Source organism: Pinus tabuliformis, chromosome Q, assembly GCF_031772625.1.
Source record: "Pinus tabuliformis cultivar Carrire ecotype Pingquan chromosome Q, CPIR1, whole genome shotgun sequence".
Lineage (NCBI taxonomy): Eukaryota > Viridiplantae > Streptophyta > Pinopsida > Pinales > Pinaceae > Pinus > Pinus tabuliformis.
Window position 1 is genome coordinate 427,870,395 of NC_142296.1, and position 72,089 is coordinate 427,942,483.

The window sequence follows — 72,089 nt, forward strand, 5'->3', positions numbered from 1 at the left end:
AGAATGGACAGGCATTGACTCATCAACAATTTGTAGACGATACCATGTTACAGGGAATCCCCACAGTCAAGGAGGCTCCAACATATAAACAAATATTGAATGACTTGATATGGCTACAAGTATGGAAGTTAATCTTTCCAAATCAAAAATATTTTTCTTTAACACCAATATTGCTATTCAGAAAAATATCTCCAGAATTCTTGGCTTTCAAAGGGATTCCCTCTCTTCTAAGTATTTGGGAGTTCCTCTAACTGTTAAACCTTTGCACAAGAGCATTTGGGAGTCGTTAATCAATAAGATGCAAGATAAAGTCAAAAAATGGACCATCAGATCTTTAAACCTGGCTGGTAGCTTGGTGATAACAAAGGCGGTGCTCCAAGCTATCCCAGTTTTCATGCTATCAGCACTCCCAACTCCAAAAGGAGTCTTACAGAAATTCAGAAATATCTAAAGAGACTTTCTCTGGGGCAGAGAGGAAACAAGAAAGAAATGGGCTTTAGTCTCATGGGAGAAGATCTGTAAACCCAAGAACCAAGGAGGCCTAGGATTGGATGATCAAGAGATTCTCAGCAACATTATAGGGGCCAAACTATGGTGGCATTGGGTAAAAGATCCAAAGGCTCAATGGGCAAGAATCTGGAAAGAAAAATATTCCAGCTCCTGGCAATCTACTGATCTCATAATGATGTCTGGAAATATAAATGGCTCACCCATCTGGGACAAGGCCTGGGAGAACAAAAGCTTAGTACAAAAAAACAATTTTGGGGAAATCAGAGAGGGAGATCTAGCACTATTCTAGGAGGATAAATCGCAATAAGAACCAACACTGTTAAAAGAGGAATTTTTGGGCCTCAAGCACGAGACAGACACCCAAGGATTAATAAAGGTAAAAGAATTTTGGGATCATACTCACAATATAGGAAAATGGAGAACCTGGAGAAACATAGATTGCAGGGATGATAGACCCCTGAACACGAAAGCAGAGACCCTTAAGAGAATATTGGAACAAAGGATGATTTTAGTAACTGGGGGGCAGGATCAACTAAGATGGGGCAACAACAAAGAAGGCACCTTTAATATTAAGGAAGCAAAAGGTATTCTCCTTGGGCTGGAGTCCCATGCTCCGGATAGGATCTGGCAGAATCTATGGAGGCACCAAGGTTGGATGAAGATTAAACTCTTCATGTGGCTGGTTCATCACAAGAAAATCTTGACCTGGGATAATATTAGAAAGAGGGGTGTGCTGGGACCCTCCAGATGCCAGCTCTGTGAAGCCCAAGAGGAGACAATGGAACATCTTCTCAATAGCTGCATTTTCACCTCCAGGTTATGGGACACATTTGCCACCATTTTCAAACAAACTGACAGGGACAAAGAGAGTATCACTAACACCCTAAGTAGTTGGAGGAATTTTTTTTCAGATTATGAAGTTCTTAACTCTGCTTGGGCTCTTTTGCCAAGCTTCATTATATGGAATGTTTGGAAAGAAAGGAACAAGAGAATCTTCAAAAATAAAAAAAATCCCTCTCTTCCCCTGTTTGAGCAGATCTTAAAACAGCTTAAGGAGATGGTCGGCACCATAGTGAGGGATCTCCCTAAAAATCCTCCCTCAGAGGCTGAAATAAGGATTCTCAGGCAGCTAGGCATGCAAGGACTCATTCCACAAGGCTTGGATAGGAAAGTAATCAAAATGGAAACTGTAAAGGAGTTCTGGAATCCTCCTTCAAAAGGTTTTTTGAAATACAACATAGATGGAGCTTCAAAAGGCAATCCGGGAATTGTGGGTTTTGGAGGGGCTCTTCGGGATGATACATGAAGAATTCTCTTCCTCTTCCATTTTCATTTATGAAAAGCTACCAACAACAAGACGGAATTAATGGCTTTCGAGCAATGCTTAGAATTTCTGAAGCAGGATAATTGCCAAAATGTGATAATAGAAGCTGACACTAATTTAGTCATTAACTCAGCCAAGAGAATTAGTTGTGGAACAGGGCCGGAGAAAGTTTCAAAACACTGGAGGTTAATCCGAGTTCTCTAAAGAATACGGGGTCACCTTCAGGGAATATGCACGGTTAGGTTCAACCATGTGCGTAGAAAGGCCAACAAATTGGTGGATATTCTGGCCAACCAAGGTGTCAGCTGTAATGATAGCAGAATTTTGATGGAGTGGCAAGTATTGCCTCAGGGCAACCTAAAAGTACTTTGCCACAACCAAGTGGAAGAGGATAAAGAAGTGTACCGGAACAAAGCTAAAGAAGCAAAGTCTCAATGAGTAGTTCTCTGTATGATTTACAAATTTTGGTTCGAAAGGTCGTTGGTGGGAGGCAGGCCACGGCCAGCCTTAGCAGTAATGGTAATTTTAACTCCAAAAATCCCCGGTGTTTGTCGGACGGTTTTCTCAGTCCAGCGGATGGTAAAGAGAAAAAAAAGCGGGAATCCTAACTTTTTGGTGGCCATATTACCCAAAATGTCCCTTTTCGGGAGACAAAACCGCTTCCCGAGTGGTTTATGGTTGATCGCACCTCTCTCAAGCAGGAAGTGGTTTTGGAGATTTGGAAGCAATGCCATACAACTTCCGACACGTGGATGAGGGCCGGGACCGTAAACCACCCTCATCGCACACTAAAGTTCGGTGACCTTGAGTCGTGCGATATTTCTCTCATCCGTTGGATTTCACGAGGCGGATCAACGATCAGGAATGATCGTGTGGTTTGGTGGGGCCGGGGAGTTAATCAACAAGCATCTTCTCGAGACAATATTCTCCTTCGACGTTGGATTGAGAAAGTGGAATGGACGGTCAAGATTAAAGACGCAGGGTTGGCGAGCAATTGCACAGGTAATTGCGTGGATTTTTAAACGTCCTACTATTCATTTAGCACAAACATTGTTTGCACTCTAAAGGGTTCAGAGGTTACATTTGTTGGGTTGGAGGGTTATGTCTCAGGTGGTTAGCATTCTTTTTTTCTGAGTCCACAGGGTCTGATGGACGTTTGTACACTGTGTAAAATAGGCTTGGATTATTGAAATAGAAGGAACGACTCTTGCTTTAGCAAAAAACAAAAAAAAAAGATTATGCTACTCTTGTCTATGTTTAATACCTAAGAAATCCGCACTTGTGTATACAAGTCACCTACCATATACTCTCTCTAACAAACAAGGATTCATTGAATTTATTTCTGCATTCAAACTACTGTTAGCAACACATAATCATGGTTTACTGATGCTTCATTTAAAGACTTCCTCGCACAATGTTCTTTTTCAATTGAACGAAATCTCATCATTCTGTCATAGTTGTACTCTGCATAAGTGACTTCAATGCATTTTTTCTTAGTCTACCATCTAGTGTCACACTCTGCCTCTATTTTCGTTATCAATTTCACATGCTACAAGTCAACAATGTGAATAATACTTGGGACGTCACCCCATCTAACCAATTTCTATTCAACACATACAATTTTAAGTGTGTTTACCAATGCTATAGGGGATCATAAACTTGACATTCTATATTATATTATTATGCTTACAATCCATGCTTGATCATTCTATCTTAGACTCTAATTTCTTAATTATATTTGTAACAAAGCAATGCCAAGATGTTGATGTTGTCCATTTCACATACTTTACCATTTCATGTCCCTAAAGGTGAGTGGCCACGCCATTTTCTTGTGGTTGATTTATTAGAATTTATTTCAATAAGTTCAAAAGGAAAACATCAAATCACAACTTATGATCCCTATTTCAAGCGAGAAAGAAAGACGTTCTTAATTTCTTACCTCAGAGCTGAACGTTGCACATAGGTATCAAGAGATATCCTTCGCTCTTCTTCTTTTAGACTATCTTATTCCACAAACTTTAGATCCTTCGCTATTCTTGAAACCCTTAAACGTTGTCCTCTTTGCCTCTAAAATGTCTGAACTGTTTGCCTTAGATGTCTTATTATTAGGCCAAAAATTTCAGAGCATATGTTGTGATGATTTGATGTGATTTGGAATAAGGTAACATGTCTCCTTTTATTTTTTTTAGATTAGCTAATTAGGGGCTTTCAAAGTTAAAAGTTAGAATAAGTTAGAGAGTCAAACACTTCTTTTTTTTAATCTTTAATAATTATTATTATCTTATCACTTAAATAATTGTCTTTATTCCTAAGCAAACCATTTAGATGTTAGGTATGTTTTTGACGACATTAGGTCTATTTTAATAGTGTTTTAGAGAAGGCTTTATTAAGTGAACGTTGGAGGAGAATAGGGACTTAAAATACTATTCTTTTGTTTTATTAATGTTCTCTAACTTAATAAAATACTTTGATTAATTACAATTATTTCTAAGAAAATCCCTCTTACCCATTGTAGTGAAGAAATAGTTCATATATATGTCCTATGGTTGTGTGATCACTTCACTTAAGGTAAGCCTTCCACAAAAGGTGACAAATATCCTTCATGCCTAATTCAAATGCTCGCAACCAAAGAAAATATGCCAAGTCACCACCCCTTGGGGTTTTAGCCCAAAAAGTCGGGTCTTTGACTTCAAATTTAATTTTCTCTCAAACCAAGAGGACTTACGTGGAATACCATATACCATCGGAAACATATTTCCGAGGAGAATCCAATGACATGGATCTTGAAGTCAAACCCAATATTTTGACCCTTAAAAAAACCTAGACAAATTTGGGGTACATCCTCAGTCTAGGGAACCCAAATCCTAGGACTTGGGTTTTTAACCATCCAACAGTATAGTTGCCATCTTGATGTAATCCGACAATTACTAAGAAGTGTTCAGTAACCATTTAACATCAATGACTAGTGTTTTTTCAATGACTAGTGTTTTTGGTCAAATTCAACCTAGTAAACTCCATGTGTTGACATCAATGACAACACCATCTAACAAATCATGTACACTCTTTCGATCTTGACAAACGAGAAAACATGCAGAAAGAAGAAAACTTTTGTTTCGCAACATGACTTGCTACATATGACTCCTCCAATGCATGAGCGATAGGATTGTGTGATTCTGGTGGAGGATGTGAAACCTGTAAACCAAGTTGATTTTAAATTTGCACGAGAGAGTGATGAGGAGCTTGGGGTGATTCAACATATTTATGATCGGAAGTGGAACTGACCTCAGGGCTGCGAGAACCTGACATAACCATCAACTTGGGTTGAAGTGCCTCGACAGCTTGAGGGGTTTCCACTTCATCAGAAGATAGATCATCAAAGACCGGTGGCTTAGAAAGATCAACAGTAAGTGAATCAGAATCATGATCAAATGAATGAGTAAAAATATCACAACATCCGTAATCAGAAAATTTGAGATGTGCATCGACATCCTCATGATCTGACAAATCATACAAAGGGGTTGATGAGAAACATAATTTTTCACCCTCTGAATTTTCAGAAATAAAAGATGACAGATTGGGTGGATTTGGAAATAAAGATTTGTCCTCTCCACAGGCAAATGATAGACTGACATCCCGTGTGTCTTGTGAATGATCAGAGGTAGAAACATTCGGGTATGAATTTTCACAAGAAAAATCAGGAATAGCAGAATCACAGAAGATGTCAAGATAGAATGGATAAGGTGTGGATGAAAGGAGGTAATCCTTCACTGCAAGTTCTTCTTTAGATATTCACACATACTCATAAAAAATGACAACGCATGTTGGCTGCTTAACACTAACCCCGTCGACAACTTGATCCTCGTGAACAACAAATGTGGAGTCTGGAACGGATGAACACAACACAGTAAAATTTGGCGGATTATAGGAACCAGAGGATGAAGGTTGAGAGAATGAGATCACGTGACAACCATCAAGGTTTCAATCCAAATCTGCATAGATATCTAGAGCTGGTGGGGTGGGAGGAGGTGACAGTTCAGCATATTGGTTCACAACGTCTCCCACCTCGTCCTGCAGAGCTAGAGCTGTTTGATGAGAGGAGGATGGAGAGTCACTTGTGACAGTGACCTTGTCTGCCTTAGATTTGGAAGCTCTAACACCAAGGTATGCTGGGAGGGGTTGGAATGATTCCAACTCATGTGGATTTTCTTATATGTGAAGAAGATACTGAAATATTTTTTTTGAGAAATTTCCAATAAATTTCATCTTCGGGGATTTGAAAAGTAAGATTACAGAAGTGATCCAAAAATTGCACAATAGATTCATCAGGTGCTTTCCGTAATTCCAGAATTTTTTTAGTGGTGCTTTATGGTTAAAATGAAAGAAATCATGACCTAACTCTCTGATCATGTGATTAAAAGAGTGAATAGAGGTTGCAGGCAATGTGAGACACCATTGCTTAACATGCCCTTCGAACGTGTAAGCAAACAACCCACATGCAATGTCATCCGAGGGGACTTCATTCCTCTCACAGAAGCCTGAGAAGGCAACTATGTGTCTTAACAGGGCTATTTTTCCTTTAATGTTGTATTTTATTTGTGACAAGTCATTGATGACATCCTCCAACACTTTGAAATCATGTGCATGAGAAAAACATGCCGGAGTTGAGATTGTAATGTAAGTCATGAATGATGTGTAGAGATTCAAAATAGACTTTGAGGGCTCAGCTTGTCATCTGGCCCTCCTTCTAGTGCCAGAAATGTTGACGGTGTTGGACCTGCCAACATGTCAAGGGATCTCCCCGGTAAGAAGTCCCAACTAGACCTCAGACCATTTGGAGTAGGAGTCCCAGCAATGGGTAGTAAAGTAGTGCCTTGACTGCGGTAGCGTGCAGAGGTAAGTATGATAACTTTGTCGGAAGCAAGTGTGTGACCTTGCAGCGAGTCAAGTGAGATGCATGGGGGTTCTAACACACAGAGGGGAAAAGGAAGTGTGTCCCTTAGAAGCCTATAATAGTATGCAACCTGAAAGGAACACACGAGTGGAATGACATCACAAGCTGAAAGCAGAATAGTCCACAAACCAAAGTGACGGTTAATACAACAACATGTCTCCAACAAGATTCATACAATTGCATACAAAATAGTTCATACACAAATGCGTAAGTTAAATAACATACATTTCTAAAGCAACCAGAATAGTCCAACTACAATAACAACATATGCATGAAAACGTGTTGGCTCATTTATAGATTAAGTGAAGTTTCCATCCATACATACACCATTGACAACCACTAGCCCCAATAGTGGAACATTACAGTCAACACCGCCTGCTCCTCCAAAAAGATGTATTCGCTCTACGTTGTGGTGAAGCCAAGGCTCGTCACAATACTCTCCAAGCCTTTTCTAAGCAATGCCCAACCAAAATCTTGGCTCCCAAAAGCCTGTTTTATGAGTTATGAGGTTCTATTTATAACAAAGGGTGGGATGACCCTTTACATTGCCCTTTGTGACTCTTCGACTACCCTCATGACTCTTCAACTTATTTACAAATAACTCTTTACATTGCATAGTGACTATTCACATTCCACTAATGACACTTGGAATCTCACTTACAACATATTTACAAATAATATACATGTACCCATGTGAGACAAAATAGACTAGAGACAACCTAACAAAACACAACATTATGACTCGGAAGTTTGGGGCAAGACCAACTTGGCAACCTCCACTTGATGATTCTTGGTCACGTATTGACGCCAAGCTTAGTACTATGCTATGATGTCCCCAAACTGCTTGATGGTGTCTTCCTTATAGTAGACTTTTACCTCCATAGATTTTCGGTATATGGTCTTGGAACTTGTGTCCATCTCGTCCTGAAGCATGTGCATCATGGTGTAAACCATGACATGACCACCAGTGTGCTTCTACGTGTTTGGTGAGCTTAGCTCCAAGTCATCCCTGGTGGCCTCTTGCCTTAGCTACTCCATGTACCTGTCGACCTCTAACTAGACTTGGTTCTTGTGCTTAGCTTTGGTTAGGGAACCTGCATCTACTCACTCTCTTCCTCAGTTACTAGCTTTTCAAGCTCAACAACCAATATTGGCACTGTTTTCTATGTCATTGTGCCTTGCCTTTGTTCTTATTCCTCTTTCTTCTTCTTTTCCTTTTCTTTCCTTCTCGACTCTCGTTCTTCCTTCGATTCTTGTTATCTTTGTTACGATGTCAATTCTGATACCTGCAAGCTCTTCTCTTCTCTCTTCCTCTACTTTGTTGTTTGTTTCCTCTGCTTCCTTTTGCTTCTGCTGTCAAAGCTTCTTGCATGAATATTGAATGCACTTTCACTCTGCAGCTTTGTTCTCCCTTTATTATGTCAGCAATTTCCTCTTTCCCTGATCTTGTACTAGATTGCTACCTTCTGCCACTGTTGCTTGTCTTGTTGCCATGTTAGTGTTGATTCCTTTTTTGTAAATAGTTGGGCATCCTCATTTATTGGCAAGTAAATTGGCGCTTGCTCAACTCCTTCCCCAGTATTGGTTTCAGTGGTCTGTCTTGAAGCAAATCTCTTTAGTTCCATGCTACAATTACTGTTGGAGAGAAGGGCTTCATGAGTGTGGTACCTGTGGGATAGCAAGGAAACTCATGGTAGGAAAACATTAGCTCTTACAAATCTAACTTCACAGCATGATCAAGAAGCAACCATGGCATCTGATGAGAGGAATTGCGCAATTTTTACGGACAAGGGTGACTGACTGACTGTGGGAATTGTGCACTGCGCAATCCCAATAGTTTGTGTGGAATCTTGATGATTGGAACTACGCAATGCGCAGTTTAGTCTGGTCTAGGGCCCCGAGAGAGTCCACACATTACAAATCTCAATGATGAAGCTGGGAGAGTGGCTCTAGGAACTGCGCAGTGCGTATTTCGAGCCAACCTAGGACAAGATCTGCGCAATTCCACAAGTCAAGGCAAAGGCCTTGAGCTCCCATATTGTGCAATTCATCCAGTGAAGTGAGATCCGGGCAAGGGGAGCCCATATCTACCCAAGGGGAGTGTGCAATCAAGAAAATCTGAAGGATGGTGTGATGTTGAGTGCAAATCTAACTAAGTGTATATGTATGCATGTAAAACAAGTGCAGCAATGGATCAACTGAGGGAACAAGAGGCATGTGAAGGGAGTTTTCGCACGACGACCGTTGGTGCAAAAACTGGAAAAATCATGCGATGCATGGGGAAGGCAATGTATAACTTGAAACAACACTTATACAAGCTAAAACAAGTTAAAATTCCAGCAGTCGTTCAACAAAACGAGTGAAACATGACTCTCACAAGTTAAACAAACAAAAGCGACAGAAAAAGAAGAAAAAGAAGATGAAATTAAAACTCACCCCGAAAAGCGATGACAATGCTTCGAAGGCTCCTTGATCTCCTAGGGAAACTAGAGCTTAATTATCGAATGTATAAGTGAGCTCTAGAGGCATCCATTACATATATTTTAGCAAAATGGAGTTCATGACGTGTATGCTTGAGATCAAGGACAACAACGACACTTGGCAAAAACTTCTAAAGATGGAAATGTGTCACCTTTGGGAAACTAATAATAGATCCCTACTTCCTAGGGATGCTTTTCCTCTTAGCTTCTTGCTTTTTAGGAAAACTTCCATGCACTGTCTGGAAAGATTATGCAGTTCTAGGAAGGACCGGGCAACTCTCTGGTTCATGCACTGAGAAGTTTCTTAGCACAGTAGGTTTTCCACAACTTCTGGGCTAAGTGTCTTTGGTTGCCTCTCATGCTCTACGCAATTCCCTGGTTGAAGACAAGCTACCAATTGGGTTTGCACAATTTTGGAGCTGAAGCTCACTGTTGGGTTGAAATGCACATTTCCTAAGAGAAAGGCTAGTTTCCCTCTAGGATTGCGCAGATTTCCAAGGCAGTGCTAGAACCGGATTGTAACCAAGTTAGAGGTCAGCTTGTGGTTAGACATCAAAGCAAGTAAGAAAACACAAGTTGTAAAGAGAAAGATAAACTAAGTGAAAGAACAAGTACCTGGGCAGTGCAAGATAAGCTACTGATATTTTAGTAGGGAGGCTCCAAAATGAAGCTTAGGAATTTTTTTTGAGGGTGGTTGTAGCCGCTACAACATTGGCGACACACTGGTAGAACTCTAGCTCTCTGTATGGACCTTGTCTCATATAAAGCGATTCTAACTCTTCTGGAAATATTGTTCGATTCTTTGATAGTCATGGTTCCTTCACTAGCTTGAGTTAAAGATATAGTTCCTGCCATTCTCTTGATCGGTCAGCACACATACCAAGCCAAGTCAACTGAGTTGTTTCAATTGGGATGAGGGGTATATTGATGTACAGGTAATATAGACTATCAAACTTTTAGTTTCATCTTTGGTGTTGCTCTGCTGCCAGTAGGCCTAGATAGTACCCCGACAGAGTCACTTCAGGGACACAAGCATCCCTCCGCTGCCAGCAAGCTTGGACAGTACCCCAATGGAGTTACACTCTTCACCTCCCTACACATGAAGCCTTTCTCTTCTTTCACCTTTATTTTTATTTTATTTTTTCGTTTTTCATTTTTTTTCATTTTTCAAATAATTGTGCATAGGAACTTATTTATTTCATGAGGTGGAAGAGAGATCTCGACTTATTGAGAGCATAAGAGGTTTTCCCTTCAGAGAAGGATGTTTATATATACCTCTAACATACTTGTTAAATTCCCCCCCACCCCAACCTTACTCTACTTGAATGAGTTGACAAGGGTTAACTGAAAATAGAAAACCGATTAGAGTAGGTGGTACTAGTTAAAAGTGCAATCGTTGTGTTTTCACCAAGATTCACTCTGAAAGGAACGTATTTTACATCATGGTATCATGGACTGAAAGAATGCAAGATATTCATAAGGAGACAAAATAGTTAGATAACCAAATGTTGATAGTTGCACAAATCCTCTTGTATTTCACCCTACTTGTCTCAAAAAACCAAACACGGTTTCATGGGAATCTAATCCTATGGGTGCATAACAAGAAAACAAGCAAAGGAAAGCAGTAAAATGAAAGTAAAAACAAGAAATCAAAAGAAAATAGCAAAGAAAACACTACTACTCCTAAGATAAACAATCCATGGGCCTATTCACGTGAAGTGATATTTCCAATGCAGCCACTGTTGCATTGGTTGGCCCATGTAGGTAAATGCATGGTTAACAAGAAAGATATTCAAGAAAACTAACAAAAAAGAAATATAAAGCAATGAAAACCAGCACGCTCGAAGTTTTAATGCATCCACAAAAAATAAAAGAGTAAAATCACATGGCAAACACTTTGTAGATGTACCATGGTATTATATCACATTGTGTGCAGACGAAAATCATGTACACTCTTTCGATCTTGACAAACGAGCAAACATGCGGAAAGAAGAAAATTTGCGTTTCACAACACGCATTGCTACATATAACTCCTCCAATGCATGAGCAATAGGATTGTGTGATTCTGGTAGAGGATGTGAAATCTGTAAAACAAGTTGATTTTCAATGTGCACGAGAGAGTGATGAGGAGCCTGGGGTGATTGAATAGATTTATGATCGGAAGTGGAACTCACCTCAGGGCTGTGAGAACCCGACATAACCATTAGCTTGGGTTGAAGTGCATCGATAGCTTGAGGGGTTTCCACTTCATCAGAAGATAGATCATGAAATACCAGTGGCCTAGAAAGATCAATAGTGAGTGAATCAGAATCATGATCAAATGAATGAGTAAAAATATCACGACAACCGCGATAAAAAAATTCAAGATGTGCATCAGTATCCCTCATGATCTAACAAATCATATAGAGGGGTTGATGAGAAACATAACTTTTCATCCTCTGAATTTTCAGAAATGAAAGATGGCAGATTGGGCGGATTTGGAAATAAATATTTGTCCTCTCCACAGGAAAATGACGGACTGACGTCCTGTGTGTCCTATGAATGATCGGAGGTAGAAACACTGGGGTATGAATTTTCACAAGAAAAATCAGGAATAGCATAATCACAGAAGAGATCAGGATAAAGCGGATGAGGTGCAGACAGAAGGAGGTCATCCTTCACCACAGGTTCTTCTTCAGATTCCCACACATACTCATAAGAGACGACAGCACAGGTTGGTTGCTTAACACAAACTCCGTCCACAACTTGATCCTCGTGAACAACACATGTGGAGTCCAGAACGAATGAACACAACACAGTATAATCCAAAGGATCATAGGAACCAGAGGACGGAGGTTGAGAGAACAAGATCACATGACAATCATCAAGGTTGCAGTCCAAATCTGCACAGATATCCAGAGCAGGTGGGGTGGGAGGAGGTGACAGTTCAACAAATTGGTTCACAACTTCTCCCACCTCATCCTGCGGAGCTAGAGTTGTTTGATGAGAGGAGGACAGAGAACCAGTTGTGACAATAACCTTGTCCATATTAGGTTTGGAAGCTCTAACACTGAGGTATGCTGGGAGGGGTTTTAATGATTCCAACTCATGTGGATTTTCTGATACATGAAGAAGATATTGAAATATTTCTTTGAGAATATCCAATCAATTTCATCTACAGGGATTTGAAAAGCAAGATTAAAGAAGTGATCCCAAAATTGCACAATAGATTCATTAGGTTCTTTCTATAATTCCAGAATTTTTTTAAAGTGCTTTATGGTCAAAACAAAAGAAAGAATTACCTATCTCTCTAATCATGTGATTAAATGAGTGAATAGAGGTTGCGAGCAATGTGAAACACCATTTCTTAACATGCCCTTCAAACGTGTAAATGAACAACCCACAGGAAATGTCATCTGAGGGGACTTCATTCCTCTCACAGAAGCCTAAGAAGGAAACTCTGTGTCTTAATAGAGCTATTCCACCTTCACCGTTGTATTTGATTTATGACAAGTCATCGATGACATCCTTCGATACTTCGAATTCATGTGCATGAGAAAAACATGTTGGAGTTGAGATTGTAATGTAAGTCATGAATGACGTGCAGAGATTCAAAATAGACTTTGAGGGCTCAGCTTGTCATTTGGCCCTTATTCTAGCGCCATAAATGTTGACGATGTTGGACCCTCCAACATATCAAGGATCTCCCCTGTAATAAGTCCCAACTAGACCTCAAACCGTTTAAAGTAGGAGTCCTGGCAGTGGGTAGTAAAGTAGTGCCTTGACCATGGGAGTGTGCAGAGGTAAGTATGATAACTTTGTCGAAAGAAAGTGTGTGACCTTGCAGCGAGTAAAGTGAGATGCATGGGGGTTCTAACACACAGAGGGGAAAAGGAAGTGTGTCCCTTAGAAGCCTGTAATAGCATGCAGTCTGAAAGGTACACACAACCATAGCCATCACTACCATACACAACCATTTGATTAGGGTTTAAATATTAGGGAAAGTTGGCCAGAAGAGTTTTTCTAGGGTTTCAACATGTAAAAAGAGGCATAAGGGAAGGTTATCACAGCTACAAGGTTTGCAAGGAGCGTGCATATAACAAGGCTTAGATGAAAGTGTGAAAGCTCATGCAATGCTATGTGTTGTAACCTTAGGGAAAACCTCTGGTTGAGAGGAGGCCAGAGTTTAGGACATCTATTCAAAATCAACAAATATACTGTTATGAAACCAGCTCAAGAAAAGATAGAAAAGATAGATCAACTCCTTAGAATTCAGCCTCTTCGAGGGGGCAACCTCCTTTACATTACATAAATGAACAATTCTTGGATGATTCAAATGACAAAACCTCCTTTCTATATATAGGAGTCTAAGGAGTCACAATATAATCCAGCCGACCTAACAATAATAATATAAAGCCACAAAAATAACAATAGAGGGATTCTATGGGGCACAAAAATAACAATATGGGAGTAATAGGGGCACAACAATATAAATAAGGGGTATAACTACAATAGTAATGGGGTAATCACTAGTATTATAGGGACCCAACATGCCCCTCTCCTTCAAAAAAGTGTTGTCCTCAACGCTTGTGTAGTTCTGGATACTTCTGCATAAAATTCTCATCCTCCCATGTGGAATCTTCAGCGGATAAGTTCTTCCACTTGATAAGATACTCTGAAATTGATCGATTTCGTAGCTATCGAGTTCTTGTTTTTGTGACTGCTTCCGGTTCCAATATAATTTTTCCTTCTTCGTCAAGTTCTGGCAATATTGTTTGAACTGGAAGCTTGTCGCCTATAACCTTCTTTAAACATGAAACATGGAAAACTGGGTGCAATCGAGAAGCTGCAGGAAGCTCCAATTTGTATGCCATAGTACCAATATTTTGCAACACCTTGTACGGACCATAATACTTTGGTGATAATTTATTATCCTTCTTAGCTTGCTTTAGGGACATTTGCTTATATAGTTGTAGCTGAAGGAATACCCAAAAACCTACATCAAAACTTCTTTCACTGCGATGTTGATCTGCCTGTTGTTTCATTCTATTTTGTGCCAACACGAGGTTATCCTTTAAGAGTTGGACGACTTGTTGTTGATGTTTGATGTGATGTTCCACTGCGTGAACCTTAGAATTTTCTCTTAAATATGATGTGATGGATGGTGGTTGATACCCATAAAGTGCCATAAATGGGGTCATTTTTGTTGCTGTATGGAAGGAAGTGTTATACCACCATTCAGCCAGAGGCAACCATTTGACCCATTGTTTCTATTTATCAGATACAAAGCAACGAAGATATCCTTCCAAACATTTGTTTACTATCTCAGTTTGCCCATCAGATTGAGGATGATAAGATGAGCTATGACCTAACTGAGTACCAAGACAAGAAAATAATTCTGTCCAAAAATTTCCAGTGAAAATAGGATCTCTGTCACTTACAAAAATCTTTGGGTTTCCATGTAGCTTTTGAATTGTTTCCATAAATGCAGTAGAAATTGTACTGGCTATAAATGGATGTGATAATGCACAAAAGTGTGCATACTTGGTAAGTCTGTCAACTACCACCATGATGACACTCTTTCCCTCAGACTTGGGTAAACCTGTGATAAAATCCATTGAAACCTCCTCCCAACGTTGGCTTGGAATGGATAAAGGTTGTAATAGACCTGGTGTCTTAATTGTTTCAACTTTATTTTGTTGGCAAACCAAACATTCTGCCACAAACTTTTGAATATCTGATTTAAGGCCATCCCAAAAAAATTCCTTTTTAACCCTGTGGTAAGTTTTTAAAAATCCTGAGTGCCCTCCTAAGGGAGAAGTGTGCAATTCCACAAGAATCTTTTTTTTTAGCTGGGAATTCTTACAGAGGTATAAGCGATCTTTGTACCATAACGAATCATTTTGCCAGCTAAATGTATCAGACATACTGGAATCTTGTTGTAGCTTTCGAATAAGTGCCCACACTTCTTCGTCATTCTTCCATTCCTCCCTTGCTTCGTTTATCCAATCTGGTTGGATAATAGAAATGGCGCACAACAATGCTTCCACATCCTCGTCCTTTCTTGAGAGTGCATCTGCCACCACATTTTGCTTCCCTTTTTTGTAGATGATTTCAAAGTCATAACCCAACATCTTTGTGACCCACTTTTGTTGCTCTTCATAGGATAATCTTTGTTCTAAAAAGTATTTAAGGTTATCATGATCTGTTTTTACCTTGAAGTGTCTTCCCATTAGGTAGGGTCACCATTTCTTAAGTGCATGGAGTATTGCCAACATTTCCTTCTCATAAATAGCTTTGCTTAAAAACTTTCCCTTGATTGGACGACTTTTAAAAGCAATGGGTCTTTCATCTTACATTAGAACAGCACCAATTCCATTTCCTGAAGCATCACATTCCACAATAAAGGTTTTTGTGAAGTCCGGTGTAGCTAAGACCGGTGCTTCGCACATTGCCTCTTTAAGATGTTCAAAGGCCTTTGTTGCTTCCGGAGTCCAAGAAAATGCATCTTTCTTCAATAATGTTGTTAGAGGTGCTGCTATTCTCCCATAATTCTTAACAAACTTGCGATAATACCCTGTCAACCCAAGAAATCCTCGCAAATGCTTTATGGATGTGGGGAATTTCCATTCCTTAATGGCTTTAATTTTGCTAGGGTCTACCTTAACTCCTTCATGAGATATAATATGACCCAAATATTCCACCTCCTGGACTCCAAAGAAACATTTGGATCTTTTTGCATATAATTGTTTCTCCTCCAATAGTTGTAGCACCCTGTCAACATGTTCAACATGATCCTTCCAAGACTTGCTGTAGATTAGTATATCATCAAAAAATACTAACACAAATTTTCTAAAGAATGGTTTGAAAATTGAATTCATCAAACCTTGAAATGTTGAAGGTGCATTGGTAAGGCCAAAAGGCATGACCAAAAATTCATAATGACCCTCATGAGTTCTAAATGCCGTTTTCGGAATGTCTTCAATCTTCATTCTGATTTGATGATATCCTGAACGAAGATCAAACTTGGTGAAGTAAATTGATCCATGCAATTCATCCAGTAATTCATCAATGATAGGAATGGGGAACTTATCTTTAATAGTGAGCTTGTTGAGCTCCCTATAATCTGGACACATGCACCATGATCCATCCTTCTTGTGCACCAATACTACTGGAGCAGAGAAAGAACTTTGAATCGGTTGAATTATACCAGCCTCTAGCATTTCTGCAACCATACGTTCAATTTCACTTTTTTGGACATAAGGATATCTGTACGGCCTGATGTTTGGAGGAACACTTCCTGGAATCAGATGAATAGCATGATCATGATCACACATAGGTGGGAGGCCTTTGGGAGTCTCAAATACCTTGGAATGATTGTCGAGGACCTTTTGGAGATCTAGAGAAATAGATGATTCCAATTTGGAAACATCTAGCGAACATAATTGTGCAATTACACCTCTTTGCTCCTTTTTTAGAAGCTTTGTCATACCATTAGAGCTGATTATCTTTCCTGGTTTCCCTGCGATACCCATTAATTAAACTTCCTTTCCTTCTGTAGAAAATTTGATGAAAAGTTCTTGAAAATTAAAAGCTATTGTACCCAAGGATTGTAGCCATTGGACTCCTAGTACAACATCAGCACCTCCCATTGGAATGGAAAGCATTGGGCTAGCCAATACATATTCTCCCATGGATAGCTTGATATTATGGCACTTTCCAGAGCAATTTATTATTCCTCCATTTGCAATCATCACTTGACACTCTGGTGCTGGATATAGGAAGCAATTCAATTCTTTTGCTACCCTATAATGAATAAAATTATGGGTGCTTCCTGAATCAATCAACACTATTACCTTTTTCTTCTTGATTTGTCCTTCTATCTTGATGGTTTGAGGAGTGGTAATTCCCACCAATGCATTACAAGATATGGTCGGATTTATTTGTTCTTCATCTAGGCTTTGTTCCTGGAGTATATCTTCTTCTTTTGACCTTTCTTGCTCCTTTTCTTCTTCCTCTTCACAATCTATGTAGAATAATTTCTTCTTAGCACACTTATGACCTTTAGTGTATTTGCTATCACAACTGTAACAAAGCCCTTTTGCTCTTTTTTCTTCCAATCGTTGTGGTGTCAACCTTATAGGTTGTGGAAGACTAGGGGAAACAACACTTCCGTCTTTATAGTTGTGAGTGGTATGCTTCCTGGTTGCCATAATTTTGCTTTCCATTTTTCTTGCTAACCTGAATGCCTTCTCTAATGAATCAGGTTCCCAAAGGCGAACATCATGTTGGATATTATCCTTTAAAGACCCTATGAACACATCAATCCTATGCTCCTCTGGAATATCTTTTACCCTTATGTTCAATTTTTGGAACTCCTCAATGTGCTCCATTATTGAACTCTTTTGTTTGAGACTTATCAATTGGTTAAAAAAAGTGTTGCTTTTTGTATCCTCATAATGTGCTATCAATTCTTCCGTAAAAATTGCCCAAGTGATAAATTGTTTACGAGAACAAAGTCATTGATACCATACAAACTGATTTGGTTCCAAATATACAGTTGCCATACGTACCTTTTGTGTGCTTTGCACATTATTGAGATCGAAGAACTGCTCCATCTGTAATATCCATGTGGCGGGATCCTTGCCATCAAACTTCCTCATATCGAGTTTTGGAATATGGTGGGTCTTCGATCCAACATTAGAGTCTATGGAATCATGATTAACATTTCTTTGGTTCACATCATGAGTTTCCTTTACAACCTTTCCACCATTAGTATGTATTTCTTGTAGAAAATTTGTCAAATCTATCTTCAAATCTGCCATGTCTATCTTCAAATCTCTCTTCAAATCATCCATCTTAGCTTCCATGCCCTTTATCTTAGATTCCACACCATTTATATTAGATTCCACGCCATTTATCTTATCTTCTGTTAGCTTTTGTGAGCGTGACATTTGTTGCACTTGTTCTTGTAATTTTGATATATCATGTAGCATTTCTTCCTCTTCTTCATGAGTCATGCTAGAGCTTTCAGGTTCCTTACTAGGTGTTTGCATTTTCTTTCCTAGGGGCATCAATTACCGATAATAATGCTTTACTATGCCCTTTGAATTCCTTCAAACCAAGCTTACGCAAAAATAAAAAATAAAAAAATACACACCTTTTTTCACTTTGTAGAAGCCTGATATTGAATCTGATGTATCTCTGTAATTTTAGATCATCAAGTTCTAAAATTACAACCTGCAGTACCCTTCTGTGTCCTCTTTCCAATGCCACAAGTCTGACCCAAATTGGTTTCTCCAAGGAAGAGTTATGCGAAATCTCCCACAGTGACTTGATTATAGACTAGTTTAGTAGAGCAAACTTGTACGACGTGCCACGAGTCACTGTTTCAACCTATGGATCTGAAAAATGCCTGCAAGAAACTAAAGTCCGTCCTCTTTCTGTACCTTCTTACAAAATTTCAATCCGATCCCCAGAGAGAAAGTTATGACGATTTTCCCCAAGTCACCTGTTTTGAATGTAATTCAGGAGTCTGCAAAAAGACCAAATTTCTCAGATCATATCTCCACAAATATAGCGCGAAAAGCTCTGAAATTCGGACCCAAGGTTCAGCGCGATTTATTCTCAAATGGGCTTTTTTGCGACTTCTGAAACGTCACAGAAAAAAAGTTATAGCGAAAATTCCACGATGACCTGTTTGGAGCAGCGAAACCCTAGAACCAAAGCTCTGATACCAAATGTTATGAAACCAGCTCAAGAAAATATAGAAAGGATAGATCAACGCCTTAGAATTCAGCCTCTTCGAGGGGGCAACCTCCTTTACATTACATAAATGAACAATTCTTGGATGATTCAAATGGCAAAACCTCCTTTCTATATATAGGAGTCTAAGGAGTCACAATATAATCCAGCCGACCTAACAATAATAATATAAAGCCACAAAAATAACAATAGAAGGATTCTATGGGGCACAGAAATAACAATATGGGGGTAATAGGGGCACAACAATATAAATAAGGGGTATAACTACAATAGTAATGGGGTAATCACTAGTATTATAGGGACCCAACATATACTCTTTTATAACTATAAACATTGTTCCCCAAAGATGTTTCTTTAGAATGTAATGTAATTACTGGTTTTGGAGAAAATGACAAAACCCTTCAAGATGGCCAAGATGTCTGTGAGTATAGCTTACTAAAGTTGTAGTATGGCAGGAAAGAATATTAAGAAAAAGATTTAATGCAGAGGGTTGTGACATAATCCTTTACACAAAATCTTAGTTGAAATAATGGAAAGCAAGAAGGTGACTTGATGAAAAATGTGGAGCGTAGTTTAAGGTTACTTCAAATAAAATCTACAAGTACTTTTGCTATTATTAAAGCATCAGTAAATCTGTTAATGGAAAAGAACCAACAACTTCATTACACATTTCTCCATGGAATAATGACATAAAAATGACTTACAAAGACAAAAGAACATGCTATAATTAACACACACATGGAATCATCTGGAAAATTTTATTGATTCTCCAAGAAAATTTGCACATTACACAACAAAATTTTGTCTCCGGACAAAAAATTGAAACCCAAAAATTGGTCCCTTGGTCCTCTTTTAAATAAAATTTTACATTGAGAGGCAGTTATGAAAAATATAAATTTCCTTAACTACTTCTTTTAAAAAATTTCGAACTGAAATGCTCCCGAACTTTTCAAAATTACAAAATACAATGTTTTTTTAACTTTCTTAAAATAAACTATTTTGAAACTCGAGACCCCTGTGATCTTTATACTTCTAGCTCGCTTGATGAAGCTCCAGGCTCAACAACTCGGACATTCAGTGCTGTGACTAGATTCTAACATTTCTTCCAAAGTGCCAAATCAAGGATTGGGCACTGAAGCATTCTACTGTAGGCCATCCTCAAATTTGTCAACTTGGTGTAGCTGGGTTTATCAGTGAATAAGGTCTTGACTAACCACAACAACTGAAAGTCCCTCTGCAAGTAGTTGACAATTGTCGATCCCTTTAATACTGTAGTTTTCTCATGCAAGGAGTTGATTTTTCTTTGCTTCAACCAATAGTGTTTCATACTATTCCCAGGAGAGAAGGTTCCCTTGTTGATCCCAACATGTTGGCAGCCCTGCTCTAATCCTTTTGTCAAAATTAGAATTGAAAGATGTCACTGATTCTTTGACTTCCTTCAACTTTCTTTATGCATTTTTTCTATACATGTTTCTCGGAGCCATTTTATTTATTTCTAAGACTATAGTTGTCCTGTCTGAAATGTTTACTATGCTAAGTTCCTGAGAGGATTTGGTATTTAAATAATTGATGATCTTTTTTTCTAGTTGCGCTCTTTCTTGTACTTTATCTTTATTTGTGTGTGTAGGAATTTACAGGGTAAGTTCCTCAGACAGAACACCAAAGGACACCGCTCACAACCAGATCGCAGATCAATACACCAGTATCTTTGACGTGGTTAAAACTCTCAAAGAGGGAAACAGTCCACGGCCTGAGCCAACGCAGTCACTTCAGGCAATTTATTAATAAAAGAATGAAAATTTACATATGTTTCTCTCATGCACGGATTACCCTACAAATGACCCTCCATGCGCTTTAAATAGAAATCATGGACCAATCGGGTGTCAAGCCACGGATCAAGTGTCGGTAATACCGAGGAGAGAATGAACCGTCGGATCACTACATATCGTGACTGTCGGATTGTAAGTTACAAAATGTACAACGGTAAAGAAACACACTTTACCTAACTCTATACCTAACTCTATACTAGACCAAGTTGTACTTAACTATTTCCTATGTGTCGGAATATCCTAACATCCCCCCTTAAGAACAACTTGGGATAGGATTGAAGGATTTACAAATATGACACAATAGGAGAAGGAAGGAGGCACTAGAGCCTATCCCCCCTTAGTGACAACTTCCTGAACTCCAACCATAAATCGAAGTTTAGTGAACTTCGCCTCTGTGAGAGCCTTTGTGAAGATGTCTGCAACTTGATCATCTGTTGAACAATATTGCACTTCAAGAACATGGTCGTGAATGAGCTTTCTGATGAAGTGCATGTGCAGTTCAATGTGTTTGCTGCGCTGATGTTGGACTGGATCTTTGCATAGCTGAATGGCACTTTGATTATCACACCAAAGTGTAGTCGGATGCTTCTACTCAAAGCCAAACTCTGACAGGATCTGACGAAGCCACAAGGCTTCCTTACTAGCTTCTACGACACCATGATACTCTACTTCTGCTGATGAAAGAGAAATGGCACCTTGTTTCTTGCAAGCCCATGTAATAGGTCCTGAACCAAGAGTGAACACATAACCGGCAGTAGACTTCCGATCATCAGGGTCACCAGCCCAATCGAAATCAGTGAAACCAACCAATAGAGGAGATGCTTCGGCACTGTAATGAATCCCAAACTGAATTGTACCTCGAACATAACGAAGTATTCTTTTAGCTGCTTTCCAATGACTTTCACGGGGGTTTTGCATGAACTGAGCAACAAGGCCAACAAAAAAGGAAAGGTCAGGACGAGTATGGGTTAGATACAAGAGTTTTCCTACAAGTTGACGGTATAAGGTAGCATCAACTTCAGGAGAAGTACAAGTGACTGAAAGTTTGACTCCAGACTGAAAGGGAGAAGGGGCTGGCTTACAGTCTTCCATGTGAAAATGACGTAGAATATCACAAGCATACTTGGACTGGGAAAGGGAAATACCCTCCTTGGATTGCAGGACTTGAAGACCGAGAAAATAGTGTAAGTGTCCTAAGTCTGTCATTTCAAATTTCCTTTTAAGGCTAGTCTTCACATGGTTTATAAGGTTGGGATCACTACCAGTAAGGATAAGATCATCAACATAAAGAACAAGGATGATAAGAGAGTTGCCCACTTTCTTGGTGTAGACAGTATTGTCAGAATGACACCTAGAAAAGCCAGATTCTAAAAGAAAGTTATCCATTTTGGCATACCAAGCTCGAGGAGCTTGCTTGAGACCATAAAGGGATTTCTTAAGCCGACATACAAGGCTGGAGTCTGTTTTTATGAAGCCAATGGGTTGTTCCATGTAGATTTCTTCATGCAAGTCCCCATGCAAGAAGGCAGATTTAACATCCATTTGATGGACTTCCCATTTGAATGAGGCAGCAAGGGAAAGAACAAGGCGGATAGAGTTCATTTTGGCAACAGGGGAGAAGGTTTCAGTGTAGTCAATGCCTTCAACCTGTGAAAAAATTTAGCAACAAGACGAGCTTTATGTTTGTCAACTTTCCCATCTGGTCCATAGTTGGTTCTGTAAACCCATTTGGACACCGCTCACAACCAGATCGCAGATCAATACACCAGTATTTTTGACGTGGTTAAAACCCTCAAAGAGGGAAACAGTCCACAGCCTGAGCCAATGCGGCCACTTCAGGCAATTTATTAATAAAAGAATGAAAATTTACATATGTTTCTCTCATGCACGGATTACCCTACAAATGACCCTCCATGCGCTTTAAATAGAAATCATGGACCAATCGGGTGTCAAGCCACGGATCAAGTGTCGGTAATACCGAGGAGAGAATGAACCGTCGGATCACTACATATTGTGACCGTCGGATTGTAAGTTACAAAATGTACAATGGTAAAGAAACACACTTTACCTAACTCTATACCTAACTCTATACTAGACCAAGTTGTACTTAAGTATTTCCTATGTGTCGGAATATCCTAACAGTGTGAATAATAAATTCTGACACCTTGATCATAACTTTTTCTTCAGCTATGACAACCATATGATCCCAGAAAACTATAATTTTTTGGATTATATCTCTCTATATAATTCCTATTGCTTGGATCAAGGAAATGTTTCCTTTTGGCTTTTCTTTCAATTCTTTAATTTCATCACATGTTGACTGGTACTTGGTATTATTATGATTTGTAGACTCTTTTTCCATGTTCAATTGTCTCTCCATGTGCTTCAGTTTCTCCTTGGAGTCATCCAAATATTTCTACAACTTCTTTAATTCACTTTCTGATATTTTTAGCTCTATCATGACCTTAGTCAACTTATCAATTGGGTCCTCTGAATCAGGTTGCACCACAATTATACAAACATGTTTTTCTATTTTTTGCAATAGCTTTGCATTTTACTCCTTCAGGGATACAACTTCCTGATTTCTTTCCAACATTTTGTTTGTCAAGATGTATTTTTCCTTTTCTAGCTAGCTAACTCTGGAGTCTTTACATGTTCTATTGTAGGCAATTTCAGCTTCCTCCTTAAAGATTGAACCTCATATTCTTTAATTTGAATTAAGGCTTGAATGGTTGTCTTATCTTTTGGATTTATCCCAAGCTTAATAATCAATTTCTTAAACTCTTCATTTTGAGTATGAAGAGCTTTGGAATTTTCCTTTTCAAGTTTCAGTTGATCTATCACGTTTCCCAACAGTGCTTCTCCCTTACTTGCTGCTAAGGAGGTCTTACTAAGATCATTGTAAATCATCTCTTCTATTTGCCTATGCAGATTTATTTTATCTGGTAATGGAATGTCTTTAGTATTAACAAAAAGATTGATAATTCTGAAATCCACATTGGAAGAAATGGACTGGGAGACTGGATGAGTGAAAGACAATTTCAATTGGTTCCTCTCAAGATCCATGGCTGAGAGGAGCCTAGTTTGATAGCCAGAGATTGATTGAGCTTCCAATTGTGTCATGACATTAGTCTTCACCTTAACATTCTTCTCTTCAATTTGTTGAAAGCTCTCCTTCAAAGTATTCAAGGAAGATTGCTCCTCTTCATTAGGGATTGGAGATGAGGGTGCACACCTTATTCCTCCCAATTGCAATTGGAATCCAACCTCATTTGAAGGTCTCTCTATCATTTGTGAAAACTTTGTTTCTCCTCCCTGGTTTTTTGATTTTTTGCTAGTATGAGAACTTTATCCATCAATGTCCTTAATATCAGTAGAACTTGTCTTCAGTCCCTTCTCTGTAGGTAGGGGGGTTTCGACATCCACACCTTTCTGTATCTCCATCATACCAAGATTTTCCAATTTTTCTACCTCAGATCTTGATTCATGAATATATGTGGCGCATGATATTTCTAATATGCTTTTAGAAAGTATTTTGTGTGGATCATAGTTCCATTTTTCTTCCTGTTGAAAATTTATCTCCTACAATATCTTCTCAATCTCCTCTGCTTCTTATTTGTTATTTTCAATGAAGGGCCCTATAGTTCTCAGAAATTTAAATAAAAACCCCTTTCTGGCTAGGACAAATTGTACTTATCTACATTCAAACTTTTCCTGATGAATTCTAATGCAAAAATCCTCATGGCACAAAAATAGGAAGCTTATATGGTGGGATTTATGCACCATACAACCTTATCTCTACATATTCTTCAAACAAATACCAGTCACCAAACTTCAGGTCTTTGCTCAATTGTAACAGAGATTCAGCCTCTGGAAGAATTCTAGGAGAAGATGTGTTATTTATAATTTTATACACTACTAACATGAAAGCAAAAATATAGTAGGAGAAACCTTCATTATTTTCTTTGCATCTGACCATGTCAGTCCAATTTACCACTCTCTATTTCTACTTGTTTGTATCAACAATGTTTAGACCTAGATCCATGAATTGGTCTACATGTGCATATAGAAAGAGGTAAACCATCAATGAAGGGAACCTAAAACATCCATAAATGTTGAAATTGAGGAGTTATAAGTTGGAATGTTCCCAATAAGTGGGAATATCCAACACAACATTAGGTTGCATCATCAGATGGAAAAACCCCAAGGCTTGACAATCAATAACTGAGGTATCATATTTTCCCAAAACACCCACAAAATTGACTTGGTATTCTCAGAAAAATGAGCAATAGGCAACTTTGTAGGCTCTAGTGAAATCATAATATTGGGAGGCAAAATAAGGCTAAACTATTTATTTTTAGTTTCTACTAAAAGGCTTTGATAAATAGACAAGAGAGATTCATTAGTAAATTTTGTATAATTGTCTGACTATGGAAAATCTAAAGCCTTATGGATTAGTAAGGATTTGCAAAATGTTTACTCCCACTGAATTCATAACACAAAACTTCCGAGGATACAAGGATGAGGTAAGCCAACTGATAAATTCAGGGAAAGAGTATGTATGAGGAATAATTGCAGCATACAGACCAGACTTAACTACCCGTAGGGACATTTTAGATTCAATTTGACTAACCAACAAATTCTAATAGACTTCCATTAAATTCAAATGACTAACGGGATAAAAAATATCCCTTTCCATGTTCATTAAGGGTATATGAGTAGATGACTTAGACAAAGAAACCTTTTTGGCCATTTTTAAATTTTGTGTTTGAAGCAAAAGAAGGTGGTCGGGTGATTTTAGTACTTGGGATCCTCAGGAGCAGTTGTTGGTGGAATCACTTCAATTGAAACTAGAGGCCGGAGCAAAAATAGTGAACAAAACAAAAGAAATGGGTGAAAAATAGGGCTTTTGGGTGATAAAGCAGGGAAAAGTGGGAGTTATTGAAATACAAACAAGAAGGTACAGAATAATGGCATAGAGAAAGGATGTGTGAGATGACATGTAAGTACGGACGGATGATGTAGGTAGGGAGGTGACGTGGATGGGTAAGGGTGACGTGGAGAAATAGCAAGCTTTCTTGCTCAAGCTTGCTTGCTGCCATCAATAGAATCGATAGAACCCACTTACTGCCCTCAGGGGCACCTTGGGTGGTAAGCGGTTTCATTGTATTGTGATGTCGGGATAGATCAGAGTCGTCGACCTTCCCAATGACTAACTTTCAAAACCACCCCTCGGGGGGCACTGCCTACCATATTGATTGTTCATTTTGTGTCATTGAACTCTGCTTTGAGGGTGGCTTGATTTGATTCACAGTGACGCGCTTGGAAAGTTGCACACTCTTTAATTTCTCCTTTCGCCAATTTATGTGTGTGTGGGTTGGCCCACCTTTTTTTTAAAATACATGTAAATATTGATAAAATCTTCGAGCCTATAACGTTAGGCTTACAACAAACATGTAAAATATTTACAAGATATCAACTTAAAGAGTCACATATTTTATGCTTTTTTTTCTCTTCTATTTTTTTTTTGAAATATATATATATATATATATATATATATATATATATATATATATATATATATATATTCTGTCTTTTATTTTTTTATTTTTTTTAAATAATACAAAAGTGAAATGGCTACAACACCATGCAATATAGTAACAAATGCAATCTTAGGTAATCCATAAGAAAATGAAATGCTAAGAGGAGATAATACTAAGTGTAAAATGAATGCATGATGCAATGCAGTAAACACTACTATGTGAAATATAGGAAAACGACATTGTGCAATGCAATATAATGCAAGTGGAATCAACAAATTGTAACTAAGAGGGCCTTGCCATTATGATGCAGACAATTCCTAAATATAATGCAGTCAAGATTAATGTGGGAATATGAGTGCAAGATAAATGCATAATGACATGAAGCAAATGAAACTACCCGCAATAAAGAACATACAAAAAAATCATGTCTAAACCCTAACTAGCCTAAACCTAAAATCCTAACAAAGAAACCCTTTTAAGCAAACCCTAACTAGGCTAAATTTAAAACCCTAATTTAACCAAAAGGAGATCAGGTCATGTGAATTCAAACTTCCAATGCAGCCACCGCAACAATTCTTGACCTGTAAAAACAAAGATGCCAAGTTACTATTAAAACCACTATACAATATTTTCTAAAACCAAATATACTTACCTCTAAATCACACACAAGAGCAAGAAGGTCATGTTTGCTGGCAGGAAACCGTGCCGGAAAAGATTGTTCCAACCATGCCGCAACTCTGTCTTGATAAATATAATTATAAATTTGAAAATGTTGAGAATTTCTCCACAATGTGCATTCATTTGCTCTTAACCCTAAATCAAACAAAAGAGAGACAATATGTCGATTACTTGCAGAGGAATTCACCAGAGAACGTTGTTCCAGCCAGTTAGCAATTCTATCATGGTACTTAAAATGACCGATTTGAAAACCCTAAAAATCTTCCAAAGATGAGAATTCATATGGCGTAATTGTAATAAGAGAAGAATATAGCACGAAAACCCTAATATGATCTTATTCAGGGACTTTTTCAAGAATGCAAGGACTTTACGTATCCATTAGTGAGAGCTAAAGTGCCTCCATTAGAGGAAATTTCAGCCTAAAAGTGCCCATGAAATTTTCACGTAATTTCCATGTCATAATATGTAAACCAATTAAACTACTTTAAATCTAAAAAGAGGTACATGTAAATATTTTGGAGGGAAAAGAAGAAAAACTACTTTTTTAATTGTATTTTTGGCTTATCTCCTTATAGGTTCACTTAAATTTCAAGTGTAGACACTTGTTGGACGCAGAATTATATTTTTCATCCAACGACTACCCATTATGCATACTTTTAAGAAGACCCACATTGCTAAAAATTGAAGATACATTTAAAAAATGTGTTCAATACATTTTTTAATGTATCTTCAATTTTTATCATTGTTGGTCTTCTTGAAAGTATGCATAATGGGTACCCGTTAGATGCGAAATTTAATTATGCATCCAACGAGTGTCTACACTTGAAATTTGAGTGAACCTATAAGGAGATAAGCGCAAAGTACAATTAAAAAAGTAGTTTTTTCTTTTCCCTCCAAAATTCATAACTCTTATTTTTTTATTTTAACTATTATTTTTTTATTTTTCCTTAGGAGGCCACTTTTAGGTTGAAATTTTCTCTAATGATTGTCTTGACAAACCTTTGAACCCTCAAAAGGTAGATCATCGAATATCAGTGGCTTTGTAATATCAGCAAATGAATGCTCACAGCCATCACCAACTATGACAACAAAAACATTATTGGCTATATCTTTGGTTTGACCAGATACTCTAGTATTGACAGACTCGTTGTTCAAAAGGTAAGATTCTTCTGATTTCCAATATGGGGATGAATCATCTAAGTGAATCCCATGAAAGAGATGAGTTATGTGAATTATTCCCCTGTGTATAGTGGAATGTAAGACAACACCAGCTTGTACTTGATCACAATCTGCACCAACTAGGAAAGAATCAAAAGGATTTGAAACAATGGTTGGTGTATTTTCTTAAGCAAACAAATCAGAGTACAAGGAGAGATGAAAATATTCTCCAGAAGAAACATTACTCAGATCAAAATCTTTCAAAAAGGAGCTTTCATCTAGCAAGATGGTGCTAAACAGAGAATCATGTGAGGAAATACTAACTTGACTTAGTTCAAGGATCTTATTAAGATCGTGAGACCCTGACATAACCATCAGCAGAAGTTGAAGTGCTTCAACTTCCTAACAAGTCCGTAAACTTTCAAAAGGTGAATCATCAAATTTTTGTGGCTTGGCAAAATCGACATGTGAATATGAAAAACTATCATGATAGGTATCAATAAATACGTTGTCAATAGGATGTAAACTATTAAACCCACTAATTTGATCAGATTTGGCATCAAACTCATGAGACTCTTCAAGGATTAAGAATGAGGACGAAATAATTGGAGGAGTATCTTGAACTTTCTGAGTTGTAGAATCTTCCTCTTGACCAATTAAAGGTTGTAGATTTTCATATTTTGATTGTGAGGCAACACCATTATGTTCCTGATTGCAATCAAAACAATGAGATGAAGATTTAAAGGATTTAGAGAAACTGTTGGTGTGATAGATTCATCAAATAAATCAAGGTACACAGATGAAAATACTTAGGTGAAAAGACATCAATTCTAATCAAATATGGTTTGAGACTCAAATCCTCCACATCAGTGTCATCTTGGGGAAGCATAGATCAACATGTATGTTATGCTTCACAAATTGAATTGAACACCCATCGTTATCTGAGAAGAAGCTTTGTGCTAGATTCTTAAATGAAGGAGAATGTAAAGGATCTCTAGAAGAAGCATCACTTTCAACCAAATGCGATTCGAGGTTTTGATTTAGCATCAAAATATCAACCCCCATATTATGCTCCATGGGATTGATTACACGGTGAGTATTACCCGAGAGAGGTCTTAGGTTACTATAAGCAAGTAAATGAGAGAGCATATTATGAGGAGATTCAGGAATAGATTTAGGTGGATGTTTAATGGGCTCAAGTTGGATTCAATCAACAGGGAGAGGCATTATAACAACTTGATTTTTAGGTTGTCCTATTTCAACAGGATTTGTGGGAGCTTTGGAAGAAATACAACTTGGTTCCTTTCCCTGCAAACATTCTTAATCACCTAAATTATAAATAACAAAAATTTCATTAAGTAATGAAGTTGTCGAAGAATAAGGAATTTCATAGGTAGTAATTTCCTCCTTAGGGGCTTGAGACTTTTCTTGACTCACAAAAGTTGGTAAGACAAAATCAAGGATAAGATCTGGCTGATTTGTAACTTGTAGATTATCATCAAAATCAAGATTCATTTCAGATTCAAATGTTGCAGAGCAAGTCAAACCAATCACTAAAATTTTCCATGCAAAGACATCCCATCCACATCACTCTTAGGGAATTGATAACAAATATGTGTAAACCTATCAACAAAATCTCTCAATGATTCATGTGGTTTCATCTAAGTTCATTGATATATTTACACAGACTTTGAAAATCATACCTGTCAAAAGCATGATGAATTTCCTTGACATATTGATCAAAAGAATGGATAGACACAACTGGTAATGTTTTGTGCCATTCCTTCACGCAACCTCCGAGTGTAAGGGTGAAAATTCCACAAGCAACACCTTCACAATGTACTTCATTAGAAACACAAAGCTAAAGAAATTGACATGTATGTTCAAGTGTAAATATTTCACCCTCACCATCAAACTTATTTAGCGACATGTGGTGAACTATTTCCGCAAGGACTGAAAGATTAAGGATTTTAGAAAAATAATTTGGGATATAGCCATTTCAAGATATAATGTTAAAATAAAGGCTCCACAAGCTCAACTTGTCATCTGGTCCTCCTTTAAGCACCAAAAATTTGTTAACGGGGGAAAATGTCCTGCCGACAGTTAGGGGGTCTCCTTGATGTGATATCCCAATTAGACTTCACACCATTTGGGATAGGAGCCCCATCCAGTATGTGGACCCCACTGCCACCATGTAAGTTTTGCTCCTGGCTATCAAATGTGGAGATGTTAAAGTGAGGGAAATAAATAAATGGCCAGAAATAGGAAAGAGGTCAACCTACGATTGACAACCTGTAGAATAAGATACAAGAATGTAATAAGAAAACAATAAGAATAAGCACGCCTAAAGAAAGAGTTAGTGAGCTAAAACCATCTCAGACATACATGAACAAAAAGGTGGCAGAGGTTAACTGCGAATCGGTCCACAGTAAGTTACCGACATTGCATGGAATAAGAAAGAAAATATTCAAAGGAGACATGCAATGCATAACGAATCAGTTCATTAACATATTTCCCGCATGAAAGCACACATGCAAACACAATGGAAATACAGGAAAGTCAATACAACCACCATAAAGATGCATGTGAATCCATACTGAAAGTGAATAACTTCTCATTATCCATGTTGCAATTTCAAACACATATTCAGCAAGTCCATCAAGGCCTAGTAGTGTAACATGGAATGTTCATACCATCTTCCGAAGCAAAGCACTAGCCTCAGCACAACTCACCCTACTCGCTGACAAGAGCTGAGTGCCTCTAGCTCCTTAAGCACACAACAACTAACTAGTGCTAGCCCAAGCTCAAGTGCTAAATTCCCATCAAATGAAGCATGAGGGTGTATTTATAGAAGTGAGGTGATTGTTCGCATACCATTACCTATCGCCTACCCTCATAACTCTTGACCTTCTTCACAATTCTCTAATGCCTATTCACTTTTGATAATGAAAAAAATTATTTATGACAAAAGGGAGGTTGTGATGTATCCACATGTGACTTGAGCCAAAATCCCATTGAGAATGTTGTTGAAAGCCTTGAGGCGATCACCCTTGGTACTAGATGGAACCAGTTTTCCTACTTGGTGAAACCCTAGTTTTGCAGCCTTCTCGTGGAATTGAATATCAAACCAACAATTTGAGCTATGAAACAATAGCTAGAAAAGACAACTTTTGGTACCTTTTGAATTGTTTCTACATTTGAAGAAATCTTAGCTTCAACTCGATCCCATCTTCCTTCACATAGGTCAACATTCTTGTTCCCTCCTCTTACCTGCAAGCAAATCACATGGTCATATATATTGCAGTCAAAGAATAATGCTAAAGACATGACATGTTAATTGAAAGCAATATGTTAATATGGACCCTTGTAGAGTCCCTTTCTGCACCACAATATTGCCATTACGTGTGGTCTATGCAGGATCATTTTGAGTAGACATGGATATATCTATCTTTTGTGATGAAGTTGCACCAAAGGCTACACTTCTTGACCTTGGCCAATGGTTTAGGCCTAGCCTGAGGCCCAATTAATGAGTACATTTGAACAAACTTTCCATACATGCCATAAAATGAAGTTTTCAATGTACCAATGGGCATGATATACAATGAGTTGTGTGCTCGTTTCTCTGCTGGTATGTTAAGCCATTATTAATTACTGAACTTCTATTTCCAACTTGTGATTTCCCATTTGCATTCTTGTTAGTCCTCTATTTCTCCTCAGATTCACCTTCCTTGTCATCATTATTTTCACTTTCATAATCCGATTATAAGTGCCTTCATCTTCTTCATTTGCTTCCTCTTTAATTCAAACTTATTGAATAGTTTCCCCTTCAGCAATCATGACCCTTGTGTTGGTTTTGGTATGCTTTGCTACCTTCAACTTCACAATAACCTTCTTGTCACAACTTATCCAAGCAAAAAATAAGCAATAAGTTGTGAGATTGTATGTTCTTTCAACTGGTGCTTGGAACTCAACCATGACCAACCTCGAGCCACTCTTCACTTTCTCAACAATGTCCTTAACTCCTACATTTATCTCCTTAACACTTGCACCAAAACCTTCCAAATATTCTTGAATATCTTTGGTAATTGTAGTAGCTTCATCCATGAAATTGGCCTTTTTCCAAACCCACACATTATCAAAGACAAGATCAACAAGCTATAACTAATAATTTCCTTCTTTACGGAATGGGAAGTAAGGTGGATGAGGAAGAGTAGCAATACGGCCATTTCTTGTTAGTTTCTATAGCATCAGATGTGTTCTAGCCATGAAATTTGGTGGAGAGGCTAGAATACATGAGCTCTCCAAAACCTAGAAATTTTTTTCTAGAAATTTCACCTAGAGATGACTTAATTATATTATTAACTTTTTTTTAATGTTTCCTAAGTCTAAACTTAGGAAAAATGGTTAATTAATCATATTTAATTAAGTCAAGGTGTGAATTATCTAGAAACTTGCACAAATCGACTTCACGATGTTCCTAGCCCTTGATTAACTTTTAATCTTGGTCGTTTGTGCCCCAACAGAGGATTATAAGAAGTCGATGGGATCTTGGAGAATACAATAGAGTTACTTGGAGAATTCAATTTTCTGGAGTAGCAACATTCATTTTCGAGAGAGTTCGAGCTTCACTGAGGAAGCAGAGAAAGTGAGGGGAAGGGATAATGAGGCTGGAGGAAGGTTTCCAGCTCCAGTGAGTGCATTTGCAAAGAGGTAGAAGAGCCACAGTGAGGCTGACGCAGGGACTGCGTAGTAGCCTCTAAAGGTAGTTCGATTTGCAGATTCAAGAAGTCTCTTTAGTGTTCCGGTGGCAAAAGAATTTTGCAGAGGGTGGGAGAAGTGTTTCCAGAGTCAATATCAAATAGAAGAAGTAGCTCGAATTGAGATTCAGGTTGTACGAATTAGAGCTTGCACAAAGCCCATGTAGAGGGTGGCGCAGGGCAATTTGTAGAGGGTTTGAGAGGTCATTCTTCAGTGTTGAATTCTCTCGTGGAGTGAGGATAATTCCTCACTAGATTTTTGCCAATATTTTTTCTCTGTAGGATTACCATATTTGACATCCAGATTATTGTAATTAGATTTCACTGCTGCTCAGTAATAAAACCCTCAGCTGCTGCACCGGTTTTCCCAAGTTGGGTTTTTCCTGGGGACATTTATCCATTTATGCGTGTGTGTGTATTATATTTTCTCAGTTTCCAGCGCTATTATTTCCAAAATTTTATTTGTGAAGATTGTAGTGTGATTTAATTGATATTTTTCGTAGCAGATAAATTGTTAAAATAATTAACAATTAGAAAAATAAATTCTAGTTGTTGCAATAGGATTCCAGTTTTGGAATTTTCACATGGTATCAGAGTGTGAGAGATAAGACAGGAAGCTCAAAAGCGAAAGAAGGAATTTCGATGTTCAATAGGAGCAATAGGCCGAAACTCCTAAAGACACTGTAGTGCTCAAACAAGGCCGAATTGTTGTTGAAGAAATTCGATTTTCAGTTGTAGGGTTGTAGAAAAGTCGATTTGCCCGGGTTAGTGATTCCAAAAGTTGGAGGGAGCAACAGTAGCTTATTTTTTCACTGAGCATATTCCTTGGTTGGATGTAGAGGGTTTTGCTACAATTTGCAGTTGCAAAATCAACGTCGGGCAGAAGAGAAAAACACACAACAAAGGGAAAATTTCTCTCTGGAAACTTCGAGTCTTAGGAGTTCGATTTTTCTAGAGAAATTGGCAGTAGCAGCTTCTAGATTTCCTCACTCCAGAAGGGAGTGTGTATAAGATAGAAGCAACCAAGAAGATGGAAAGAGGGATTTTTGACTTGATCATGAATGGCCACTCCAGGGCTTAGAGATCAGGATAGGTTGGATGGAACTTCCATCTATGTCATTTGGAAGGCTGGGATGTCCTTCCTTCCAAATGAATATGGCCTAAAATCCTACATAGATAACATGGTGGTAGCTCCCTAGGATATGGATCAGCTGAAGGAATAGAGGAAGTAAATGGCGAAGGTGAAGAGGTTGTTCCTAGATGGAGTCCGGGATCATATAACCTCACATATAGAGGCCAAGGAAATGACCAAAGAGATGTGGGATGCTATCTCCATGCTATACTATGTTACTTTCGAGTAGTAGAAGGTGTTCTTGGAAGAAAAGCTGAGATGCAGAATGAGGAAGGCATAGATCCCTTCCTCACAAGGATTCAGGAGGTCCGAGACTAACTTGCAGCAATTGGGGAAGCACCTCAACCTTCAGAGTTAGTATGGTTGGCACTAAATAGTGTCTCAGAGGATTGGAAAGTATTCATCCAAAGTATATTGGGCAGAGACACACTACTAGGATGGGAGATAATGTGGGATGACTTGTTGTAGGAGAAGTTGAGGTAAGCTCTGTTAAATAGCTCCATTAGCGGCAGCAGTAGTAGTGGATTGAAGGGTGTGAAGGAGGAGGAGAATGTGGCCCTCGCATCAAAGGGTCCCATGAGGGGCAGGGGTAGAAAAATAAGAAGAAGACAAACCTATCTAAGGTCAAGTTCTTAAGGTGTGGTTAGTTTGTCCACTACAATACCCATTTTCCTCTTAGGAAGAAGGATAAGAAGAAGAAGCAGGACTAGGTAACAACACATGTTGATATAGATAGGTTGTCCTCTAGGTTGGAGGAAGACTTCACGACGGTGACATCCATACCTCCAGGAGTGAGGTGGGGTGACTTGGAGTTGTATCCTGAGAGTGTTGAAAATGCAACAAGATGATGGAGCTTAGTGAAAAGAAGTCGCCTTCACTAAGTGGGCCCGCAGGCTATTTTTGGCGCAAAGTCTATTTTTAGACTATGTCTATTTTTAGACATATGGATCATGGTCTATGAGTTGCAGGATGTTATTTGTGGATGATTGGTCATGTTGGTAAAAATAGATGGAATTCTGTTTTTAGACATATGGGCGGAGTCTATTTTTAGACTGCCAGGCTAAAAATAGAACAGTCGAATATTATTAGCTCTTAATAATATTTAGACTATAAACATTATCTTATCCTCTTGGAGCACTTTAGTTCGAGCTACGGATGTGGCACATGCAGATGTCAGAAGGAAATACGCTTTTCTTATGGGTCAGTTGAGCTATTGCATGGTGGACTTCAGTTAGAACTCAAGTGATTGAGTTTGGTGGAGTTGATTGAGGAGTTGATGGAGTTGTGTTCAGTTTGACTTAGTTGAACTAGTTGTATTTAGTCTAATTGCATAATACACTAGTGATGAGTGATGTGAATTAATTATTAATTAATTCATTAATTATTAACTCATAAAGCAACTAAAGAATACATCAGTTAACTCAGTGTATGGACAGTTCAGTGGAGACAAGTGTTAGAGGTGAGTGAAAGGGCAAGACAACTGTCAGTTGTGACTATAGTTCTGCATGAGATTTGCACAATCAATGGATTGAGTATTGCCAATGAGGATTGCGTGGTTCAGCCAAGGGAAATGCGAGTTTGGATCAGCCATTCTCATCTATTTCTCATGCAGGATTGCGCAGTGGAGGCAGGCAAGCAGTGGAGGAGATTTGAACCTGTGATTGATTTAGATCTGAGCTAGTTTGTGTGTAACAGGTGGAGATAGTACTGAGTACTTGTGAGGAGTATTGTACTATGTATTGTTACATGTTCTCAATCAATATAATATACAGATAGTTGGGGGTTTTCAGTTGTATGCTTTCCCCGATTACATACTGTGGTAATGTGCGCATGCGATTGATGTTTCATTGTTTTTAATTCCGCAAAATTGATGATCAACGTAGAGGAGGTTATGTATTATGCATGCATTCCGCAATAGTGTATAATCAGGATAATCTCTGTGAATAAGTGTTATATTATTCAAAATTTCTACAGAGAGAGCTACAGATATTGGGTTGGGCCCTTGTGGAGTACACCTCATGGATCATTAGCTGGCTACGAGGGCCCACAATATTCGATAGCAGGATGGATCAATCGTAGTTGATGTAGTCAGTACCAGAGTCACAGTTGCAAACTAGTGGTAGTCAGATGCTGAGGAGCGCAGTACATTGTTGACAACAGAGTAGGTGGCTCAGTGTAGAGTTAGCAGCAACGCAGATTCTTTAGTGACAATTTAGAGGCTAGTAGCAGTCATGACTCAGGAGACAGATGCATCATATTAAACATAGTTGATTCAATATTTTGGATGCTTCTCAGTTGCAGTAGTTAAATTTGCAACAAAAACAAATGAGAGGGAGTTGTAGTATAGATGCAGTGTTGGTAGCAATATGGCAGTGTTAGCAGCAGCACAAATGCAACATCCAAGTTACGGAGTGGTTAGTGGACAACAGTGGCTAGACATCATTAGTGTGACAAGAGGTGATACCGAGACATGGTGTTGTGGCAATATGTGCATCACTAGAGAGAATGTAGTCCTCACTAAGAGGGAGTGTTATTTTCTATAGCATCAGATGTGTTCTAGCATCGAAATTTGGTGGAGAGGCTAGAATACATGAGATCTCCAAAACTCAGAAATCATTTTTGGAAATTCCACCTAGAGATTATTTAATTAGATTATTAACCAATTTTTTAATGTTTCCTAAGTCTAAACTTATGAAAACTAGTTAATTAATCAGAATTAATTAAATCAAGGTGCGAATTATCTAAAAACTCACATGGATTGACTTCAAGATGATCATATGCCTTGATTAAGTTTTAATATTGTTCATTGGTGCTCCAATAGAGGATTATAAGAAGAAGTCAATGGGAACTTGGAGAATACAGTAGAGGCACTTGGAGAATTCGATTTTGCAGAGTGGCAACAATTAGTTGCTGAAGAGTTTGAGCTTTAGTGAGGAAGCAGATACAGTGAGGGGAAGGGATAGTGAGGCTGGAGGAATATTTCCATATCTAGTGAGCACATTTGCAGAGAGGCAGAAGATCCATAGTGAGGCTGACACATGGACTGCGTAGTAGCCTCTAAAGGTAGTTCAATTTACAAATTTAGGAAGTCGTTTCAATCTTGCGGTGGTAGTAGAATTTTGCAGAGGCTAGGAGAAGCATTTCCAGAGTCAGTAGAAAATAGAAGAAGCAACTCATATTGAGATCTAGGTCGTATGAATTAGAGCCTGCAGAGTGCCCACATAAAGGGTGATGCAGGTCAATTCATAGAGGGTTTCAGAGGTCAATCTTCAGTGACGGATTTCCCTGTGGGGTGAGGAAAATTCTACTTAGGTTTTTTACAATGTTTTTTCTCTGTAGGATTTCCAGATTCGACATCCAGATTATTGTACTCACATTTCACTTCTGCTTAATAATAAAATATTTAGTTGCTGCATCGGTTTTCCCAAGCTGGGTTTTTCCAGGGTCATTTGTCCAAAAATAATGGTATCATTTTTATAAGTGTGTGTGTGCTATATTTTCTTAGTTTCCAACGTTAATATTTTCGCAGTTTTATTTGTGAAGATTGCAGTGTGATTTATTTGATATTTTCCGTAGCAGATAAATTGTTAAAATAATTAACAATTAGAAAAAAAAATTCCAGTTGCTGCAATATGATTTCAGTTTTGGAATTTTCACATTTCCATGTTTCATTCCAATCCAAGCTCGCAATGTCACCATGTCACCTTTTTGAATGCCTTCTTCACTTTTAGTCTCACAAGTAACATCAATTGTTATGGAAGTCATCATGTCAAGAACTACCTCTTGCGACCAAGTTTCTTTAATCTGCAAACATGGAGTGATCCCCTCAGTGAGGACCCCACATTAACATTTTGCTTTGCGACCTTCCTAGAACTGAGTCACACAACTTGAACAATACTTTGTGTGAGTTCCATTACACTAAGTGTAGGTCTAATGTTTCGATTGTAAGGCGGGTTGTGATTTTCATTTGTACTTCCACCGAGGATTGCATTTTTTATATGCGACTTAGAGGAATGGGTTAGTTGACCTTGGGTGCAAGTATACTGTTGGTCACATTCTTTATTTTGTAGTGCAAGTCACAATTTTTATTAGCAAGACAGGGTCACACTTTCCAATTTTAGTGTTATGAACTGGAAATGAAATTTGTGACCCCAAGTAGGACTAGTGTGTCCAAGTCATAGTCCTGCTTCAAAAGGCAAGCCACACCTTATAATCCTACTGATAGTCACACGATTAAACAACTGACAATGGGCCTTAGGTGCATGAACCACGACCTCATACTAATCGTGATTCATAATTTTGGTGCAGATTGTAACTTCAGGTGAGGATTAGGTATGCGTTAGGTGACAAGAGGGTTGTTTTAATTGCATATTTTAGTTTGAATGGGAAATGTAAATATGTCATTTTAGTTGAATATTTGAACCCTAAGGAATTCAAAGGTAAATTTCTAGGGCCCTGAAGTTGCAAGCACAATGTGAGAGATTCTACGATGGAGATACACACACACACACACACGCACACACACACACATATATATTGCAATAACACCATTCGAAAGGGATAAACCATATAGTGGCAAGAAATTACAATGATTAAGCCTCAACCATATTGAAATCTTCTTCATGAATACTTCAGTCGCAACACATGGAAATAAATGGCATCGACTCATGGGTTGTAGTTCATGAACTTGACTTGACGATTTTGTAAGCAAAATTAAAATGCACAATGCAAACCAAGGTGGAAACCAATAGTCATGAAGTAATATATTAAGGGATGGGCATATTAAACCACGAGGGCTAAGTCTGGAGGATGATGACAATGGTCTGATGTGTAAGTGGTATAATGGGATATTGCAAATGTCAAGTGTATATGAGAGAAAGTTGAAGGTAATGCATGATGAAATAGAAATGAAACGACTTTATTTTATAAAGTGGACGAATGCTTGAGGGACGTCGCACCTAGGATTTTCACGCTAAGCTTATCACATGTGACAGGTGAAGGGAGGTCGCAAGTCATGATTGTAGTTCGCAGTGATATATTGTTGTAGCTTCACAATGTGATTTTGCGACTTATAGTATATAATTTTTAGGGAAAGTTGTAGGCCACAAGTCTTAGTGGCCAATGAGAAATTGCTACACTTAAAGTTGCGTTTTGCAACTAATTTTGATTCCTATGCATTTGGTTGAAGATCTAAAAGATGCGCCCATAAGTTTCATTGCTCCAAAACCAAAAAATTGAATTCATAATTATATTGCAAATCTGTAGGAAACTGAATCCAAATATGTTCGAGTGCATACAACCTATTAAGGAAATAGTATGCCACCCCTTAGTCTATGCAACTAGCGGAACTCTTCTTCTCATATTAAAGGTTGATTTTCATCTCCTATATTTAATTCTTTGATGGTTTCCCAATGGACTCAATGATAATATTGTTGAGTGTTTGTGGCCCTTTTGTATCCTTCGAATGCAGTTATAAATAACTTTCAACACATCTTTTGTGTAATCCTTCTGCTCGTAGTGAAACCTTTGCATGGGTATTTTAATGCAAATTTGTATGGTTTTAGGGCATCCCCCTTATAATTTCCAAAGGCAACCTTCGAGTAGTGTTTAACACGTTGTTGAAATGATGTTCCATTGATCACTGTTGTCCAATGTAGCTTTCTATCTTGCAGACTCCCCATGTGTTAGCAATATTTGATACCCATCGCATTAGCCATGTAATAACACTCAACACATTCCAATGCAATAATAATATATCACACTTCAATGTACTGTGTTATATTGTGTGATATATGTGTTGCCTTTAAGGGTGTACTCAATGCTACCATGGTATGACTTGTGCACATTGTTTCAATGCCCTTGTTTTATTATATTATCAATACAATGATTGTTTAAAATCTTCCAATGCATTTCCACTATTATGATAGTTTATCCTTATTACCGCCTTTGTGCAATCTTCCAGTATTTCAGATATAGCTTTCCATAGAGTGTATTGATATGCAATTTCGATATAAACTTTATAACAATGCATCTGACGAATCCTCCCATCGCATGGAATTATATGACCTTCATAGCATTACTAGATATGCCTTCCATCACATGGCCTACCTATGATCACATGGCATGCTTGGATATGTACTTTTCATTACCTTGATTACAGTTAATGCAACCCTCTACATGACCTTTCAATGTGAGTGAATATTAGGGTACTTGAGGTGCTACAAAAGTTCATTAAAAGAAACTCCTTTCAATGCTTAGGAAGGCTATTCCAAAGGCCTTTTTCAATAGGTATGTTCCTCCAATGCAAGACTATAGTGTCGCATGCATCATTATCCCAAGGTTTTTTCAAATGACAAAATTCATTGAGTATGTAAAACTCTGAAAGATTTCCTTGCATATCCAACCATAAAATGAATTAATCAATAATGCAACATGAACTTTTATAATTTTAAAAGAAGAATGGATTACAAGCATGAGATGTCATAAAACTATAAGAGGGCATTTTGGAGAAGTTTGCAACTATGTGTGATATGGATGATTGAAATGAGTGAATACGTGGGCACACATTTTCCTCTAACCTATTTAAATCATGAGCATATGAATTGGCTTAGTAATTGAAGGAAATAGTGTTATGCAATACAATTCCAATCATGATAATGCAACTAATATGTCGAGGAATCAAGTTAAATCTACATCTTAGAGAGTGGGAATCAAGGTACAACATGCATGTAAAGACAAGTCCCCAAAACCCAAGGTAGTCATCATGAACCAACATGATTCCAGGTAGATAAATGTAGCCTACTAAAAGGTTTCACCAATTCAACAACACATACCTAACCACTAGGACCTTGAAAAGCATAGGGGGAACCAAAAGTTGAGGATTTTGAACAAACTCCTCGTAAATAGGATCTAAAAATTAAACAAACCCCACAAACTTAATGAGACAACAAATAACTAATAATAATATAATCTAGAAAACCCTACATTTCTCCATTATTCTAAGTCTCCCCTTTAATGGAGAAATGTGTTTTCTACCACACCTAACATAGTTCTAAATGACTCATGAGTTTCCTTTCCAAGAGGCTTTGTAAAGATGTCAACAATGTTATCACCGATATTACAATAAATTAAAGTAATTCCTTAGACTACATATCACAAAATCTCTTCAAGTTGGCACCCATGTGGGATCTTAGGAATTATGCCCTTATTCTCTTCTTAAAACCTTAAAATATTGATTTAGATATATCTATCATGTATGGAATGAATGGCATGATGGGGCTCCATATGAATTCTCAAGTTCAATACCCACTGAGCTTGTGGGACTCAAACGCTTGTTATGGTTGGGTGCTTGTGATGAGAATCAAATCATTAAAACTTAGTTAAACTCATTAAAACTAAGCTATACTTCTAAAATAACTAGGATATTGACCAAAAATTGACAAGTTCTGCTAAACGTTTAGCAAGGCCTATTATTTTGACATTCTTCTCTTAAGGGAATACGAAATTTTTACTCAACTAAAAATAAATGAGCAAGAAAATTGTTGTGAAATTGTGGTTGTATCGAATGCTATGACCTACACAACACCTTTCTATAAATAATAAGAAATCGCTAGAACGAGCACCATATCCATACATAAGCATTGAATTCAAATATATGTCGGTTGGCACTAGCTACACTAATATACAAATCGAACCACAAAATTGCTTTGATTAACTGTCGATCTGCATTGGCAGTGGAAGCTACAAATCATTAGCCATATCTATGATATATGTATCTATATGTCTAGATTGATCCTGTATTAATCATGATTTGTTGTAGAAGGATCTTTGGTTTCTAATGGAATTCAAACCAAAGTTGTTGTAGGAGGCAGCTAGGATAGCATGGGGATCAAGCTCGAACCAAAGAAACCTTCGTTGCTTTCAAATCAGAGATCTAATGCAAGCAATGTGTAGTTGGTTGATGCAAATCATTTGCAAATCGACTTCAAGTTGGAATTAAATCTAAGGATTACTTCCAAACGATGAAATAATGCTCGCAAAATCAAATCTCATTAATAGACATCTAAATCTCATCTCCCAAAAAAAAATGGAAGATCTTTCAATAAAAACCACCTTCTCATCTAAAAATGCACGAAAAAACTAGATTTATTCTCTCTTTCGTGGCTTCAGGTTGCCATAAACATAATAGATCTCACCATAAATCCATCTCAACTCTTAATGTTGCTAGCCTTGGCTCTAATACCATGTTAAGAATTAACATGGGTGAAAAACAAACAAGCATATTGGAGGAAAACACTTGATTCTTATATGTTGTTTTGTATTCATCTGAAAATCTAAATTTATAATACATCAATGGACCTCCTAGATCTCCTAGGTCTATAGATATATCACATTGATAATTTAGTGGATCATGATGAGACTTTATACAGACAAGGTCTACAACTCATAGTCTCAAGATTTGTGATTGTCTAGGGACTCATAATTTAGCAAAAGAAAGATCCATTGCTTGTAATTTGGCACCACTGCTTTTGTCAAAAATTTCAATGAAGTTTTTGTTGACTACATCAACTTACATATTTGTGCACCTTAATTCTAAATTTTTAAATTTGAACCATTTTGAATTTGTAACATCCTAATAATGTGATTATGTTACAAATTCATTTCAATTCCCATCTCTATCTCATAAAAAGGACATTATCATCCATATCACAAAATTTAATTTAATTATCAATAATGATTAGAGTATCATATAAGCATCAAGATGGACCATTTCTACCGGTAGGTCCCAATTTAGTGAATTGAGGTCTGAAACCTTCTAAAAGTAGTTTGGGGCATCAAATGACTCTTTTGGGGTAAAACTTTACCACCCAGGTGAAACACCCCATGGCATGATTCTACAAACAAATACCTTCCCAATGGTGCAAGAATCACCTTGATTAGATTTTGTATGCAAAAGTTATGTCCCTCGGAAGTTGACCTTCTTATTTTAACCACCATGATTTGAGAGGATGTCACGTCAACCCCCATTATTCATGGAAAAGGGGCTATACATGTCATCGTGATGAAGGAGAGTCTGGAAGAGTTGATACTTTAACCATAGTTAAGAGTTGAAGGTGTCAAACTAAACCACTAGTAGGCTATCAAGCAATGATATAATTGGGTCACTAAGAGGAAAATGGGTTCGATTTTATTCGAGGAATTTTATTCCATAGATAAGAAGAGACTCTCAGAGTGGATAGAGAGAGAGAAAACAAAGATATTTTGTATATTGTAGCAACCCATGGGCCACAGGTCTCACTTCTTTATACGTAATCCATTTACATTCAGATAAAGAGAGAGCAAAGCAGCCTCACCTTCCAGTGGGGTTTTCTTCTGAAAGAGTTTCCTAGGTCATAGCTTGTGTTATTATTGTTATGAGTGATTCTATCTCTACTTTCCACATTTTATGTTTTTCATTTCACAGTTTTAGTAATTTCAACAAATAATTGTTTTATTTTGAGCAAAATTAATGGAAAAATATATCTGGAAAAGTTGCAAGATGTAGAAGATTTAGACTAGAAATTGAAATGATCCAACTCATTTTCTAAATTTCTTTCATTAGATTTATAATTTAACAATAAGTAACATTTGACACATTTTTTTTTAATTTATTATTTTTTGTAATTTTTAATTGAATGCTTATGTCATATTTGTTTATTGAACTGAGTTATAATTAATATTCAAGAGTTTTTTTGTTTTTTGTTTTTTTTTTCCAGGAAAAAAAAACGACTAACTTCTATTGAGAATAAAAGTAGTTACATTGTTCATAATTTTTGTGCTTAATTTGGCCTCACGAACCATATACAAAAAGCCTTTCAATGTTGAAGGCATGTTCACAAAAATACCTATGCTCAGAAATACAAGAAACTTTGTATCTGTTCATTCATACTTCTATAAAGGAGAGGAGCCACAGATCTACCTTTGGGAACATGGACTCCATGAAGGAGCCAAAAAATGCCTCAGAAAAACTTGAAAAGTTGTCACAAAGACCTATGCTCAAGAAACAAAAAACTACGTATTTGTTCCTTTAAACTCCTATATATGGGAGTAGGCAGAGATCTTAATATAAATGAGATCTCTTTGATATCCTAATATTAAAGAGATTATAACATGCATGCCACTTGTTCATAGTATTAAAGGAAACATATATGCACCTAATATAATACATTGTATAAAAACTAAAATTATAATAATAAATATAATGTGGGAAAAATAATAAGTATTCATAAAGCACCAAGAGATTTCCATCTTAAATATCTTTTTTATCCCTCTTAATGCTTAATTTAAGATGAATCTACCTTAATTCATAGGACATTTAACATAACATTTATTTCATCTTTAAGTTCTCCATGTTTACAAAATGAGCATAAACATTATTGGTGGTTTATACTTTCCCATCCCCTTATTTCATATGTTAAGTGATGACCACTTAACTTAAACTAATAAATCATGTTTTTTATGCATAGAGATTCATGTTTTTTTTATGCATAGAGATTTATTTTTCGAGGGAAACGTTGTTTTATGTAGCTAATCATTGCCTTGATCTCATTTTCTCATTACATGGACAAAATCTCATTTTCTCACCATGATCTCGGCATGACTTATTTGTTATTGTATTTTCTATGAAGATCTAATGCCTAATTTTTTATTAATTATGATAGGATCAACCCTTATCTTGAGTTGCAATCTTTGCCTCATACCATAATGTCCAAATGCCTTTTTTTCATCATAAAGTAAGTTGTGTGTAGATAACTTGTATTTTAACTCCTTTTTCCACCAATACGAAGCATTTTTAACATTCCACTTTCTTTAAATATTTTTGGGAGATATTTGGCCCCAAATTATATGGCCATACTTATTTCTATTAGGTGATTAATCTTATGGATGGGAGAATAACAACTAGTGTCTTGGTCAATATGGTTGAATGTTCAATCATTGGTAAATTTGAGGAATCAAATTAAGTTGAAATTTTTTCAACAATCAAACAAACCTATTGTTTATATCAATGTTTTATATAGAAACTTCCTTAATTTCAAACCCATGACCAAATTTGTATGCATTTGTTTTGCATAGCATAGAGGGCCTTCATACCTCCAATTACAAAATTCTCCATACAAAGGTTACAATGATAATAACATCAAATTCTAAGGCCTATCAAAATGTACTATATTGGTGCACACACGAAATATATGAAATGATATCATCTACTGTCTTTATATTCTTTATAGGCATATAAATTAAAGTGTTTGGGTGCATAGAATGATAGACAAAAAACTAGGATAATAGGTGCGGGTGAGGAATGGTTCATCATCGATAATGGAGGAATAGTTGAAACAACTTATGCATGGGGTCTTGGTATATCTTATAACAATCAAGCAAAAAATTATTCCTTATTGCAATGCTTGAGAATAGTTAATGATTCTTGAATCCAATGATCAATTGTTGTGGGAGATTCAAGGGCTATCACAAGTCATATTATATTGAATGTTACCCCAATTGAGAACATTTTAGCATAAGTTATAGCTTCAATTAAATAAGAGGTTGATAATTTCATAAAAAAATTATGGGAGAAAATTCACCAAACATATGGATTTACCCATGTTGTCACTTCTCTAAAAGTGGGGGTCCTTAATAATAATTGCATCAGTAATCACCAATTAATCGTCTAATCATGTGTACAAAGGCACATATCAAGTCACTAATTCATCACATGGAACACATAAACAAACTACAATTTCATCACAGGGCTAGTTATGAGATGAGACTTGAGTTCCCCCATCGCATGGTTAGAGGCATGAATACACGTGATTTTGAACCCTCACTTGGAAATGTCCTTTGTTAAGGTGGGATTATGGACCAATTGAAAGGAAAGCACCTTAAGGGTGCCTAGAATCTATCTCTATGACATGGTTTGGTAACTTTTCTTTTCTATATGGTTGGGGTTGTGTTTACCTTAAAAAAATCTACTTCTAGAAGGCCTCCAAGAGAGCCTCCTACTTTAGGAAATTCTAGTGCAAGGGAGATCGTAAAGTTTTTTTAATATTTTAAGCCCTAGATTTTGTGGAGTGATTTACATTTATGTTTCTTCCCTGAGTAGAATTCAGTAAGTTCTATTTGGATATTGTTTTATTTTATAAGGATTTGTATGTTCATTTGATGCATAGGCATTACAAAATTAAGGAAGAAGCAAACTTTGGAAATCTAGGGTTTGAATGTGCAACAAGGAAACTAGATATTGGTTAGCATTGGGAATCTAGTATTGGATTGGTGTATTGGTTCCTTTATAATTCTAATGGATAATAGAGAACTTCAATAAATTAGACATGTTCTCAATAACCACGAGTAGACAATACAATGCAATATGACTTCAATCTTCATACTTACGTCAAAATTCCATGAGAATGAACACCAAGCCACCTCTTAGATAGCAACAAACATGGAGACCCTTTTTCAATCAAAGCAACAAATAGTTTTTCTTTAAGCAGAATGTAACCTACTCAAAAACATGGTTTTAAACTTAAGTAAAGGGGGTTAATCAAACAAGGTTTGTCATGCCAATTTAATTCCATTCAATTAATTTACTTGCTAAAGACATGTAAATTGTAAAAGAAACCTATGTCCTTTTGGACACATGCCTATAAGAAGTGGCAACTCATCATGCTTTCTACTAAGTTGTAAGGTTGTTAGAATTCTAAGTTTATATTACAAGCTATACATCTTTAAGAAATATTAAAAAAATTTATTTAAAAATATAAATAAGCCTTATAATTGATATGTAACTCACATTATTTTTTACTCAAAGTTTTAGAACAACATTGTGATATAAATTAGTTGCCAGCGTTAATTAATATACATTTTTATAACTACAATTTATAAAAAAACTTATAAAAAAAAAACACTTTGCCTAACATGTATATTTGAAATGGACTGTACAATTTTTCCCATTATTCAAAGCTTTGAATAATAAACAAGTTATTTAATTTTATAATTACATTAATTCAAGGAATTAAAATAAGTAATGGACTAAGTTTAGTGGTTGGTTAATTGCAAATTTTATCATCACATTAATTCAAGGAATGGAAATAAGTAATGGCCTATGTTTGGTGGCAGTTAATTGAAAACCTTTATGGGAGAGAATTTCAAATCTTAGACACATCCATTAATGTTGGTGAAATATTTTTGGTTAATGGCAAATTTTATCATCACATTAATTTAAGGAATGGAAATAAGTAATGGCCTATGTTTGGTGGCGGTTAATTGAAAACCTTTATTGGAGAGAATTTCAAATCTTAGACACATCCATTAATGTTGGTGAAATATTTTTGGTTAATTGCAAATTTTATCATCACATTAATTCAAGGAATGGAAACATTAATTCAAGGAATGGAAATAAGTAATGGCCTATGTTTGGTGGCGGTTAATTGAAAACCTTTATGGGAGAGAATTTCAAATCTTAGACACATCCATTAATGTTGGTGAAATATTTTTTTAATATTAAGTCGAAGTTTAAAATTGACTTAATATATTTATGTTTATTGACGAGATGAATATATTATTAAGTTATTTACTTATAATAAAATAAATTGGAAAATAGTTATAAAAAATACTTATAATAAAATTAAAAATCGTTTAGGTTTTAGGTAGATCAATTATCTTCGACCTTGATCAAGAAAAAATTGAACTGTCGTTAGCTTTGATTTCAGTAGACAGTGTCTTCAAAGTCAATTGCAATAATGGCCCTTGCAACTTTGTCATGGCACATGATTAATTATTGTGACGGGAGGTTGCCCATATTACGATCAATGCTAATTAGACCCCACATAAATTCAATGTTGCCCTCACAAAAAGGGAAAATGTAAGTTGGTCATGGTTATAATTTATGGTGGTCAAACCTTTGAGAAAAAAAGGGCCATTGAAATGGATGGTTTAGATTTTTGTCATGGTACATGATTAATAATTGTGACAGGTGGTTTGCCCATATCACAATCAATGCTCCTTTAGACCACACATAAATTCAATGTTTCCCTAAAAAAGGAGGGAAATGTAAATTGGTCATGGTCATCATTAATTATGGTCCAACACTGGAATAAAGAGGGACTTGAAATGGATGGTTAAGATTTTGAGATATAGAGAAAAGTCAATTATTCAATTAAGGTAAATTGGTTAAGGTCATAATTGATGGTGGTCAAACACTTAAATAAAGAAATAAAGGGTACTTGAAATGGATGGTTGAGATTTTGATATAAAGTCAGTGAATTATTTAATTAATTATGTTGTGTTTATTTTGAAATAAGATTTTTAGATTTTTAATTTACTTATTAATCATTATTTGGTGATTAGTAAGAATTTCTTTTTTCTGAAATATTTTTAATAGTATTTATCAATCAAAAGTTGAGACTTATTTCAAAAGTAATTATTATTTTTTTTACTTTTTAATTAAATTTGATTAATTAAAAAAAAATCATATGAACACTATTTATGGTTTTTTGGGTTTGTGGCAAGACATGATATTGTAAGAAAACATATTTATAGGTTAAGAATTTCCATAGTAAAGTGGGGTGAATCTACATAGTTAAAAATATTGTTAAATGTGTTTTTAAATGCATAAATATGTTTAACCCATATATTAATTATTTTTATAATTAATAACAATAATAATATTTAAAATAAAGTTATAATTTAGTTGATGATGATGATGATAATAATAATAATAATCTTTGTAATGTGAAATGTATCATGAGATAAGCGCTTTGATTCATATGCATTTTTATCATTCATTCAAATTTGTATGGCTACCCTAGTCCTAAATAAATTGAATTAACTAAATTAATTGAGTATGATTTCTCCATAGGTGTAATTATTATTTTACTTTTTTTAAAAATTAAAAGATTAAAGATAAATTAAATTTATTATATCTTTTTTGGTAAAATAGATGCATTATCCCCAACTGAGGTGGCATTCATATAAAACATTTGAGGGGGGAGGGTGTAGAAATTTGATAGAAATTGCAACTGCTCAAGATTTCAAATTGAAAAACAAGAGACACAATTCTACTATATTGATATGCAAAATGGAAATCACAATTTAGAACAACATGCATAGGCATGCAACAAGCGACATGCGAACCCAACTGAGAAAAACCCATCGAGTCTCTTTGCATTAATTAGTTGAATAGAGAAACTATTACAATTGTTAGTTCCAGCTCTGAGCTCAACCTGTAAAAGAATAATTGTTCTCTTTGTTGAATGAGAAATTTTGGAAAAAACTTAGCCAATTAGTTGCTCCTCCAACCTCATATTTCCTTGCGCGTATCCTGAGGAAATTATCCCCTAAAAGATAGGAATTTCCTCCTAATTGATTGCGCAATTCCCAAGGATTGATCTCTTGACTACATGCAACAATTGTACACTCAAACTAGTATACAACTCATGTTACATTGCCTTGTCATCTCCACCTCAGCTGAAGAACTCAAATTACATGCATGCACTAGCTATTTTGGGTTTATTGATCAGTTAATTGACAAATCTTTGACTTAGACTGTTGTCCCACTCCACAACTGACCTTCAACTAACTCTATCAATAGTTAGAGTTCAGTTAACTGAATACAATTGAAAAATAATTAAACTAGATTGCTAAGATTTAGCAATCAACACATGCATAACTCATCTCCAAGACCCTAAATTGAATTTACTAAGCTAACTGAGTGACAAGAGCCATGTCACACTAGTTAATTGCCTCCAAGTTGTCATGTTCATGTGGAAATTCGATTTACTCAATTTGACTAAGGCTAAAGTCAAATTGATCCTTTCTTGCTACATTTTTTTAACACCCCCTCTTAGCACGAAAGGGATTTTTCACCACCCCTATCTTGCACATGTGGAATTTGAATTTACCTCTTGATAATTCCTTTGTCAAGATGTTAGCATCTTTCTCCTCAGTTGGAATGTATTATAGCAACATAATTCTCTTATGCACACAGTCCCACAAATGATGATATCGAATATCAATGTGCTTGGACCTATAATGAAATACCAGATTCTCAGAGAGCTTAATGCAACTCTGATTATCACAATATATCACTGTCATATCCATATTTTGAATGAAAAGCCCCACAAGTATTTTCCTCATCCATATAGCCTAACATGTTGCTTGACTTGCAGCCATGTATTGAACCTTTTGAGCTGATGCCAAAACCCTATGCTTCTTGTTGTACCTAGAAATAGCTGTGAACCTAATAATGAAGATAACACTTGAAGTACTTTTCTTGTCTCATGGACTCCCTACCCAATCTGCATTAGTGAAGCCTTGAAGCTCCACTCCCTTTGTCCTCTTGTACCATAATCCATACTCGGTAGTGCCTCTGAGGTACTGTAACACATGCTTTGCTACCTTCCAATACAACTTAGTAGGCCTCATCATAGCTTGACTTAACTAGTTTACTGCATAGCACATGTTGGGTCTTGTGTTCACAAGATACATCAAAGACCCCACAAACTTCCTTTAAATGGTAGCATCAATCTCTTCACTTGGAGTGGCATTCTCCTTCCTCCAGATTGTAGCTAGAGGTGTGTTCATGGGCTCACGATTCTCCATGTGAAATCTCTGAACTATTTCAAAAGCATACTTCCCTTGAGACATAAACAATTCACTGTCACCTTTCCATACCTCCAGCCTGAGGAATTAATGCATTAAGCCCATGTCTTTCATCTCAAATTCCCTTGCAAGAGAGGATCGAATTCTCATCACCTGTCAATATTAAATCATCAAAATACATAACAAGAATAAGCAACTTACCATCTACCACAATGTGATAGAGGTTTGCATATGCTTCACTTTTGGTGAATCCAAATCCACTGAGATAGCAGTCGATTCGAGTGTACCATGCTCAGGGTGCTTATTTGAGACCATACAATGCTCTCTTGAGTTTGTACACATGTAACTCCTGATCATATGTCTCAAATCCTTTTGGCTGCTCTATGTAAATTTCCTCCTCAACAATGTCGTTGAGAAAAGTGGCCTTCACATCCATGTGGTGGAATCCACCCAATATGCGCAACCAATGCAAGAATTGATCTAATGGAGGAATACCTTTCCACAGGGGAAAGCGTTTCCTCATAGTCAACTCCCTCTATTTGAGAAAATCCTTTGGCCACAAATCTGGCCTTGTATTTATTGATGCTCCCATCAGCTGCATGCTTCACTTTGTAGATCCATTTGGAACCAACTACTAATTTCCCTTCTGGTCTCGACACCACCTCCCATACATTGTTCTCCATGATGGATTCATATACTTCCACCATCGAATCAACCCAAACAGGTTGAGAATCTGCTTCCTCAAATAAAAAAGGCTTTGTCTCAATGAGTTATGTCATGAGAATAACCAATGTACATGTCAGGTGACCTCCTCCACCTACGTAGTGATGTCGGGGCTCCCACATTCTCCTTTGCATCATGCAACAATCTATCTACTTCTTTGGTTCTCTTTCTCCCTTCTTTGGAAGATTCTAGTTGAGTGGGTGCCTCCACTCTACCTTCTGCCTGCTCCTCTACATGTGGCTACTCCACAACCTCCTGAAGCTCATCTTGAGGCTCCTCCTTTGGAGCTAGAAGCTCCTGCTCTGGTGGGATACTCAACTCTCATTCCAAAGAGCATCTCATAGCCTTCTCCTCATTGAACTTGACATATCTCCTCACAACTATCATCCTCATTGAAGGTAAATACACCCAGTAATTGTGTGGAATTTCATTGTATCCTACAAAACTCCCAACTCTGCTTAGGCTTAAGTTTCTTCCTCGAATCCTTGGATACATGGCAATAAATTGAAGCTCCAAAAATTATGAAATGAGACACCTTTCTCCTAGAGAAATATTCCTCCGGTGTGATCATACCAAGTATTCTATGAGGACTCCTCTTCTACAAGTATACTATTGTGTTGCATGCTTCTTCCCATAGATGTAATGGAAGCCCCTAATCATGCAACATGGTCCTTGTCGCTCCCACTATTCTCATGTTCTTCCTTTCAACTACCCCATTCTATTGTGGGTTATGAGGTGTTATTTGTTCTCTTCAAATACCTTCTTTGGCACAGAAATCCTTGAAGGAATGTGAAACAAATTCACCTCCATTTTCATTCCTAAGAGCCTTCACCTTCTTCCCAGACTCCTTCTCCACAAATGCCTTGAATTCAACATTTTTTTAGAAAACTTTGTCCTTCTTCCGCATGAAGAAAATCTAGCATTTTCTCAAGAAACAGTCAATAAAAATAACATAGTTCTTATATTTTTTTGTGGAGGTTGTACAAAAGGGTCCACAAAAATCAGAGCGGACTCGCTCCAAGATTTCATATGCTCTGCTATCTCATTCATGGAAAGTGGATTTGACATATTTCCCCAATGTGAAACCCTTGCAGACATCATGTTGATCAAGGGGGCATTTAGGGAGATTGGTGGTTATTTTCTGCATGATTTTTTTAAGGCATCATGGTGTAGATGAACCAGTCTTCTATGCCAGAGTTCTCCAACATCTCGACTCTATAGTTTTTCAACCTTACTAATCAGTGCAGTGAAATATCCCACCTCAAGTTTGTATAGGTTCTTCACTCAAACCCCAATTTGCTTCACTTACCCAGTAGTTATGTGTCTCAGAAAGGATTTCCCTTTACTGAAAATAACATCATAGCCACAATCCTCCAATACTGCTACAAAGACCAGGTTCTTCTTCAACCCAGGTACAAATATAACATCTCTGAGGCCAAGAGGAGAGACTTTCTTCTTATCAAAGGTGACAATACCAATTCTTGTAGCATTGTACCCCCCATCATCCCCTATTTCGATATGCATATGGAAATCCTTCTCCTCCAAGTTACTGAAAAACTCCTTGCACCCTGTCATATGGAACGAGGCACCAAAATCAAGGTACCACACAATCCCCATAACAGTGTTGGTCACGCATGCTATTAGGGTGAAGTCTAATTCGAATTATTCACCTCTTGCTCCTCCTGAAGGATTCTTGGTAGACCTTTTGTGCGAACATTTTTTGTATAGTGCCCAAATTTGTGGCAGTGGAAGCAATTTATCTTGCTCAAGTCATAATTCTTCTTACCATTATTTTGGTTGGATTCAAGTTTTCTTTGGGTCTTATTTCCTTTTCCCTTCTTCCCCTTTCCAACCAAGGAAAAATTTTCTTCATCTTTTGCTCTGGATGATGCTCCATCTCTGGTATTTCTCCTGAACTCTTCTTGAACCAAATTGGACCACAACCTTTCCTAATTCAGTAATTTTTCCCTTCCATTCATAGAGTCTATGTAATTGTGCCATGATTTTGGAAGGCCTAGAAGAGCTAGGCTCACTAGGTCATCTTCTGCAACATTCACCCCAACCCCTCCAAGCTCATCTCAAACTTGTGTAAATCTGAAGAGATATTGTGAGATAGTATCATTTTTCTACATCCTTATGTTTCTGAAAGTTTGTCTTTCAGGACCAATTTTCTATGGTCATTGTTATTTTCAAACAACTCAGTCAATGTCTTCCACATAGAAAATGGTGTATCTTTTCCATGGAGATTTGATATGGCATGGTCTCTCACATCTTCCAGAAGAATTCTCTTAGCCTTTGGAACATCCTTCTCCCATTGGGCTAATTGTTGTGCATCTGGCTGTGGAGGTTTTGCAATATCAGTTTTAATATATTCTAACACACCATTATCCTCAAGCACTTCCTCCATTCAATCCTCCTAGGCTATGAAATTTGAGCTACCCTCCAGGGCATACTCCCATCTCAATCCGTTGAAGGACATTCTCACGATCTTGAAGAAAAACTGCTACACTAAAGTTGCGAATTCGAAATTCCCAAGATACAAGTTTGAAATACTGGTTCTAATGTGATTTTAGGGCTCTAATATCATGTAGAAATTTGATAGAAATTGCAACTTCTCAAGATTTCAAACTAAAAACAAGATACATAATTCTACTCTAATGATCTGTGGAATGGAAATCACAATTTAGAACAACATGCATAGACATGCAACAATCAAAACCTAGTGTACACAATGATTTCTAGGGGAACCCAGCTAGGGAAAACCCCTCAAGCCTCTTTGCATTAATCAGTTGAATAAAGAAACTACTACAATTGCTAGCTTCAACTCTGAGCTCCACCTACAAAAGAATAATTGTTCTCTCTACTGAATGAGAAACTTTGGCAAACACTTAACCAACTATTTGTTCCTCAATCCTCCTATTTCCTTGTGAAAACCCTAAGGAAATTAACCCCTAAAATATAGGAACTTCCTCCTAATTGATTATGTAATTCCCAAGGATTGATCTCCTGACTGCATGCAACACATGTACACACAAACTAGTATACAACTCATGTTACATTGCCTTATCATCTCCACTTTAGCTGAGGAACTCGAATTCCATGCATGCACTAGATATTTTGGGTTAATTGATCAGTTAAATGATATATCTCTGAGTTAGACTGTTGTTCCACTGCATAACTGACCTTCAACTGACTCTATCAATAGTTAGAGGTGAGTTAACTGAATAAAACTGAAAATAACTAAACTAGATTGCTAAAATTTAGCAATCGACACATGAATAACTGAACTCCAAGCCCCTAACTCGAATTTATTGAGCTAACTGAGTGACAAGAGCCATGTCACACTAGTTAACTACCTCCAAGTTGTACTGCTGATGTGGAAATTCTATTTACACAATTTGATTAAGGCTAAAGTCAAATTGGACCTTTCTTGCTACATTTTTTTTAACAGAGGGCAAGTCAGATCCTCCATTGGCACCTCGCTCCTTCGAGGGGGGAGGAAATACCATCCCTACCTCCACTTTGTGTGACTCGCTAATACATTGGCACCCATGTTACACGTATCAAGTATTGAAAATATTAAAGGCTCTTAGAAACACGGATTCATAAATATTAACACCGTAGAGATCATTCCTCCTCGGTGCACAATCTACACCAAATAAAAGTTTCATTAGGGGAAACTTACCACTCAACTTCTTCAACTTGTGAGGCTATACATTATTTCCATTTATAATGAAGGGGTAGCTCCAGGCCTCCATGACCTGGCCTCCCTAATGCTCAAAATCCTAGGAAATCACTCAGTTACGGTTCTAACTTAACCTTCCCCAACTTGAAAATTTCTATGTTGGTGAAGGGAGGAGGCTTTTGGTGCATGCATAGTAGAAAGATGTTTGTTGTCATCACTATTTTTCTTTTGAGTTCTTCCACCTGCAAGCAACTGGCTCTTCATCTTCTTGCTTTATTTTTTATTATGGCTATTGTCACTCTACTAATTATTATTTTGGGGAACGTTACATTTAGTGTTTCTTCCTAGGATTTCATAATTCAAATCTATTTATTCGCATCATTACATTACACTTAGTGTCTGTAACACCCATGACATCTATTTGGCCTGAATGCTTTATGCTTTGGCTTTTTTCCTCTCTAGTTTTCATTTTTGTAGTCATTTGGAATTTGTGCTCCTCTGCACCTCCTTCTATTACTCAAATTTTGTCTTTCGTTGTGCTAGAGTGACATCTCTCTCAACGGTCCCTCCCCTCATCCTCCACAATGATCAATCTAGAATTGAATCCCCTTCCCATTATCCCATTTTTGTTGGATTTTTTTTATACTCTCTTCTCCCACCCACCATGCCTCACTAGTGGATGCGTTGTAGGCATGGCTCTGCTAGCAGGGGAGAGGGAAGCTCCCATGACCACTCCCAAGCTCAAAATGTCACGCAAATATATCATGAAACTACACAAGAGAATATTATGCACATTCAATCAAGAAGTGGTTGAGGCCATGCATGAAAGAGATGCCCTTTCAGGTGAAGACATTCTCATCCATGCTACAAATTGGATACTAGACCCAAGCCACACTCATGGTCATCAAAATCAATATATGTGCATAGTAGAATACTATTGGCACATGAAAATACTCCTTGGCAGAGTAATTGAATAAAAAGAAGATAACAAGAGAAAGATTTATTTCCAACTCAACATCCTTCATGCAGAGAATAGGAAAATGTCACTTGAACACTGTGATATGTCAATGAGGCTTGCTCGAATCAAATTCATACTCTCTAAGGGTAAAGAACCAACGTCTCCAAGTACCCCTATGGCACCAATTGATGCATCCACCTCAACTTATTCCACGTCATGGTTTCTTTTGAAATCAACAATAGTGGCCCAACTTGAAAATACACATACAACTACTATAGGATATAGGTAACATGGCTGCAAATTTGTTATAAACAATTATCTATGTTTGCATGTGATCACAGTCCTTTTTGCAAAGACATGGCTAGGCCATATTTTTTATGATGTTTATGTAATATTTTGGACCAAAGACTTATTTTTCTGCCATTGGTTTGGTTTTCCAGTGGCAAATTGTGGCGGGAAACAAAATAACATATGCTCTTTTAAATAATCAATAGAAACTTTAAGCTAAAAAAGATAGATAGAATAATTTTTTGACATCAAATATTTTTATTTTTAATTTTATATTAATACTATTTAATTAATGGAATAAGCATAAAATCTTGTTACAAAATTCAGTCCATTTTAAAACTATTAAACACAACTAAAAAAAAAAAATATTCATTTTGTCTAATAAATTAAATTTAATGATAAAATTGAGTTTATCCATTTAATATTGGATAAAAATTATTGGAATGATAAATTTGAGTTGTTAAATATCTATTGATTGAATGCCATAAGGATTTTCATGGTTTTCAAATCATTTATGCATTCAAGAATACATTTCAAACAATTAAAAATTGAGTTGTCTAACTAATAGGCAAAATGAATTTTTTGGTCGACAATAAAATTTCCATCAAAATTGTGATTTATTTTTATTTAAAATGTATTTTTTAATGCATCAACGGATTCAACACCCTTGCATATTAAACAACTTAAACTTATGATTTTTAAAAATCTCTACTAGATTTTGGACAAAAATGACCATGAAAAATGTTAACAAAAGGGTCTTTTTGTCTATTAATTAAACTTCTTAATATTAATATCACAAAAAGTTGTATCATTAAAATTAAACAAAAAATAATAATTAAACTTTAATATATAAATAAATTCAACAAAAATAAATAAATAAATCTCAATAAAATTTTGAATTAATAAAATTAAATTTTTAGATTTATTACCCTAATTAATTAACACGCGCTAACTTAAAAATACATACACCAAATTTTTTGTTTAAACCAAATCTCTTCATTGTTCCACTATGAAAACAAAAATATTTTAAAATTTTAATGGTGTTTGTTTAAATTCCTCTGAAATCGATCATTTTATGGCTAGGGGGAAAATCTAGGGCTTGCAGCAAAATTTTAGGGAAGAGGCTTTTTGGTGATTTGAGAGCCTAAACATCAAGCTTAAGGTCTGGGCTACTTATTCTCTAAGTTTGGTAGGCATCCACTCAAATTTCATCCATAAAATATCTTGCCCTAGGTGTTGCTCCAAGAGGGAAACCCCAATTATTTTCCACTCAACTTGAGGACTTTCTTGAGGGTTTCATGTGCCTTGGCTTAGTTAAATATCATTGTAAGAAACCATTTCCCTTGGACCTTGACCTTGTGAATACCTATCACCATCAAAAAAATTCAAAATCCTAGGCCTTGAGCCTTATCTTCTAGGATTTTCTTTGACACTGATTTGATTCTTTGAAGCCTCGAACCATTATTGAGTCTCTCTCTTGAATGAGATCTAGCTTGATCACTTTGTGCCTTGTGCCTTGCATATTTATTTTGAATGATCTCCTTCCTACCAGGACTCCTCCCATCGTTGAAAGTCCGCGAAGAGCTGGATGTTTTGGTTGAGGTGACATGAGGCCTCTACCCCATTGTTAGCACTTTATCTAGATTTTGTCTTGTGGGGTTTCCCTCTCCAAGGCCTGCTAGATTTTGCGGTAACAAGACCGGAAAAAAACCATACCAAAAATGCCTATAAGATAGAAAACCATTAAGTATGTGGAAGATTTGGGTGACAACTGCACCTAGATTAGTCCTCCCTGCTTAGGTATCAATGGTATCCATTGCATCAAGTTCCCTCATTAGGTTGGGAAACCTCTGCTAAATTTGGCTCTTACTGAGACACTTGCCTTGGTGAAGAAGTTGCTTTGCTTGGAAAACCTAATAGAGTTGTCTATTTTGTTAGTGTGTATTTTTCATCTTGGTATCCATGATGTGATTTGTTGCATCTTGTTCAATTCAATCATGATTGATTTTTGTGGGGTCCAACTACTCATCAATATTCGAGGTGTCCAACATAAGTGGAAATTATGGTTGAAGCAACTCCACATTAAATACTAGGTGTAAGCCAAGGAAAGAAGAATACTCAAGTCAAATTTCTTCAAAAAACTTTGTGATTGTGTAAGGCCCATATTTGAGTGGTATGAGCTTCCTATGGGGACCTACGAGGCACTCTTTCTGTAAATGAAACCACACCTTACCACCAACATGAAACTTGTGTGGAACATGATGTTGGTCATATTGTTGCTTATACTTGGCATTGGATTTCCATAGTATATCATAAACCTATTGTTGGAGGTGCTAGATACATTCAATAAATTTGGATGCTTTAATTACCTCAACCTAAACATGGTAAGACTCTATACGTGAAGTGAAATGGGTAGAGCTACTTCAATGGGGGCTAATGGCTGGAAACCCAAGCATGCCTAAAAATGACTATGGCCAATAGAGTCATGGAGGGCTCTATTATACCTATGATAAACATATGGAAGGCTTTCATCCCATGTACATAAATGTTTAGAGTTGTACATGCATAAGATATGCACAATCATTCTATTGAGCACCTATGTTTTTTCATATGTTTGGGGTTGAAAGGAAGTCAATTTGGTTAACTTAGTATCCATTAGAGACCATACGCTAGACTAGAAGGTACTAAGGAACCTATTGTCCCTATTTGAATAATGGTCCAAGGTAGCCCAAAATGAACTCAAACATGCTCTGATCTAGGATCTTTAAAAGTGACTTGTCTTCTAAAAATGTTCAAGTGTGAATGATTAAACTAAACTAGCTTAAAATTAAATCAAGCATGAAAAACTTAAATGAAGTTACAATTTAAAACAAAATATAGAGTATCAACACAAGAAGAAAATAGGAACAAAACCAATTGATAATGGAGTTTGTCCAGTGTGGACTACGTTTGTAATGTCTCCTCCTACATTTACCCACTTTAACCATCCTTCCAGGGTAAACATGAGATGAGGGCTACTATGACATGACCCGAACTCCAAATTCCAGTTAAGGAAGTGGGGCCTACAAAATGAAACTTTTCTAACATCCTATAGGGACTATAGGACACTCAGGGGTCAAATAACCACCCCATGTGGCCAATCCCTGAGCTAAGGCCCTATTTCACTACCCTGGGCCCACAACCGCACCAACAACAAGGCATGCATGTGGTTATATGCCTCCAACCGCATGCACAACATTGCATCCATGCGTTATAGCCTAATTCCTCCAGGTCTGAGCATGAGGTCCCGAGATTTGTGCCACCTTTTCAGGCCTACCTCTAGACCACTGCAAAAAAATTCCTAAGACTTTCCATAATGATAAAAGACTTGAATAAAATGCTAATAATACAAAAATTGATCAAGGACTTGACCTATCCAAGCCTAACCATGAAATTCATTTCATCAAACACATAATGAACATGTAAGTTACAGGTCATAAATGCATATCTGATCATAGGAGCCTAAAAATTATCTGAGAATCACCAAGAAGGTCTAAGGCCCTCTCATAATCGCTGCAATAACACTTTTTAACTCATACATTCATTAACCATCAAATACTTATCAAATCCTAAACAAAGCCATAGCTAGAGCACATTACAGATCCATGCTTTTAACCAACATATAACCATATTACTAACCATGACATAACAACCATCAAATCACCATAATAACATGTACAATTTCTCATAGAATACAACAGGAGAAATAACTCTTATTACTTGATGAAAAATCCAACCAAGTCAAGGGCTTCCACATACCACTTGACAATAGATTGAGCTGAACCAAATCTTTCTTTCAGCCAATCACCCCCGTGTCATATTTCAAGCATGAATATGATATCTCAAGACATAAACAACTAGGGCTTCCTAAAGATTAAACCACCTCCACCCTAAGGTTACCGCGATCCCACCAAAACCGGTCAAGAGATCACTAAGCCCAAAACAAGCTTGGATGCCTCAGAGTTTCTTCACCAATACCTTGAGGAATTTTCCTGTCTCCACCAACCTGTCAAGGAATTCTCGGAGATTAAACCACTTCCACCCCCAACCCTTGGGAATTTTCTTGAGACCACCTCACACAGTTCCAAAATCTTCTGGCAATCCAAAACTCACCATAAAATAATCCCATCACACCATGGCTATTTGGAAATGGTAAGGCAAGGATGAAACCACTGTCACACTTGGAAAAACCCATGCCAAGGATAGTAATAAAACAAAATACACAAATGCATGTACCATGCATTCACAAACCAACTAGGAAATCACACATGCAACTTGTTACCTGCAAGTCTTCCTGTTGAAGTTGCTTGATCCAACCTTCCTTGCTTTTACTTTGCTTTCCTTGTCCTTCCTTTGCTTTCCTTTGCTTGCTTTCTCCTCTTGGTGCTCTTCACTTTCTTAAACTAATTCCAAATCCCAATTGACAAAAAGTTGTGAATTGATGCTCATAAGCCTTTTTATCATTGAGACCTCTATTTTCTTTAATTTCCTCTACTTTTCCTTAAATCTCTCTCTCATGCAAACTTGTGACCTTTCATCTCCCTTTTCTCCTACTTTCCTTTATTTTTCATAAATAAATGTCAATTAATGCCTATTTTCGTTTGTTAATTTCTTTATCCATAATAAACCAAAAGTGACACCCACTAGGATGTTTTTCCCAATAATCAACTTGCAATATGTGTCCCATAACCTTGTTCTTAATTTTCCTTTATTAACTTTATTACACGAACTTTTAACCTGGGGTTGTTACAATGTTTTTGGGTCCTTCCTCCAAAAGAGTGGCCTCTTTATTAATTCAAACAGTAAGCTTCAAATGCTTTATTACAACACCAAAATGCCTCCCAAATCTTGCTACAAAGTGAGATATTTGCTACCAGGAAGTGGCCTCCAAAATACCACCACAAACCTCCTTTTGGCTGTTGCAAAATCAAGCTCTAAAACCACTTTGTTTACAAAAATATGCAGGATCAAAACTAAGCTTAAATACCATCAACACTATAAAATTTGCAACCTAAATACTTGTGGCGCAGTGGTATTTCTTTCACTTTACAAAGTAAAGGGATCCACAGCTCCCAGGGTCGAGCCCACAGAGGTTGCACCCCTTTATTACAAAGGGTCCGCAACCCCAGGGTCGAGCCCGCAGAGGTTTTACCCCTTCATTATAATAATATGTTATAAAACAACATTGTTGTAACCATATAACGTAGATGGCATATCGTTAAAACTCAATGACATATCATGTTAACAAGGCCACATAGCTAGTGTTCCCTGCGGCTTAGTTTAATTATTGAAATTTGAAAGGTATGAACCAGCTCCCACATTTGAACAAGGGCTACAGATGTTATGGATGTCGTTCTTTGAAACTTAGTTTAATTATTGAACTTTGAAAGGTATGAACGAGCTCCCACAATTGAACAAGGGTTACGAATGCTATATATGGTATATATGGTCGATTCACTTTGTAGAATATATGCTAACAAAGTTCAGGTAGTCGATGGAAACTATATTTGTCTAATTTAACTAATAAATGAAATGGTCATTTTATGACATCTTTTACCACATATTGTGTCAAAATTATTGAAGAAAAATTTAACAATTAAAATTTTAAGATATTTAATATGTAAAATAAAAAATTGAAGATATTTGAGATTTATCTCCAAATAGTTATGACCATTTTTCCCTTTTAATTTAATTAATTAAAGAAATGTCATATGAAATGAGCTATAGGTTTCTTAAGCATGTGGTATTGAAAAAGTAGTTAAGCATTTTCTTCATTTTTAATTAAATTGGTTAATTACAAAAACATATGTCATATGAACACGAGTTAAGGATTTTGGAGCATTCACTATTAGCAAGTCATTTTATTGTCCCATGGTATTGTACCAAAGTCTATTTATAGGTTAGAAATCTTCATGCCAAGTGGGATTAATCTACATCATTAAATATATCGTTACATGTATTTTAAAATGTACATATGTATGTTTAAATCATATATTAATCTTTGTTAGAATCAATAATAATAGTACTAATAATAATGAAGTTATGATTTAGTTAAGTTTTATTTTTATTTTTATTTAAATTGGGCAATGTTAGATATATTATAAAATAAGTATTTTGATGTCTTATGTATTTGTGAGCCATTTAATTAATATGGTTACTCTAATTTTAATAATAATCAAAAATAAAAAATTAATATTTATGTCAAAACTAGTTATGCCTTTGTAGAGTTGAGGCTTCTGTGATCCATAACAAGTTTATGATAGATTTTTCGGCGAAAATCACATGAGAAACCATTTGTCGACGCGTTTCGAACCAACCAGTGTGGTTCATCGTCAGGACAAGTTGTCAACTTGTCCTGATGATGAACCACACTGGTTGGTTCGAAACGCGTCGACAAATGGTTTCTCATGTGATTTTCGCCGAAAAATCTATCATAAACTAGTTATGCCTTTTTAATTAAGCTTTTTTAATTTTCAATTTAATAAAAAATAATACCATGTTTACATGTGTAAATTATATTTCTATTAATTTTTATTTATAATATTAAATATTGCTTATTATTAATAATATTTTTTTTTGTTATATATATAAAAAATAAAAAAATCATTTAATTAGTTTTCATGTTTTTTTTCTTCTTTTCTTTTTAATTTTAACCATATCAAATATATTGGAAAATATTTCTTTAAACATTTACCACTTATTTAATTTTTATAACTAACTAATATATAAACTACTTTGATGAATTATGGTCATGTTATTAATTATTTTTCAAATTCACTATCAATACTATTAATTATGGTACTTATTTTGCTTTATAAGACCAAACATTTAATATATTAACTTAAACCTATGTTGTTAAATTAAATTAATTAATATATTAAATATTAACAACCAAATACATATATAAATACAAATGGATTGAATTAAATTAATGTAAATATATACTTGTAAATAAGAAATTGATTGATATATTATTTTTTTTAACCAAAAATTATTTAATATCTAATACTGATAAGGATATGCCCTTTCTAAGGGTCATATGTAATTTTAATGATGGTTAATGGATAAATTATGAACCGCTCTTGCAGTTGGCGTTATACTTTTCACTTCTCCATGACCATGACCATAGTTTTCTTTGTAGCTAATAATTATACCCCTTTTTAATGACCATAGTTTTGTTTGTAGCTAATAATTATACTCCTTTTTAACTATTTTTCTTTCAATAATTGGCTTCAAAATATTCAGCTAAGATGACGCTCTCAAGAAAGATGAAGGGTGTGCATAATATAAACAGATTTCGCTAGCATTCCTTGTAGCTTAGCTTAAGTAAAATATTTTGATGTCATGATGTGTTGTAAAAAGTACTCCCAACAATGATAAAATTGTAAAATGAATTAAAATTAAATAATAACTGAATATTATAATGAATATATATTAAGTCAACAGTATATATTAATATCAATTAATGTAAATTAAATATATATTAATAAATATATATGCTTAGCTATATATATATATATATATAGTATTGATTCATCTTAAAATTTGAAATATTATTTAATCATAAAAAGTTTAAAAATAAGGAAATATAAACTCCAATGGATAAAAATATTGAACTTTACACTTCATAGATAGCAACTTTTTATTAGCCAAAGGTGGTTCGATGTTACTTGCTTACTTGCTTTGTTGTAATCGACATAGCACCTGCACGACCAAAGAAAATATTTGAAATGACATCAATGTTGGACAAATTCGATGCTCTATATAAAATGTTAACTACCATTTGTGTGGGTAGGTGACACAATCATTTGTATTATAAGTAGAAGGTTCGTCTTCTGTATTATAAGTAGAATGCAGGGAAAATTTTAAGGGTGGAAAATTACCTTGAAGTTTAAAAACATTGGCAAATCGTCCCTAATATGCAAACTATAAAATGTTTATTGATGTATTTGTAAAATTATTCAAATTTATAATTATTTTATATCTATTCTATATATAACATTAGTGATTTTTAATGTAAAATAATTTTATATTGTAAAATTTGGGCGAATCATTTTTATAAAAATTAGAAATTGGCGAATCATTTTTTTGGAAAAAGTATGGAAAATTAGCCCATCTGCGACTATTAGCCCCTAAAATTGTCCATGGTAGAAAGCCTTCTAACCAATCAATATAAATCACATCCAACAAACTCATGGAAAAATGGTGCTAGGCCTTGAGACTAATGTGTTAATTTTTCCAAAATCAGGTTAGTTAGAGATAAACATGTTCATTAATTGATTTAATTGTTTTCCAAACTTAATGGAAATAATGTTACTTTTGTAATTATTTAAATTGGGAAGCGGACTGGACAGGGGATTGGTGTGTGTTTGTGGTGTTTGGTGAACAATTGCCTTGGAGTTTACGTTCATGATAATGCATAGTCACTATAAGTGCAAATTACACTGTACACAATCTAACGATCATATTTATGTTGCCAAATATTTCTCAACATAATATTTAGAAAAATATTATATTTTTATTTGAAAATTTGAAAAGAAAATTGTTAATAATTTATTTTGGAAATATATTTTTTTTGCAAGTATATAATTATGTTTTAGCAATACTTGTACAAAATAAATGTTAGTTTTTTATCAAACCATAAAATTGTGAATTCAATATATTCTAATTATTATGATGATATTTATGTTGCCAAATATTTCTCAACATAATATTTAGAAAAATATTATATTTTTATTTGAAATTTTGAAAAGAAAACTGTTAATAATTTATTTTGGAAATATTTTTTTTTTTCTTGCATGTAATTATGTTTTAGTAATTCTTGTATAAAATAAAGGTTAGTCTTTTATCAAACCATAAATTTGTGAATTCAATATATTCTAATTATTATGATGAGAGTAACTAAGTGCATTTACTGAATAGGTATATAAATAATATTTTATAATAATAAATTTAAAAAAATGTTAAATAGGAAAATTAAAAATAAGCAATTATAATAATGGAAAAATGGAAAAAGAAATAACATAAATCTATGTGTGCTAATAGAAATTTATGTGTGTTTATTTACCAAAAAAAAGGTAAAGGGAAAAAGAAATAACACAATAATTATAATTAATTCATTTCAAAATTTTAATAAAATATTTAGATGTTATTTTAAATTTATTTGAGATTAAGAAAAGTCAAATTCTATATATATATATAATTATTTAGCAATTTTATTGTCAATTAAGTTATTTTAAATGTTAATGAAATATACATATCATAAAAATTAGTTTCCAATCTATTAAAAAATATTAAAAATTAAGAGAAATTAAATCCTTAGACACTATTTTGTTAGAAATTATAGTTGATACATAAAATTAAAATAAATAAAAATTGATTTTTACATTACATTGTATTTTACTTTATAAAATTATGTTGTTAAAGATTTAACTGAGTAATTTTAATAATTTTTGGACTTTAAATAGCTTTATGAATTTATATTGATTATATTTTTCTTAGATAGACGATGATCAGGTGCTTTGTTAAGACACTCCTTGATGTGAAGTCACTAGTTCAATTGCCCCAGATTGGGATAAACAGTGACCGAGATAGGATCGGGATAAACATTGACCAAGATAAACAGTGATCGGGTGCTTTTTTAAGACACTTCTTGATGTGAAGTCACCGGTTCAATTGCCCGTCTCGATCCAGATGATATATTGGACATGATAAAGATATAATCATCCCTAGCTTACAAAAAAAACACTAATATATAAACTATATAATATATTTATGTATTTAGTTAATTATTTTTTTATATTACTAAAAAAACTAACATATAATTATTATTATATATATATATATATATATATATATATAGAGAGCACATCTCTTTTCATCTAAATGATGACAAATATATGGCTTGCATTAAACTAAAGGAGGAGAAGAGCTATTGTGCAACTGGTATATGAAAAAATAAAAAATAAAAACACAGCATACAAATATTTTTCATTGTTAGTGAATCCAATAAATTACACTATATTCAACTAAATTAATCAATCGATCATTTTATAAGGTGCCCATATGATCTTGATAAGCAACTTAGACTTCTTAAGGATTTCTGCTCTACCATGAGTATGATTGTTGACACTGACAAAACAAAAGTTATGATTATCAAATCCAAGAAGGACACTTATGCTAATTTTATGTATGACAATAGTAACTTGGAGGAAGTGTCTTCTTACAAGTACCTAGGAATTGATATTCATCACAAGCTCAACTGGAACTATAGCATTGAGAAAAGGATTAATGGAGGGTGGAAAGCTTATTTTGGCCTTGAAAATAATTGTAAAACGACAAACCTCGTAATGTAAGATAGAAAGAAGTTCCTCTTTGAAACTTTAGTCACTCCTGTTATCTTATATGGATGTGAGGTTTGGGGTTGCAGCATCTCCAGAGAATCTTGGAGAAAGATTGAGCAAATCCATAAGTGTTTTATAACGTATAATCTCAAAATTAAAAGCAATACACCCTATCCTATTCTCCTTATAGAAGTGGGTCTTTCCCCTATCGAGAGCTTAGCTATGACTAGGCTTCTATTGTACAAGCACAAACTCAATAACATAAGTGACCATAAACTTCCTAAGCTAGCTTTAAATTCTATCCAAAACCACCTAAGGCTCAAACAAGGTTGGTATAAAGACACGAGGGCCTGTTTAAACCTTTGGGAGAACGACGAGAACGTTGCATTGCAAAACATTAATAACATTAAAAATATTGTTACTTCTAAGTTCAAAGAAAAAATGTGGTGTGAGAAAGATTTAGCAGCTAAAAGAAAATTAAGATATTATAAGGAGGTCATCAACCCCACCCTAGAAGATCAAAAGTATCTCTCTGTCTTAACTAGCTCAAAGAAGAAAATTAATATAGCCAAGATAAGAATGAACTCTCATGAGCTCCATAGTGAAACGGGTCATTGGGCAGTTCCTAAAACACCATGGATGGAAAGGATCTGCCATCTCTGTGAGAATATGAACATCGAGGATGAAAATCACTTCATCTTAGAGTGTCCCGCGTACAACCACATTAGATCTCAATTTCATAATTTTTGTTACAATACTGATCTTCCTAGCCTTTTACGATGTCAAAATTATAGTGAGCTTGGGAGGCTTCTCTCCAAGCTTTTTGAGCATAGGAATAAAATCTTAAATCAAACTAAATAATTCGTTTCTTTAGGTCCGATAGACCAAAGTCTGGTCTCTATAGACGTTAACCATATCTATCTATATATATATATATATATATATATATATATATATATATATATATATATCACTGGGAAATAATGCTTACATTAGTAAATAGGTAGGATTGGGTTGTTGTAGTTTTGTTAAGATATTTTCTCAACAATATTCTCTTTATTTGTTGAATCTCATAAACACTATTTATGTGACTTATATTTTGGCTTTATCAAAAAATATGCAAATTATTTTGTGTACACCATATCTGTTCTACCAATTTCTTTGTTTTTATATATAGATATATATATATACTTTTTTATTATAACTTAATTCTAAAATTCATTTCCAATCTTTTATTATACAATGTCAAACTCAATCATAATTAAATTTATTGCAGATATTTTATTTTCATTGCAATCTTTTTACAGAACATGTCTTAAAGAAAATTTCTTTCGATATTTTGCTTCCATCATAGATGTAACTAATATTACGAGATAATAAGTATAATAGCATTTTTACATCTATGATACATAATATTCAAACTCTCATCCTTAATGCACTTAAAATATTCCTAGTGGAATATCAAAGATTATTTTAAAAAGCCAATATATAATGAAACAATTGGTAGATTTATTCCAAACAATAACACTTAGAGCATGTTTAATTATCTAGTATAAAACCATTTTAAAATGAACGTTGATGATAATAGTTCATCATTCATAATCATAATCATAATAATAACAATAATAATAATAATAAAATTGATGTTAAGTTATAACAAATAATTAATATATAAATTACCTAATATAAAATCATTTTAAAGTGAATATAATCCAATTATTTAAGGGGAATATAATCAATTTTATCACAGTATCCTTATCAATCCTCAAGAATTTCCCTAATATAAAACCATTTTAAAGTGAACCTGGATCATAATAGCCAATTGATGTTAAGTAATCCAATAAATAATTTTATATAATTTATAAACATATTTTGAATACCAAAAACTTTAATAATGAAACCAAATTAAATTATAAACCATGAAAACATCTCTCATGAATAAGGCTAAGTTGAAGGTATACAATCAACAAAATCACCACAAATATGTGAATAAAGAGGTAACATTCACCAAAGATGGATCACACATCTTTTTATCTTGAAAATATATATGTTGCGTATATGACTTACTTATCTTTCATTTCTTTATAGTTATATTATTAGGTGTTTTCATAGGGAAAGATCATTTATTGGTTCTTAACTTCCTTCCTTGCAAGCTATTTGTCAAAATTTCCTAAATCGAAATAACCAACTTTATTTAATTTAAATTATATTAATTAGATTCAAAACCTAATCTAGCGTTTTTTTTGGGCTTTTGCTTACCATAAATTAACCCTATGTTTCCCTAAGTACAGCTCCTAAATTTTTATGTTCAAACGCTTGTCATTATGGGAAAACGCTGCCACACTTTCTTAAAAAAAAAGGCTGCTGCACTTTCTTACAATGGTAGTACTATATTGTTTAATGTCGTTAGTTTCATTTAAAAAATATACAATGTTATAAATATGTAATCATTCCTATGCTCTCTCATGGTTTACCCAATATAATGAAATGAATATGTAATCCTAATTTCCAAGAATTGTTATTGTCATGATCATCTTTCATGTTTATAATGTGAGTTTTTCCTTTGCATGAAAACATTGAGAAAAAAGTAATTCCTTTTTGTCTCTCTTTTCCTTCCTCAGTGTTTTTCAACATAATCCCTTCTATACACTACTAGCCATGAAATGAGAAACCACTCATAACTCATTAAAATTTTCAAACCCTTAATAATCAATTCACCATAAAGGATTCCATATAATCAAGATAACAAATATTTGGTTTTCCATAACTCATTAAAATTTTCAAACCCTTAATAATCAATTCACCATAAAGGATTCCATATAATCAAGATAACAAATATTTGGTTTTCCATAGAGGCTTGAAATGATTTAATTGCTTGAAATGATTTAATTTCATGCATCCATGCAATTAATAAAACACGATGGGATAACTAAGGATATGGCAATGGGAATTTATTATATCCATGCCTGTATTCATAAGTAAGCACATTAAACACATAACATGCATAATGCATGACCATTTCTTTTTTAATTAAAATTGGTTTACGAAATTGGTTTTGTATAATTTTTTTTTACCTAATTAGGCATTTGGTGCATATGCCACCCCATATCTTATGATACCATCCATGTAAAGGAACTAAGTTGTAAGTTTATCATTAAATCAACTCAACCCTAACTTAATTTCTTCCCTGACTTAGCTAATTTTCTCACTATAAAATAAACCAAGCATTTCATCCCACCATCAATTAGCCATGACACTCTCTTCAACTACCCTACACAATACACAATACAAGGGATAATCTTTCATTTCTTTTCTCAACTATCCATTAAGAATATTCCTAAGAGGTTTTTGAAACAATGTTCACAACTATATTAAACAAGTGAACCCCACACCATTGATCCCCTTCATCGAACATCACTTGCATTCCACTCCTATGAGTTCAATAAATTTTTAAAATATAGATTATGTCGCTGAAGGCACAACTCATCTTTCTTGATTATGGACCCCTTACACTACACTAACTTTGATGACTACATAAATTATGTTTTTCAAAAGCAAGGGTGTACTATCACTCCATACTGGGGGCACTACTCGTCGTAATCAAACACCATTTGCAATGCACGCTCTCCCATGTTAATAATTTTAAACTTCAAAGGAACCTTCAAAATTAGGGAGATTTGTGCGCAGGGAGTTTTAAAATTGTTAATAAAAGGAAAAGTATGTACCTAACTATAATAATAATTGTTTTTCGAGTAATAATAATTTAATTTTAAGGTCACGAACCAATTAAATATTAAATCGGTGTACGCGATTTCCTTATTTATGAGACAAGGGATCCATTTTTATGCGGTGATTTGATTGCTAAATTCTACAAAGGTATGTATACTCTATCACTCTCTAAATTTGAACTTGTAACCCTTTAAGAAAAAACACATGCTCTTAACCATTAAACTCACCCAAAGTATAACAAATATCATATACATGTATAGCTCACATAGTACTAATAATTTAATAGCTTATGAATATTATTTAGCTACTGAAACTTAGGTTAAAAAAAGTATTGTCATATTCCTCCATAAACTTTTCTTTCAAGATCATTCCATTTTTATGAAAAATGTCATTTTAAAAAAAAAAAAAAAAAAAAAAAAATAATGTATATTTATTTATTAATTGTGCATAATATATGTACACATATGTCCTAATCTTATTGTACCATAAATTCAACATTTTATTATCACAATAGTCTAATGAGGCCACAATTTTGCTAGGAAAATAGTGGAAATTCAGGCAAGATTTTGAACAAAATCCAACAAAATTTTTGGAAATTTTGGGTTACAGCCATCAAGATTCAGGATTTTGGGTGCCCCATGGGTTTTTGATGGTGTTGAATCTATTTCCACCATAAAAAAATGGTTTAAACACTTTTATGGTTAGATTTTTTGAAAAAAAAAAGTTGGATTTCAATGAAAAATGGTTTTCCAGGCAAAATTGTGGCCTCATAAACAACACGTTTATTATCATTAAACAGTGTGAATCATTTGTCTTTACACATTTCAATTCCCATCTCTATCTCAAAAGGTATAGAAGATATTTAAACTAAATGTTTTGAGCTTAATGATAATTAAATTTTAAATGAAGTTTTGTGGGTGTATATATCCGCAACCTGTAGTCATGTTGATTTGAGCAAATTTTAAATATTGTTTTGAGCAAATTTATTAAAATGCAATTCTTACATTGAATATGTTTGTTATGCTTGGAATTAGTTTAATGACAAAATGAAGCAGACTAATTATTTCATGAATTGTGGTTGTGTGTAAATTATGGAGTAGGGAAATTGAAAATAAAGATATACATAGAGAATGTTTATTAACACTCAAATTTAAGAAAATTTAGAAAAAATAGGATATATAATTTAAATTGAAATTCAATTTTTTTTTTTTTTTTTTCTAAGCAACATTACCTACTTTGTATTAATATTTACAGCGGAAATTTACATACGATTTTCTTGCTGCTCATGTGGCTCCATGGCAGCTGTGACATATTCCCAAAACCCATTACATTTCTGTGAAACCCACCACCTGAAGGTAGCAAGACATCTCCCTACAAACCGCAAACAAAAAGACACAAAACATCTCTGTGAAACCCACGCAGGGGCAGAGTTTGTCAAATGGATACAGGGCCTGTGATGATGGCCCAAGCCAAAAAAACTCCATTCCATAACGGAAAAGAAACCAAGAGACAACAGTTGATACATACGACCCAGAACCACCATTGAACAGAAAAAAACTAGAAAGACTAAAGACAACAAGAGAGAT